The sequence below is a fragment of the Cydia pomonella genome, chromosome 12, assembly GCF_033807575.1.
Source record: "Cydia pomonella isolate Wapato2018A chromosome 12, ilCydPomo1, whole genome shotgun sequence".
In the NCBI taxonomy this organism is placed as follows: domain Eukaryota; kingdom Metazoa; phylum Arthropoda; class Insecta; order Lepidoptera; family Tortricidae; genus Cydia; species Cydia pomonella.
This window is the reverse complement of record NC_084714.1, coordinates 10,531,107-10,600,088: the sequence shown is the minus strand read 5'-3', so window position 1 is coordinate 10,600,088 and position 68,982 is coordinate 10,531,107. Positions and strand designations below refer to the sequence as shown.

General features: G+C 37.2%; 3 protein-coding genes across 3 annotated transcripts in view; 1 reads left to right on the top strand and 2 right to left on the bottom strand.

The window, feature by feature from the left end:
* LOC133523511 (type 2 phosphatidylinositol 4,5-bisphosphate 4-phosphatase) overlaps positions 1-5,892 on the bottom strand; it is an 11,028-nt gene extending 5,136 nt beyond the window's left edge. The window contains exons 1-3 of the mRNA XM_061859154.1: positions 5,693-5,892; positions 5,288-5,463; positions 238-447 (exon numbers count right to left, since the gene is read on the bottom strand). Of these exons, the coding sequence (XP_061715138.1) occupies positions 238-447; positions 5,288-5,463; positions 5,693-5,735 (429 nt within the window). The 5' untranslated portion in view covers positions 5,736-5,892. The remainder of the gene's footprint in view (positions 1-237; positions 448-5,287; positions 5,464-5,692) is intronic.
* Positions 5,893-8,556: 2,664 nt separating this feature from the next.
* LOC133523513 (U3 small nucleolar RNA-associated protein 4 homolog) lies at positions 8,557-24,518 on the top strand. Its single transcript, XM_061859157.1, has 11 exons — positions 8,557-8,752; positions 8,837-9,216; positions 14,405-14,592; positions 15,179-15,366; positions 15,848-16,003; positions 16,248-16,575; positions 17,482-17,668; positions 18,239-18,462; positions 19,224-19,406; positions 20,514-20,600; positions 24,335-24,518. Exons 1-11 carry the CDS (start codon positions 8,652-8,654, stop codon positions 24,455-24,457), a joined length of 2,145 nt encoding a protein of 714 aa, XP_061715141.1. The 5' UTR covers positions 8,557-8,651; the 3' UTR covers positions 24,458-24,518.
* On the bottom strand, positions 24,514-31,248 carry LOC133523516 (uncharacterized). Its single transcript, XM_061859160.1, has 5 exons — positions 29,426-31,248; positions 26,730-26,836; positions 26,368-26,484; positions 25,887-26,025; positions 24,514-25,195 (listed from the first exon to the last, which is right to left on the bottom strand). Exons 1-5 carry the CDS (start codon positions 29,494-29,496, stop codon positions 25,069-25,071), a joined length of 561 nt encoding a protein of 186 aa, XP_061715144.1. The 5' UTR covers positions 29,497-31,248; the 3' UTR covers positions 24,514-25,068.
* Between the last annotated feature and the right edge of the window lie 37,734 nt (positions 31,249-68,982).

Here is a 68,982-nt window from a genome sequence, read left to right as displayed (position 1 = left end):
GTACCTAACCGTAGTATGCATATTGACTATTATTATTAAACTGCTTTGAATTTTTTACTTTTTATTTAATATTCCTACAAAGAGCATGTGGTTTCACAAAATTACAAATCCATTGCCACCAAAATAAATTAAAAGGTTCCGTAGTATTCAGTCAGGGTTTCCCTTCAGTTAAACTTTGTTGAGTGGCGAGTAAGGAGACCTGACCTGACCTGACTACCTAAAAGTTTCGTAAATTACCAAGAATGTGTCCTGGCAGTGCGCGCACACGACGCGGCACATGCCCGGCAGCGTGGGCACGGGCGGCGTGACGGGCGACGGCGCCAGGTTGATGATGCGCTTGCAGTCGGCGCGCGGGCACGCGATGCGCTGCGATGACGACTTGCATATCAGCAAGCAATTGCACGGGCATCGCACGTACTTTTTGCCTGGTGGCGCGTTCCTTATAGGCTGCAAGAATACACGTTAGCTATAGATGTTTGAGTTACAATATTGAAGAATCAGCAGGTCACGCATTTCATTGAGTTGATATGTAGAAAAGAAAGGTCTGAGCCTGGTAATACTTTATTTTATTGCTTTTTGGGAAGTGCGTGTTTATGTAGTTCTGGGAGTGAGACTATTATATAGGCTCTTTAGATATGCTTTCATGTCATGTGCATAGCGACCTTTCCATCAGAAAATGATCCTTATGCTCCATGTGGCATAAGGAGCGTTTTCTGATGGAATGGTTCTTATGCACAAGAAGCATGACGACCCTTATCTGATGGAAAGCCACATATATATCAATTGCCAGAGCTCAACGAGGGGGGGTCGGGTTTAGGGTCGGCAACGCGCATGTAACTCCTCTGGAGTTGCAGGCGTACATAGGCTACGGAGACTGCTTACCATCAGGCGGGCCGTATGCTTGTTTGCCACCGACGTAGTATAAAAAAAAAAATATTCTGTCACACATCATGTGTCACTGTCACGTACTTATCTGTTACTAAATGAAATACAATAGTATTTTTAACTTTTGCTGAATAAAAAAATGCATATCTATTACCTAATCCGTTTTATATACCTACTTACTTATAAGGAAGTGTACCAAATTTTAAAGTATGTATGGCCTACACTTACACCAACCGAGTGAAACGGAAAGCCCAGACAGATTATTTATTTGGTTGCGATGTGGGTCAATATCCGGACATATTGGCCGCGTGGATTAAATTTCATTAACTCCACGAATATTGCCCTTGCGGCGACAAGTGGCGACTTTTCGATGTTTACTTCAGTTTAGGCTTGGAGGATTTAACAACTGGAGTCGCCGTTAAGAGCTTACCCCTCTGTCGAAAACCTTGGCCAATGGTCATCTGTATTGGACTGACGTTTATCTGACATGGCTATATGTACGTTACGTACAATTAGCCATACATTTGACGTGCCCCTCCCCCGCAAAAATCGGCAGACAGTTTTGTACCGAAAATTACAGATAAAGCGTCTCCAGTTGTTAAATCCTGCAAGAGTTAAGGTGTTCTTACAGTTATATACGTACATAGCTATGTAGACAATAGAATGAAAATGGAAGTATACACGTTTATGACTTATGACAGTGATTGTAGTCATGAGTTCATATGAAAAGCCAATTTTGCTGCTCATTATTTTAAAATCTATATGCCAGCAGCATATGGCAGCAAACGAAGTACTGACCTGAAATTAAATTGTTTGTGTCCTTTGTTCAATTAATTAAATCGGCACAATGAGAATCAATACTGTTCTGTTGGTTAGGCACTTAGTTAATAAGTTGCAATTCCAGTTGTATTTAGCTTCTAGTTTTAGAGAAAATACTTAGTCTACAGAACAACATTTTTTGCCCACTACACACTTTGCGGTATACTGGTTTACTCGTGCTATTCACTTTGCTATATTTGCAAAAATATTTGTGTTAATAGATTCTTAGAAGTACAGTGACAAAAATTGTACGTGGTCAGGCCAAATAAACGCTGTTCAAAATTTTGTCTAGCTCAAATAGATACATTGCAATAAAAAAATACTAATTTTTATTCAATACGCGTATCCCTGTGACTAAACTTTGAGTGAGTCACTGCCATGTAAGGTGTTTGTCAGTAATGTTAGTAATTATACATATGTTAAACTCGATAACTATGATTGGTTGAAGACTAGTTGACATACATGCTTGGCACATAGTTGTGAAGTCTCATGTTTATATGTAATAAAAACTTATTATTATATCTAATCAGCCCATGGATGACAGTTACAGATACTAGGCAGCTTTAATGTCAGAACAAAGACTTAATATAAGAGTTAACTGAATAAAATCCACCTTATTTTAGTAATTGAGCCATGTATTCTTTTGAGTATCTTTAAAATCGTAGGCAGTTCATTTCTTTCCAATGCCCCGGAAAACCAAACCAACTTATTTTTATACTTGTTGTGTGGATTTTTAGCGATAGGGTTGTATAGTCATACTATAAGCGGAAATGCATTGGCCGGTTCAACTGCTCTTTACACAGCATTGCAACAATCACCCGTCAGGGATGCAGTGGCCATTGATGATGATGATATATGGATTTTTAATATAATATACTTTCTCCTTTATCTAAAATTCGATAGTTAGAAAATTACAAGGTTATACTTTATGATTCTTTGTACTTAAGGGGGTATGATTCTTTTGTACCTAACGCCAATGACCTTCGATCTGAATCCCTTAGTTTTCTAATGTTTTTTTTATAGCTAATCATATTAACAGCAACGCTGTAAGCAATATAGTATACTATATTTACTTTAAAATTCACTGTCTTCGAGATATTTGGCATCAAATTTGAACAATTTTAGGGCAAAAAACTGGTTAACTGGCCATAACTTTTGTGTTAATTAGTTTAAAATTAAAATCTCTGACCAGTTTTAGACAGTCAAATACAAACCCAAATGTGTAGATTTCATACATGTAAAATACTTCACAGCAATCTAGTATAAACGAAATAGTGTTTTTTTTTACAATGTTACAAAAAAAAGTGTTAATTTCTTTCAAAATCTGGCAGACCAGAATGGAGAAAAAAAAATTGAAGAACCAATACCTGTTTGTCTTATAATTTTATCTATAGTGCAAATGAAGGAGTAACGACTCGAAACTAGTTAAAAATCGATGAAAACCGTGGGGAGCCCCTTAAGACGAAATAGGATGACTGCTTCTTCAGACAATTGTATGGAGAAGCGGTTGTCCACTATCCTCTTAAGGACACTGGTCACTCTGTTTACCCTCTAATTGCTGAATATTTCCAAGCAGTACAAACCAACACTTAAATCAGGAAAACATTAAGAATTTTCCAAATTTAAAAACTGTTAAGCAAATTTTACCTTGATATAGCATATTCATGCACCTATTTGCTTATCAGCTCAAATACAAAACTGATTGTATTCCAAGCTAAAACTTGGTATTTGTGGATAATTACAATGTAACCAATAATTGGAACAAGTATTGCAATTTGTGGTTAATGACCTCAAACATTAATGGCATTATGCATAAACTAATAGTCTAATTATTAAAGCCAAAATGTTAGGTTGCATGGATATCTGAATGGTTGTCACTCTCCACCGGGCACAGATAGGTATATCGGCTTAATATAAATTATTCCAATTTGTCCCAGACTCTTGTATTGTGGTCATCACATGGGGGCGGGGACAAGTGGGAATACACAGCTGAATATAATATTTTTGTATGAAATTTGCTGAACAGATCACTCATAACTTGGGTTAGCAACCAAGAAATTTTACTCAAAAATGATCTCCTAATGCAGAGGGCACGACATCTTTATGGCTATGTGCTTTATTGACTACGCAAAGGCTTTCGATTGCATCCACTGAAGTAAAATGTTCAACGTTATGGGCGAAATGGGGATTTCTTGTGCAAAACTTGTACTTAAGTACATATAAAAAAGTTATTAAAATGCACTTATTAAAATCTAACACACAAGCTACTTATACTAAGAATCCTACAATGTTTTTTTTTATTACATATAAGACATTAATATATGTATTGTTCTTTTTTCTCTGAACTCCCCATCGGCACACAAACCTCCTCAAGGTTTTGCCTACAATGGGTTTTGTATTAAATTCTAGACTGTAACTTGTTTGTTTATTCAATAATTTAAAAAAAAAAGTTGCGTGTCTAGAGTGGGATAGAGGACACTGTCACAACCCTTTAGATCTGAACGAGGAGTGCGGCAAGGCTGTATTTTGTCACCGCAACTGTTCAATCTCATTGGTGAACATATAATGAGAATGGTATTGGAAGGCTGGGAGGGTTGGTGGCCAAAAAATCAATAATCTCCGTTTTAATCTAACAACACTACTATAATAGGTGCCTCTGAAAAAGAACTTGCAGTTCTGCTCCAAAGGATTGAGCTTGTCAGCGAGGAACATGGTCTTAAGATCAACAGAAGCAAGACGAAGTTGATGTTTATTGATCGTCCTGGTAAAATGGAGAGAACCAACGAGTTGCACGACCAAGAGGTGATTAGAAGAGCCCAGATGGCCAAAGCTGCGGTGAAACGACTCAAGAAAATATGAGAGAACAAAAGCAAAAACCGCAAAATGAAGATCAGACTAATCGGACCCTTGTTTTCTTGGCCACATGCCAAGGAAGCGTAGGGATGGATGGAAGATAGGGCGGACAGAATAACTTCAGAGACAAAACCACACACGGGGCCCTAGATAGAGCGGCTTGGAGAGCACTGGTGAAGAGTGTCCACAGTCATCACATCCCTCAGCCACGAGGATTTGACATGGAAGAAGATGTGTGTTCCCACAAAGTCACATCTCAGGGAGTCACCTATTGGTCAACTTGTGCTAATATAAACAAGTTTATAAGCATCATTATTTTGGTGATATATAAAGAAATATACACTTCAGCTGTTGTTGTAATTCATGATGTAACATAATACGAAAAGAAGACTCGTTCAAAAGTCGGGTGAATGTGGGACACAGTATTGTTTACTTACTGTTTAACAAGATTAAGATAATGAAGACTTACATTACACTGAAGGTTTTAAAAGATAAAGAATTTGTGCTTTTGGGGTTGTTGGCTATATAAATTGGAAATAGATACTTCTATCTGCTGGCAAGTTCAGGAGACATGATTAGATATGAATATAGATGACAACAGTGTCCGATAAGCAATGAGTTACTTTGGCATCATGTGCAAGGTTAGGCTGAAGGTTCTGCTAAGCATTACTTAGAGTCTTTTCAGAAGAAAAAGTAATTAATAAAAGTAGTGTTAATAGCAAAGGAGTACCGTGGCTTCGTTGCACGCGACGCATTTCACGACGTGTTGCTCCCTCTTCCCGGATATATCGATTAACGCCTGGCACACGCGGCACGTCACCAAGGGCATTCCAGCTTGCTGGTAAGGCGGAGGGAGCTCGTCGGGACCGATCGGTGATATCGTGCTCACCACATTTACCTCCTCCTCTGTCAAGCAAGCATACTTACGTCAAGAAAAACAAATACGTAACCACATACTACCGGCTCTTCCAATAACAGGAATAATCATTACACAATCTTCACAGTTCAGTTGATAATGTACGCGATGTTAACGACCCAAAATAAGCCGATTGCATTGTTTAGCAACAAAAAAAATACAAATGGGTTTTAGTTGAATCATCAGCTGTCAAAACAATAAAATCATTTATCCGCTTACCATCCCCTAATAGGGGTTGATTTTCACTTTGGCCGTCACCCATTTTATAAACTGCAAATTTAACAACACTGATTAGACTTAAATAACACGATTATTTATATTTTTTTGAAGAAACACCTGCGACTTTAACAATGGAGAAATCAATTTTTTTTCATTGAAGTTTAGGGCTGCCAAAGGCAATAAATAACATTGCGAACAAATTGCGAAACTTGATGGAAACATGTCAAGACCGGTTTTATTTTTTATGGCAACATCAAAAAGAAACGTGTAGAACGCACGGACTTATAAGATTAACCGGATAGGGTTCATTGGCCAAAAAGTGTGTCCACATGAGAAGTCAAGGTGGGCCGTTGCATCTCTTTCTAGTTAGGGTGACCATGAGTTATATGTATCTGGGATATTAGGATAACGTGGAATATACAGTTTGGCCAAGATCTTTTCTCATTTGTGCATAGTCAGAGAGAATTTTACTGTCTTTTTGCTGTGCTAGTATTTGTTGAAAATACAATGGCACACCTTTATTGTGACATGCTCATACATGGGCTTCTTTACTTTGATTTTGGACTCTGGCAACTTGTTGCTTGTTTAAATATCTATCGTTAAATTTAAATAATCACAATTATTTAGCAGTGGCGCTAGTGAGCACGTTGATAAGCTCTTAATTAATATTATAAGTTATTGTGCTCATTGACGACCTCTAACATATGTGTATATAATATACAACAGTGTCTAAAGGACGACGTGGTTTTTTTTTGTTCACCATCGCACCACTCCCTTCTGCAGCGTGACCCCGAGACCGGGATCGTGAGGAAGGTGGTCCGCCGTAACTTCTCTCGATATTCGTCCTCGCTTACACATATTAATAACTGGGGGCCTACCGCAAAAACCGAAATTCGCAAACTGCGGGGATCTTTCTCTTTGACTCTCACTAAGATGCCCGCAATTGATGAACTTCGATTTTCATAGTTATAGCCCTGGATTCCATGTGGATGAGATTAATATTTTCTAATTAAAATACTTAAGGTGTTACGATGCCGGACATGTGTTTGAAAATTAATAAATGGCGGATGTTAGCCGCCACTGTCGAACTCAAAAATGGTCACAATTTTTCATTTGTAGTCTGCCTCTTTCGCACTAATGGTATGTTCATATGCGTGATGGCTTACCTACGTTTTGCACACTTTAACTATCTTTAATTCTTTAAGCGTCTTCTACTCATCGTAGATCTGTGATTGCAACTTTCAAATTTGCCGCCTTTTTCTACTGACGAAAATGTGTGGGCAACCTATATCGAATCGATTACGTTTATATAAATAGTTAGTAAAACCGTTTCGGACTTTGGATTTCAAATTTGGCAATTAATTATTCTGTAATAGACATACCTAATTAGATAAACTTACTTAAGTACTTAATAAGAATTGTGTAAAACTGATTCACATCCTGCCGACATCATGGTCACCCTAATGAGTTAGACAATTATCGTCTTGTATTTTATCGTAAAATTGAATGATTGTGGTTCACCTGTGAAAATGTATACCACAATCAGCGAAACTTTCACTTCTACAACCTGTCATACGACATTTTTTACCCATTTTTTAAATATCGAAATATTTAATGTTGTTGTTGCAATAGGGTTGTTTCCATCTACAAATCTTAGGGCAGAATTGTATCCTAATAAATTCTTTTGGATTATAAGAACATGTTAAATTACTTTTAGGGGACCTGTAATGACCATATTTTTGTAAATATTGAATTTAAAATATCTTTTGGCACACGTCACGTGACCAAACTCGAAACATCATTGAAGATTCTTATGACGTCACAACTCTCGGATTGACGCTGTTGACAGCTAGGCGATAAACAACAAATGACAAATGTCAGTTGACAGTTCGTATCTTCTACGTGCGTATGTAGTTATGTGTCAAACCGTAAACTGTGACATCACACAATTTTCAAAGAGCGTTTTGGGCGCGAAAGCATCTGGCAGAATATATTTTGTTAATTTAACATATTTAAAGCCGTTTTTAGTATAAAAGTAAAATTTTAGGGCAACTTTTAGTTAATATAGAACGTAATACGAGCGTTTCAAAAAATTGGATACAACCCTATTAAATGTTGAGCTCCACCATTCACGTATTTTGGAAATTTTAGTATAAAAGTAAAATTTTAGGGCAACTTTTAGTTAATATAGAACGTAATACGAGCGTTTCAAAAAATTGGATACAACCCTATTAAATGTTGAGCTCCACCATTCACGTATTTTGGAAATATCTCGAAGATATGTCATCAAGTTGGGGATACCAATTAATATTCAAAGTTTCTACAATGTCTACCATATTAATTTTTTTTTTTTTGTATATTGATATCATAATTATTTACAAATTACTTAAAAAATTTGAGAACCGCACTCTGTATATAGCACTAAAATAGTATAAGAAAGTATTTAATTTCAGTAGTATATTGATATAAATACTACCACAATGGTATGTTTTTAACATTGGCAACATGTGCGAGTGAGACACCACGCCCCACTTTTGCTATCTCAAGTGGACCGTTTTCTCTAGTCTGGTAAGAACAGCTTTCTGCCTCCGTGATAAGTTTAAATTTACTATAACAAAAAAAGTAAGAGTGTGCTCCATTTTATATCTCCATGGTAGAAGGTTTGTTCTGTTTTTGTACATCAACTTTGAAGCTAGTATTAGGAAAAAAACACATTTTTTACTTAATGTAAAGTTGTATTGAAAATATTTTAAAATAATTTACCAATATCTGTTAATATGTTTTTTTTTTACAAAATACCTATTGTAACAAGTTGGTAACATGTTTTACATATGCTACCATAGCTGTCAATGTCATTAATGTGTGATAACTGTCAGAATCATGCTCAATGCTCATCATTGTGAAAGCATGTGAATTTTTGTGTTGCGGTTATAAACAATAATTTCAGCCTAATATTATAATGGCGAGCCAGGTGCATAGGATCCGATTTTATAAACCAAAACCTGAACCAATAAGTTGTGTTTCTTTTAATAAAACCAAGAAACTACTTGCTCTTGCAAGGTAAGTTATTTTTTATTTTAAACAATCACTGCCATCCGCGTGTTTTTGCGAATGCTCTTTATTAATTGATTTTAAACATTTCAGAGTTGATGCATCTATTGAGCTATGGGATTTGAAGTTTACGCCTTATTTGGTCAAGTTTATTCCTGGCGTTGAAAATGGATCAATTGAAGCATTGTGTTGGGTGGAGAACCGGCTGTTATCAACGGGCTTGGTTGGCTCGCTAGTCGAGTGGGATTTGGAGAAACTAGTGGTTAAGAACTCAGTACTACTCACTGGTTATGCAGCATGGTGCCTCGATTTGAACGCTGCCAACACTATGGTGGCAGTGGGAACAGAGCAAGGGTATATCAATTTATTCAATGTAGAACATGGTGATATAGTTTACGCCAAGCTATTTGACAAGCAAGAGGGGAGGATAATGTGCTGTAAATTTGATAAAACTGGGAATTTTCTCATAACAGGTAATGTAAAATTTTCTCAAATATCTTATTCCTTTTAGTAGTTTCGGAGTCATTTGCTATGTAATATGTAATATTTGAAACATACTGTCTTAAATGCTTTCGCCTCATAAAACATAGAATTCTAAATATCTATATTTATTATTAATACCGTGATGTCAATATCTATTATTATTATTATTATTATTATTTTATTTGATACACTAGCAGCTCTTGGAGCTGATGCGTGTATATCGCAGCACTTGTGTTTATTTAGCACTTTTTAATGTTCTAAAATGTGTATCTAGTCTATTTTTGAAAGAGTTCACTGACGGTGCACTAACAACAGTTTCTGGTAGAGAGTTCCACACATTTACTACACGATTTGGCAAGAAGTGTTTCCTAGGGTTGCTAGCACATGGAGGTTTGACAAGTTTTTTAGAGTGTCCTCTTAACCTTACATTCTGGCTTGATATGTATAGGTCTTTAATATTTGGAACATTGTAGTGTCCAGACAAGACTTTGTATGTCTCAATAAGATCGCCTCGCTTCCTTCTGTCCTCCAATGTTGTAAGACCTAATTCCTGAAGCCGTTCTTCATATGGCTTGTCTTTCAGTGAAGCAACCATTTTAGTTGCTCTTCGCTGTACTTTTTCCAGCAAAGTGATGTCCTTTTTAAAGTAGGGGGACCATATCTGAAAAGCATACTCAAGTAAAGGACGGAGATACGACTTGTATATTCTAATAAATAGATCCTTAGTAATTACATGGAATGCTTTCCGGATCATATACAGCATAGAATTTGCTCTCTTGGTAATTTTGGTGATATGCGTGTCCCATTTTAAGTTATGTGAAATAGTGATGCCCAGGTCTCTTTGACTAGTTACTGCTTGTAGGGGAACAGAGTCAATGTGGTAATTTAGTTTTGGATTTGTTTTTCCTATATGTAGGACTGTGCACTTGTCAGCATTTAGTGATATGAGCCAGTCTTTAGTCCACTGAACTATGCGATCTAAATCACTTTGGATAATATTATGAGTTACCAATGGATTACCCATAACTTTGGTATCGTCAGCAAATATTGACAGTTCCGACTGTACGACACTCTTCAAATCCGTTATAAATATGCCAAACAGGATTGGTCCCAGCACTGATCCCTGAGGAACACCACTATAGACGTTGTGTTCATTTGATAGAGTTTCCCCTACTCTTACTTTAAATATCCTGTGGGTTAGAAAGTCCGATATCCATTCAAGGAGCTGACCACGAATCCCAAAGTGCTCCAATTTAGTAATTAGCCTTCGAATAGGTACGCGATCAAATGCCTTTTCGTAGTCTAAGTATATGACGTCCGTAGGCTGACGATTGTCCCAGTCCCGTGTCCACTTATCAAGACATACAAGAAGATTCGTCACTGTGGATCTTTTCGGTATGAAGCCATGCTGCTCATCGATAATTACATTCTCCTTACTTATAAAATTTCGCAATTCAGTGACTATAATTTTTTCCATAGTTTTGCAGACTATACTTGTGAGGCTGATTGGCCGATAGTTAGCAGCAACAAACTTATCACCTTTCTTGTATATGGGAGTGACATGGGCTTCCTTCCAGTCTCGAGGTAGGGTTCCATTCTTGAGGGATAAATTCATTATAAAAGTCAGCTCATCAACAAGCACGTTACTGCATTTTTTAAGAAAAACCGAGGGTAGAGTATCCGGCCCCATTGAGGTCGAGTCGCTAAATGTTGCTAGCGTTTTTGCCACGTTCTCAGGCGTGAAGCTTACTGATTCAATTGAATTTTCTACACGAGGCATCTGGACTTCCGGAATGTTCGTGTGTGCTGGTTCACAAACAAAGGATTTCTCAAATTGTTGAGCAAAAAGCTCGGCGACAACTTTCTGATCGTTCGTGATATTCCCCTTCTCATCTCTCAGTGAAGGAGGTACCGATACCTCAGAGGATAGCTGCTTTCGGATGTAACTATAAAACGATTTTGGACCACAGCTCACTACTCCTCTTTCAAATTCAGCTCTTAACTTTCTGACTAGTGTCACCAGTTTATTATTTTCAGTTCTATATGCTTTATATGATTTTTCACAGCCACTTGATTTATACTCTTTCCAAAGTTTTAATTTATTTTCAACCTTTTCTAGTACTTGCTTTGTAATCCATGGCTTATTTACATTTAACTTTTTATTTTTAGTTGACAATGGTACATGCTTCTCGATAGCAGTGTGTGATTTCGATCTAAATTTTTTCCATGCTTCGTCAATGTTAACCGTGTTTGTGTAATCTAATGTGTTTATTGAGATAGTGTTCATAATTTCCTGAAAATCAGCTTTAAAAAAGTTTCTTCTTACTTGTCGCGTACAGGTACTTCTATTTGATTTTAGCTCAATCTGTAATGTTGCTAGGAGTACTAGGTGGTCGCTTTTTCCTATATTAGGGTAGTATTCTACTTTAGTACAAAGGTTTTCTTCGTTGCACATAATTAGGTCAAGCAAAGATTCCTCGCTATTCCGCTTCCTTGTTATTTCGGTCACTAGTTGGTTTAAGTTACTGTTTACAAACATATCAAGAAAGTTAGCATGTAGTGTATTATACTTATCGGTATCAACGTCATCCAACGGCCACATGAGGTCAGGCAAATTAAAATCACCCATTATTATCAAGGGGTTGGGATCCATAGCAGCTTGATTAATTGTTTCAAATAATATTCTATCAGTCTCTTCAAACGTGTAATGTGTTGGGCGATATATTCCTGCAATTGTAATTGTATAACTTCCATATTTCAAGTTTAGCCACAATGCCTCGACCTGGGGATGAGAGTTATAAATCGGGTGCGGGATTACTTGTATAGGTCTGCCGTAAAGCGAATGAGATATGTATATAGCTACTCCTCCCCAGCCTGTTCCTTTAATTCTATCATGTCTGTATAGAGCGTATCCTTTAATATCTACCAAACTATCACCTATCGATGGTTTCAAGTGTGTTTCAGTAATGATGATACAAGTTGGTTTCAATCTGTTAACTTCTATAATAAGCAAATCTCGTTTAGCCGTTAGGGATGCCAAGTTCGTGTAAAAGAATGTAAATTCTAATATCCTAATATCATTAGTTATAACTTTTTTGAACTAATAATCTTTGGGGAATTGTTCACATATTTCAAAGTCAAGTCAGTTTCACCACTATCGATTCTGCGTTGTAACTCTTCACGCAACTTTTTCAAATAGTCCCGCTGATAGGGTGTTTGATCATTTTTGGCTGACACGTTACTCGGAAGCTTGCTGTTATTTTTCAAAACCTTAAGGGCAGCTTTCTTATTGGTGAAAATGACTTTGAGGGGGCGAGCCACGGCGTCAGCTCTGGGTTTGCCTAGCCGGATTACGGCCACCGGCACCTCTGCCTCCGGCACGCCTGACAGAGCTGCTTGGACCTGCGATAAATCATGTGCAACACGTACCTCCTTGTCCCGGGCAACGTCGCCGGTCTGCCGCGAACACTCACCAATGCCAAACATAATTACGTTCGCACTGCGTTTTTTCCTCTCTGCTAGCTCCGCTAAAATGCACTCCATGTTTGAACCTTCACTTTGTTTACTTTTCAGGGCCTCGATTTCAGTTTTCAGCTGGGCCACCATGTTCCTTAAAGCTGGCAACTGCCGGACTCCTAGTTCACACTCAGAACACAAATATTTAAGTGTCGGAGATTGTAGCACTACAACTCTCAACTCCGTAGCTAACAACCCACTACATTTAACACATATGAATCTTTCACAACCGTGACATTTAATTCTCGGGTTTTTCTCGTCCACTTTTGGTATTTCCTTGTCGCATTTAAGGCAAATCGGCATTTTGAACACAATTTGAGGTTAGATATTTAAAAATTGTCAATTAGTTATTTTAGAACGAAAATATTTGCGAGATAACACTTCCACTTCGTTATTGTATTACACTAAACACAATACTCCTAATATACTGCAACACAACAACACTTATCGTATTTAATTGTAATATTCTAAGAGATCGTTATTAAAACACAAGTGCACTTTCAAATGAGGGTAGACGAAAAAACCATATATATATTATATAGGAGGCTAGAAACCTAGGGCTCGTGATTGACAGCCAGTTGCGGTTCGAAAAACATGTGAGAGAGTTGGTCAAGTCATGCTTTTTTCACCTGAAGGTCTTATATCAAATTCGAAACCTCTTAAATAAGTGAGGAAGTACGTAAGATTCTATGCGAATCATTAGTTCTCTCCAAACTAAATTATGGAGACATAGTGTACGGGCCACGTCTACAAGAGAAAACGCGACGTCTTATACAGCGAGTTCAGAATGCCTGTTATCGTTTCTGTTATTCAGTCCCACCTAGGAGTCACATTACACCACATTTAAATAAAGCCTCAATACTTAATATGACGTTTCGCAGACACCTACACCTTGCAAGTCTTTTATTTGGTGTCCTGAATGACAAAAAACCGGAATATTTATACTCAAAAATACACATTTCCTCATTCCACAGACAACATGGTACTAGATCCACCAGGCGTTGTCTTTTAGAAACACATCCACACAAAACCGTCGCTTTTACGGGCTACTTCCGGGTATCTCGTAACCAAGTTCTGGAATAATATCCCTCCTCCATTAAGATGCCTTAAAGCAAAGCAATCGTTTAAGTCTCATTTTAAATGTACCTTATAAATAAACAAATTGCAGAAATACCGCACGGGTACTTGGTTGCAGATTACCGAATCTAGTCTGTATGTGTACAAACTCTTTATATTATTGTAGGCCATTTTATACTCGACATCTGATATAATAAGGTACTATTCACCCATACGCACCACACTTTTATATAATCCATACTACGACACTTATAATTATTTTATAGGCAAGCTACTAACTATTTACGTATATATATGTTTTTTTTTGTTACATCGTTAATCTGTTCGTGATCGAAAGAGTGGAGCGTATTACTGAGCCAGAACTCTTTTGTTTTGCTGCAAGGCACACAGCACACATTACCTTTTATTGATGCTTTTTGTTATTTATTTAATTTTTATTTTGCTGTTGCTATTGTTTGTATTATTTTTTATTTAGTTGTGTGTATTGTGGCAAGCGAATAAATGGTTTATCTATCTATTATGTATGCTTGCCTAGCTTGATGTAAATGGTAAGCCATAAATGCCATAATATGTTATGATTTTCAGGTTCTCTTAATTCCATTAGAGTATGGAACACAGAGACCGGTCACGCAATCACTAAAATTTCAGTGAGTGGCTCACAGAGAACTAATGATGTCATTATCTGGTCTCTAGCTGTTTTGTCTGAAAACATTATAGCATCTGGTGACAGTCTGGGCAGACTTACCTTCTGGGATAGTGCACTTGGTGATCAGGTATGTAAATCTTACCTATCCTATCCAATAGTATGACATGATATTATTATAGCACCTGTAATCCAGTATGTTTGACACCTTTTGTAATGGGGTTTGTTTGGATCAAATCCTACCAGAACTACCATTCAGATTTTTTGCAGACCTTCTCATGGCGTTTTTAAAGTAGACTAAATTTACTACAATACGAGACAAGAATGGTCTTTGTAAACCTAATAGTTTCTGAGATAAGTCCTAATGTATAAAGTTACTGTATTACTGCAATAATATCTTAAATAATGCATACAAAAACATATGCCACATTCTTATGACTTCACAAGTATGATTGTATCAGATATTATTTCACACTTTTTTGAACAAGATATTAGCGGTGCTATTAATTTGTTAAAGTTGTTAAAACATATGTTCAGTTGCAAACTTTGGAAACCTTGATATTTAATTAAATAATGCAGAATAAAATTTTTTGGGTTCCAAATTACCAATATAAAAAAAATAACTTGTCAATAATGATTTAGACTGATTAGCCTTGTAATGATTATAGCATTGTTATTCGGGTTTGTGCTCTATAACCTATTTACTATATTCTCAGATTGAATCATACCAAACACACAAAGCTGATATACTGGCGATTGCAGTGAGTGAGAATGAGGAGCAGATTTATTGCAGTGGAGTAGACCCCATGATCATGTCATACCAGAAGGTTGAGAAGAATTGCGGTGGAGAGGCCCTGCAATGGATGAAAAATGTTCAGCGGAACATACACATGCACGATGTTAGGTATGAGTTCAAAATTCAAATTTTCCATAGCAGTAGTCAAGGAATCAAACTAGTTGTAGGTATAACTTGAGTATAAATTTACATAGTGGTATGTTTTGTCCCATCTCTAATAAATGTCAAAAGGATGGCTCCATATTTTTGTTTTTTTATTTTATTTTTGGGTTTGAAACGGTTTGTATATGACAGAAAGCAAAAAAAATTGCATCTTTGTAGCTTACACAAGTAGAAAAATAACCGGAAGTAGAAACAACTGTTCAAGTGCAACTAGGGAAGAAATTAAAATTATTTTATGAAATATTTTTTGATTTGCTACTTTTAGTAGTCACACTACTATGTATAAATTATTCTCATATCATATATGTTGGTCACTTTTTTTTTTGTGTATGATATCTATTTCAGTTTAGAAGTGTTTACTTTTCGCTACAGGGACTACTTCATTTTCAGTAAAAGTTTTAAATTTAATATTTTCTTTTTTTTTCAGGGCTTTAGTAATGAATGAAGATACCTTAATTTCGGTTGGTAATGATGGGTACCTGTCTTTATCAAGGTTTCCTCCAAAATGGGTTAAGAGAGTACCTCCCATGATACCAGGACCTAGGTCATCACTTGCACTTCAGAAAAAACTATTACTCCTAAGGTATAAGAAAAATTTACACATATTTTATTTTTTTAAATTTAATTGAAATGATAGGATGAAATTACCTATGTTCTTTAGCGATAAGCCTGCCTGCTGTCTACCTCTACATTTAATCAATTGTTTATTTTCTTTTCTTGTATCTTTTTGCTGAGGTCTGCCTATAAAGAGTATTCTATCTACATAATGTACTACATGTATTCAATCACATTTCAGTTTATCTATTTTTAATACTTTTCTTTCCCAGGTACAGCAAACACTTAGAAGTTTGGAGATTAGGTTCTCCTGCAGTCGACCAACAAGGCCAATTGGTATTCTCGCATAACAATAAACAGGAAACTGTGGTAACTAATGGTGAAACCAAGCTGGAAGTAGATTCCACTGAGGCAATTAATAAAGCGATCCAGTTAGAAAACAGCAACAGGAGAACTTTGCGAATAGGGCAGAATCCAGTCAAGTTAGTAGCTATTCATGCTAAGAAGAAGAAAACTATAAGGTGCTGTGAAATATCCCCATCAGGCGAGATTATAGTTTATGGCACGGATAGTGACATAAGGATGTTGAAATTGGAATCTGTGAGTATCTTTTAATTCCAACACTAGTATTTATCGACACCATGTTTATATAAAGAAAACAAGGATATAGCCGATCTAACGGAAATAGAAATATGAAATAATTTACCAGGTTTAATAGTATGTGATCATTCAAGCCAGTAATAATCTTTTTTTTTCTAAGTTACCACGTTTTACGTGTTTGTTCGCTTGGCTAACTAGATACATAGTAGATATCGTACTTGTCCCTTCCCTGCGTACATTTCTAAAAAAAAGATAGAAAATAGTCCTTACTTTGCCAAGGACATTGAGATGCTCGAGAAAGTACAACGCAGTTTCACGAAACTGCCAAGGCAACTTAAAAACAAGCCATATGAATCTCACTACTCTAAAGCACCGCAGAGAACGTGGAGACCTAATAAAGACGTACAAAATACTATCTGGGCACTATGACCTTAAGGATTTCCAAGAGATGTTCAAGCGCAACAACAACAACCATCTGAGAGGTCATCATTTAAAGCTGCAAAGGCATAGGGCTCACAGTAACCCATACAAACACTTTTTCAGCAATCGAGTGGTGAGGGCTTGGAACAAACTCCCAGAAGATGTGGTTTCAGCACAAAATGTGAACCAGTTTAAAAATAAATTGGACAAGCATATTATATCTACTACTCGTTCATGATAACTATCTTTATGAATATTGGATACAGGTCATATCAGTTGTCAAACTGCCTGCCTGCTTATTAAATAAAATAAAATAAATAAATAGTATAATGACACAATGAATCCATGTTTCGTAAAAAAAATACGTAAGCTCGGTAGACATGATAAAAGTCCTTTCATGTTTGTGTAACCCTATTCTTATGCTAAAAATAACATCTTTATTGTAGTAAAGAAATACTTTAATATTTTCATTTTGTCTGCCAACAGGATGACGATGAGTCAAGCACATCTCTAACCAAATTGGTGATTACTGGCGTGACACTACCCTGCAACCGTATTGTATTCACGGAGGACTCTCGGAGCATGGTGATGCACGGCGAGGGCGCGCTGCAGGTGCTGCAGGTGGACCCCGACGCGGGCGCCACTGTCATACAGACCATTATGACTAACAAACGTGAGTTGGCCGATCCATTCAGGTGATAAATGGTTATCACCGATGTGACATTACCTAAATAACCTTGCAGCCGCATTGTGTTCGAGGAGCACTCTCGGAGCACGGTGGTGCCGTGGTGCACAGCGAGGGCGCGCTGCAGGTGGACCCCAGCGCGCGCGCCACTGTCATACAGACCATTAGGACTAACAGATTTGAGTCGGCCAATCCATTCTGGTGACAAATGGTTATCACCGGTGTTACACTACCTTGCAACCGCATTGTGTTCGCGGCGCACTCTCGGAGCATGGTGGTGCACAGGGAGGGCGCATTGCAGGCGCAGCAGGTGGACCCCGGCACGGGCGCCAGTGTCTTCGTTTCGTTAGGGTTCAAAAAGGCGCGTATATAACCTGGTGGTATGTACTGTATTTCAATCTCTGTCGCGCAAATAATGATAGAATTAAGACGATTTAAAGGCATGGTCACATGCTGTTCAAGAAGTTTGCCGGCACCTGTACATGTATCTTGTGGTGAAAGAGATGTTCTTTTTATTATAATCATTTTTGTACTGACAAAACCCCTTTCGATTTTCAGATTTGAAATCGGGTTCCATCTTACATCTGCTAATATCCAAAAAGACACCTTCAAAAAGGGTATACCTCGTCGCCGCGGACACAGAAGGCGCCATAGCTATGTGGAGTCACACAGGACAGAAGTGGGAGCATTACGCTACGCTGCCCACGTATAACTGCGTGCCGTCCGCCATTGCCTTCGACACGGATAAGGAGAGCTTGGTCATCACTTATGTGGATCAAAAGGTATACCTTTAAACTACAGTTTTAACCCAGTAGTTGTTTCGAATATCTTACAATTATTCGCTAGTAGAGGATTATCAAAGACGATTGATGAAGAATGTTGCAATTTATGCGTTTATTCAATGTCGATTTACAAATAAATAACAAGATCGCGGCATTTGACTCTTGTCCATATTAAGGTTTCTACTCTGAATGCCGCTATATGGGCTGCTAGTGCCACATACACAAATTATACTCTGATGGTTGCTTGATTTAATCATAACTTAACAGTTTATTGATACGAAACTACTAATTATAAAAGCGCGATATTATGAATGATAATGCTATTGAGGACACGCGTGATAGGTGCTAATGACCGTCCGTGCCGATCACTGGTCATCACTTATGAATGAAACCTGCAGCATTATTCAAGCAGTGCTAACACTAAAAGTATTATGCACGTTTTTAACTCGCGGATTAGTAAAGTAATATTTTTGTTTTCATTAATATTGATTTCCGCAAAGTAACGCCTGACTCTATTAAAATTGGTCATTGCTTATACCAAAAGTTTGTGTTTTAACGGATAGGTATGGACGACGGATAATTTATTGAAAGTTGAAAAAAGTAGGAATTAGACACATTCCTACGTACATCTCATATTTAAATCGTAGAGCCAATGGTCGCACTAGTAGCGATTTGGTGTATTTCACTCCAAGTTGTAATGCATTGCATCCCGGCTCTAGTCATTTCACGCGAATTTTAATTTAATTATCTTGTAATTACAGTTGCTGGAGTACAAACTCGCCGAGAAGAAATTCGAAGAGTGGCCGCGTTATGGGCTACCTGCGACGTGGTACGAACGGGAATCTGCCATCCAAAGTATAACGGCACATCCCGTAAGGAACGCGCTCGTTTTCCAAGACGAGACCTCGCTTTGGGTAATGGACAGACCGTCGAAGGACGCTGAGGTAGGTAGCTAATTATAATTGGAACTTTCTGGGGTGATTGTTTTGGGCTGCTAAACAATAGTACATTGTGTAACGAGGGGGGTAAGTGAAATTTTGGATATGAGGGTGGTAATTTCCGACAGCCGCAGGCTGGAGGGAATTAAAGACCCGAGTTTGCAATATTCTTACCCCCGGAGTTACACACAATGTTTTTCATCACACTTCCGAAGAAAAAAATTAAATTTTAAGCAAAATAATTCTTAAATACGGTGACATATCAAACATTCGTCCGCCATTTTGTAATTTCTTGACAGGGCATCGAAGGCACAGACCTATTCGGCATTCAGCCACGATTGAAAATAATGTAAAAATATTTTAAACGGCTGTTAAATTAATCAAATCAAATTATTTTAAACATACTTAAACAAAAATATTACATTTTAAACGTCAGTATTTTAAAAGTAAAACTCATTTATCCTACTTGGTTTGTATGAATAAGTGACATAATTAAAGAACAGCTATAATTCCCTAGGGAGTTATAGCTTTTTTTTTCACAATCCATAACTCCCGCGGGAACGAAATAGGCCTTTGTCCTTCAGCACACCTGCATGAAATAAGATCTTTTTCGAGCAAGTGTGATGAAAAAATATTGTTTTTATTATGCAGCGGTCACTACTGATTTTGACTGAATGGGAACAAGCTTAAAAAGCAATTTCACCATCCTATTTATATGGTTCAAATTCATATACACACACAAATACAGGTCATACATCGTGTTGTCATCTCCGAAAAAAAATTACTTAAATGTGGGCGGCCGATCATTCTACATCACCCAAACGTGTAAGACATTGAAAATTTCGTGGCCAAATGATAATATTTGTCATGAAATGATCAATTCTACATAAGTACAAGCTATAAGAAAAAAATATTCGAAGAGTGATCGCCCTAACACTTAACATAGAACGGATATCTCGCATCAAACATACATACTGCAAACACGTGCCAGTAAATGCCTTTAATTTTAATTATCTCTTTGAATGTATGGATGGTTGGAATGAAGTTATATTTGACACACTAACCTGATAGTGGATGAAATTCTTTTTTTAATTCAAAACGCAATTTTTTCAGACGTGTCACCTTGCCGGGCCTGAAGCGAAAAAAGATCGCAAAGAGAAGAAAGTACAGAAGGCGGCGCTAAAAGTTATTCCAATCAAGGTAAGTACCTACTAACAAGACATTTTATCGTTACATTAGGTATCATATCACAAATAAAAGGGGTTACAAGAATTTTTCGATAGGTGCCGCTATTTTATTTCAAATAGGTGCAAACAAGAATAAGTCCGCTTTATGGTAACAGTAGCCTAAGGATCCTTGCTACTCTAGGTGTGTCACAGACCTTTTAAACCTGTGCACTTCTTTCCTATTTCGAAGAATCTATAGAATTCCATAGTGTAGCCTGTTGAGTAAATTCTACATTCCATGTTCATATTCGCCGTAATCAAATACAAACGTAATCCGCCACAGGCTCCGTCAAAACACAAATCCGCACAAACATCGTCACAAAGTTATTCTAAATTAATACTAAAACAACCCATAATTTCTGCAACAAGTTTCGTCAAAAACATCTATAAAGTATTGCTCATTCCCACCCTGCATCAAGCTCGGCCCGAAAGTTCCCATTATGCCGCAGCATTCCCACGCTGTATGGCGATGGAAACTTGATGGCCCCACTTTATACATTTTTCTCCAATATCCTCGGAAATGTTCATCTTATTGTAGCAAAAATAGTACGGGAACTTCTTCGTTATGGTCAAACACAAATTAAAAAAAATTTAAACCATTATTGTCGTGTTTTAGCGGACGGGAAGTTATTACTGTATTGTTTTTTACTTTTTAAAAACATATATTATAATCACTAAGAAAAACGCAAACAGCCAATTAATATATAGCCGCGGGCTGCGTCTACACGACGCAATCAGCATCATTTCAGGCTATTGGATACTGGATAGTATCGTGATCGTGCGAATACTACTTAATAAAATCAAAAAGCGGCCAAGTGCGAGTCGGACTCGCCCATGAAGGGTTCCGTACCATTTATGACGTATTAAAAAAACTACTTACTAGATCTGGTTCAAACCAATTTTCGTTGGAAGTTTGCATGGTAATGTATATCATATATATTTTTTTTAGATTTTTCATTCCGTTATTTTAGAAGTTACAGGGGGGGGGGGGGGGGGGACACACTTTTTTTCACTTTGGAAGTGTCTCTCGCGCAAACTATTCAGTTTAGAAAAAAATGATATTAGAAACCTAAATATCATTTTTGAAGACCTATCCATAGATACCCCACACGTATGGGTCTGATGAAAAAAGATTTTTTGAGTTTCAGTTCTAAGTATGGGGAACCCCCAAAATTTATTGTTTTTTTTTCTATTTTTGTGTAAACATCTTAATGCGGTTCATAGAATACATCTACTTACCAAGTTTGAACAGTATAGCTCTTATAGTTTCGGAAAAAAGTGGCTGTGACATAATCGGACAGACAGACGGACATGACGAATCTATAAGGGTTCCGTTTTTTGCCATTTGGCTACGGAACCCTAAAAATTATATAACTTTTAGGGCCTCCGCTAGCTGATGCGGATTATCCGGAACGGACGCCCCGTCTAATAAGAAATTGTATGAACAGCGCTAACTGGCGCGGGCGCGTGCGACGGATCTGGCTTGGGAGCAGGACCCGCGAGCGTGCGCACGCGGCGGGCGTCCGCGTCAGCTAGCGAAGGCCCTTATACTTTTTTAAGGATCGCATGCGTGCAAATACAGCTTTATATTGAATGAGGGAATTATTTTTATGTGAAGGTTCGATTTGAGTGCTGGTTGATGCTGTAGCCGACGTGTCCGTCCACTACAACATCGTTTAGCATGTAGATATAGAATAGCTTATTAATAATTAGAAATAGAAATAGTTTTATAACTAGAAAATAGAATACGTAAATCCATTTTCGTAGCAACGTAATAAAATAACAGTTAGTTCTCGTAAGCCGGACCCCGTAAGGTTGCACTATGTTATTGTATAACCTGAAACCGTTACGGTCGACTATTGTTCAATGTTCACTCATTAAGTTCCGTAACGTTATTGTATTATATTTGTTTATTAGGGTTCACCTCCGCAGAATTTCGGCAGAGTCAAAGAAGTATTGTCCATTTTATTGTGTATAATTAAGCGTAGTTTTAGTTGCGTGGGAAACTTTCGGTACCGTTACACCGTTATCAGGAGATAGTAATGTTACCTCAAAAGGACCAAGGATACGGTTATACGCGTCATTTCTCTCGCACGCACTCGTTCGGCAAACGTCAACCTCCTGAGTATCGTTACGCTAGTAGAGCAAAATAGTGTTGCCTCTAGTCTAGTAAGCTTTCACGAATAAAATAATCTTCGACGATCAAGATCTATCTTTAAGGAGTATTTCCCTCGATACCAAAACACGCATTACCTAAAGTGGTGACCCCGACGTGATAAGGAAAATGAGCCCAAACCCAGACAAAGGCAACGGAGTCAACATGAACAGCGAAAGCAGCAATCAAGTCGTCAATGCAGACAACAACGCAGCTAACCCGCTCATTCAACAACAGCCTGAACCCGCACCTGCATCGGCCAGCACAGTCAGCGCACCGCTGAAGATACCTGATTTTTGGCGTGACTCGCCGCGCATCTGGTTTGCCAGCTTCGAGCATGCTACGAGGGACTTAAACAGAAGCGACAGTCAGCTTGCGAGCATGGTAATAGCTCAGTTAGACAAGCAAGATGTCCAGCAAATAACAGACATCCTATTCAACCCTCCTAAAACTGAGTACTACAAGGCCGTAAAGGAGCGTCTCATTGCTGTTTACGAAGAGTCTGACAGCCGGCAAGTGAAAAAGCTCCTATCCCAAATGGAGCTCGGCGAGCAAAAGCCCAGTCAGTTGCTAAGGCGAATGCGTGAGCTGGCCAGGAATAAGTTTAATGACAACATGCTAAAAATCATATGGACGAACTCACTGCCAACTTTAGGTAATGCGTGTTTTGGTATCGAGGGAAATACTCCTTAAAGATAGATCTTGATCGTCGAAGATTATTTTATTCGTGAAAGCTTACTAGACTAGAGGCAACACTATTTTGCTCTACTAGCGTAACGATACTCAGGAGGTTGACGTTTGCCGAACGAGTGCGTGCGAGAGAAATGACGCGTATAACCGTATCCTTGGTCCTTTTGAGGTAACATTACTATCTCCTGATAACGGTGTAACGGTACCGAAAGTTTCCCACGCAACTAAAACTACGCTTAATTATACACAATAAAATGGACAATACTTCTTTGACTCTGCCGAAATTCTGCGGAGGTGAACCCTAATAAACAAATATAATACAATAACGTTACGGAACTTAATGAGTGAACATTGAACAATAGTCGACCGTAACGGTTTCAGGTTATACAATAACATAGTGCAACCTTACGGGGTCCGGCTTACGAGAACTAACTGTTATTTTATTACGTTGCTACGAAAATGGATTTACGTATTCTATTTTCTAGTTATAAAACTATTTCTATTTCTAATTATTAATAAGCTATTCTATATCTACATGCTAAACGATGTTGTAGTGGACGGACACGTCGGCTACAATGCTTTAATTATGATTATTTTGCCTGATTTCCTGGCATGTTTGGAGAAAAGCACTATATATGCCTCGGCAGGAACAGCAATTCGTGGATTTGTCTTCTTTGTCGGACTCCGCTTCGCGTCGTCCTCATCCACTTGAATCGAAACTCATCCACGAATTGCCCTTTCCCGGCCTCTGCAATAATGTATTATTAAATGTTCCTATACGTTCCCACTTGTCGCTAATGTGTATTCAGCAAACCTTTCAGTGGCAATCAAAATGTCCGAATAAAATACGGTTTTTGTTTTAGTACCTCGCCGGTTTCCACTGGGTGGCCGATTCAGAAGCGGTGACGATAGAGGTGCTGCCCGAGAGCATCGTCGCGCAGCTCCCGGCCACGGCCGTTAAGACGAGGAACTTCAACGTCGGCTGAGTTGCTTCATGTTAGTACGCACTTTTTTAAGGACAATATGAAATAAAAATCAGATATCTAATGTATTTTTTATTACTATCGGTTCATTGCCATTTGACCCCTATTTCACTATTTAACTCAATTCCCTTTAAACGGATCAAGTGCTTTAGAGTTTTTGCATTATTGAGGCGTAAAAGGAAAACTTAAACTGACATGGACATTCATATCAATAAATAAATATTCATTAAATTGTCATTATGTACTATGATATGAAATACAATTTGCAAATATGTACCTAGTTTATTTCGGAAGCAGCTATTGTAAATCTACTAGGAAATTCCAGCCATTATATTATAATTGTATTTTATTTGTTACCCAAATAAATATTTTCATTTCATTGAATAAAGGGCACACTACTATATCTTATTGTTAGTAGAAAATAACATCTGTGGTTCTCAAATGATTTTTACATATATAACAGAATAAAATCGACATGTAAAACACACCATTTATCCAATGCAACGCCCGGTTTCTAAGCATTGTCAGGAGTACGACTAGCTGTAGATACTATTTTCTCGCGCAAGAAATTGCGATGCAGATAACCTGTGCAAAAGCACAGACCTATAGAGGTCCTACAGTTTGGCTAAGCAGTCGGCGAGCGGGTCCACACAGACAGTCCGCGGGCGCGCCCACAGCTCGTCCGTCACCTCGCAGCGCGCCGCGGGCAGCTTGTACGATATCGGGTCCCCTACGTCGATCCTGCAACATCACATCATGCTTTACTTGTAGCACAATAAGCAATACAAAAGTCAGAAATGATAGTCTAAGTCCGACTGTCGTACTTCACTCGTGAAACTCTCCCAACAAAACGATAAGCATACGTGACATCACGGTCACCAAGAGCCCACCTTGAAGTATGAAAAACATTAAAATTGCGATTTGTCGGTAAAATATTGCGTTTATGTGTATATTTGCTAAACAATATTTTTTGGATAAAATGTAAGGAATCTAATGGTACCCCTACTTTATTCCTTTTTGGAAAAAAAACTTAAAATTTTGAAACTTTCAGGTCCTATATTTTTATATCATTTCCAACTGGGACTGATATACGTAACGACGTTTTATAAAACAGCATACTAGAAACATTCAACTTTCTCGCTGCATATCTAGTGGCAAAGTATGCTGTGTAGCAGAAGCGGCACACGCGGGCCCCGCGTACTCAATCCAGCTTGAACCGAGGGCCCGCGTCATAAAAAGCCTTAAGCCCCACGCGAGTTTACTCCGTCAATTGGACATTATATGGTGACCCTGCTAGCCTCGTCATGTTATTATATTACATTGCCTTATAGTTTTCGTTGGCATATGTCATGCGTGACATGCGTCGCTTGAGCTGCTCAAGCACTGAGCGTTACTACGCCTGCCAATCGCAGCAGTAGACGGTATACTGTACCCCAGGAATATGATGGTCTGCTTGTACGGGTCGTAGATCTGGCCGGGCGGCAGCGGCGGCCGCGTGGGGTAGTCGCGCGCCGTGCGCACCAGGCGCCCGTAGCGCTCCAGCGGGCACTGCGCGCGCCGGCCCACCATCCCTGCCGATATACTATATTAGGTAAGTACAACTTAACATACACACAATACATACGTAACTAAGTGATAGAAAAATGATAACTCAATGAAGATGATAATTTCATTCCACTAAATTAGGGAAGAAGGATGGCCGGTGACTACGCTACCTGAGCTAGCTAGGTAGACTACCGTCACATATTTTTTATAATAATTTTGCGTTTAACGTGGGACACTGGCACTGCAGTCTGTGCAGTTTGGTACGACTCTACTATAGCGGTTTAATTTAATAATTCATTGAACGGATTCTGACTCGGTAATCCTCCATCATGTTCATTCAACGGTCTAAATGATTTGGAGGTGCTCACCTGAGGAAGTTGGAGGCAAGGGGGCCGGTGACGGGTCCACCTGCACAGGATACTGTTGCGGCTCAGCCTGGCAGTTCATCGATCGAACTCCCGCGCGATATTCCTCCATTGACATACCTATACAAGGATAAATGCGCAACTAATTAGTCAATTGTATGTTATATGTATAGCCTGACATCCAAAAAAGACGGCACTATCGTGTAGGTACGCTGTGATTAAATAATTCCTCGTAGTTATATTTTCTTTAAGAAAAGATTTGCCATAGGTCACGTTAATGATGCGATGCATAAAGGCGCGCCCGACTCCTAATCCTAATACAAAATAAGCTGTTACCAAAGAAGGCGATAGTATCGTAAGTATACCTAATTTAAGCGCTTCTTCCTCTTGCATTTCCCGGAGCTGGGTGTAGAACGACCATTTCTGCTTCCATTGTCGCGCTGCATGTCTCTCCTTGCGTGTTAAAGATGAACTATAAAACAATATGTTTCTGATTAGCGATATTAATTAGTTCCCTGGGCCATGGGATAACAGTTACATAGATTGTTAGTTAATATCGTCTTTAGTTGTCATAAAACTAATAATTACTACTACAACTTCATAGCCATAGGGAACCGTAGTAGTACCAAAACTTGATATTTGTTTATTTTTTAATAAATTAGTGAGTTTTGGTTTTCACCTGACGATATGGTGTAATAGATACTTATTACTTGATCAGTGGATAGATTCAGTAAACCAAGAAAAGAAATGATCTTAAAATTACCAAAACAAAAAATACTTTCTTCTTGTTTGATGCGATTATAGTTATTTGTTTTACAAGGGGACAAAGTTGTTTTTAACCGCTCGTGCTAATATTGATACCCGAGCAAGCGAAAGAATCCAAAAATTGAATCACGAGCGTAGCGAGTGGCTTGAGAATTGGAATCTTGAGCATTGTGAGGGTTGCAAGGCACGAGGGTTAAACAAACTATTAAATAAACACAAAAATTTTCACCACACCAACGCGAGAAAAATACTTTTTTTTTATACTACGACGGTGGCAAACAAGCATACGGCCCGCCTGATGGTAAGCAGTCTCCGTAGCCTATATACGCGTGCAACTCCAGAGGAGTTACATGCGCGTTGCCGAGCCTAAACCCGCCCCCCCCTCGTTGACTACTACTAACTAAGAAATACCAAAAACAAATCAAACCAAATCAAATCCAAATGAACGTATTTAATAAAACATATATCATTCAAACACTTCATTTAAAAGTCAATTCTAACATAGCTAACATAAGGAAACAACTCAAAATTTGCACCTGATTACTTTGCCCCACATGTGGATAAAATGCAACTTTCTCATTAGTTTTTGAACTATCAAGAGGACCTTTACCAATTGGTGTGGTGAAATAGTTATTTGTGCAATAAGAGAGGTAAGTTGGTTTTTCTTGCGAGGGACTCAAAAACACGAGATGTAAAATAAATTTGTTCTCGTGTGACACGTATAACTTTTCACCTCAGTAGTGAGAAGTAAGTAAGTAATCATTTATTGCATACCATGGTATAATACAAGTTGTTACAAGTGATAAAAGAGTTCACATGGCACCCCGGTGGGGTATGGCAATTTCCTTAAAACTATATTTACACAAGGCTACTTATATCTAAAATATGATTTTTCTTAACTAATTTGTGTAACAATTGTGAAGCTACCACTATTAAAGGTAAAAAAAGAAGAACGTATTAAAGGTAAAAAAAATATTAAAGGTAAAAGTTCACATGGCAACCCGGTGGGGTATGGCAATTTTCTTAAAACTATATTTACATAAGGCTACTTGCCTATATCTAAAATATGATTTTTCTTAACGAATTTGTGTAACAATTGTGAAGCTACCACTATTAAAGGTAAAAAAAGAAGAACATATTAAAGGTAAAAAAAATTCAACATCTTGATGTTGTTAACTTGTTAACCCTATTTATTAAGATTCATGAATGAAAGGCATCATGATTATGACGAAAGCTTCTAGAAATATTCCTGTATTCATGGCCTTCACTAAATCATAAAGTTACTTTGTCTCACTCCCTGAAGTGACGAAAGTAAGCTTGTTCGAGCTGCTGAGGTGAAAAATTCAGTATCATAACCGTTGTCACAGACTTTTACTCACCCAAACGGACGGCAGGATAAATCAAAAATGGACAGCCCTGTAAGCAGTACCGAGCTACTAACGATGGCGATATACACGCGGGTGCTCGGATCCTGCACTATTGCCCTGTCTAGATGGCTTCGTCGAATGACTGTATGGTTTTATAGACTGATTTGGGCCTGATTGTCCAAACAACGATTGACAAAACACTTGTCGGATTGTTAATTACTGTTCTAGAATAGGGCTTGTGCACAAATCACGCGAGGTTCGATAGGGGGGGAGGGGAGGTCACGAAAAAATCACGACAGATCACGTTGGGGGAGCGGGGTATAAGAAAACCACACGTAAATTTTTCTATGGTGATAGAAAGTAAGAACAAATATCTGCCACATAATTTTTCTCGGTTTTGTTAAAAATAAATCTTCACTTGGCACTTCAAAATAGCCAGTCTAAACAAGATTTACTCTATACAATACCTACTACTGTCAAAAAAGTAGCCAAAATAACCTCGCGTGATTTGTGCACAAGCCCATATTGGTCGAAGTTTGCTACGGTTGCTTTTTGTGTACTTTGGCCGAAACCAGCGTAATGGTCATCGAATAAATATTTTTATTGACCAAACTGGTCTTGATTTTAACCTCGGACAGAATCTCAAAGTTATATGAACAAAACAAGGAACAAACTCTATTATTTGTTTGACCAATGTAACCTTGTTTACACTAGATATAACTAAACCTTAGTCACTTTGTTTTTATCAACTTGTGTATCGCAAATGTTGGGAAATTTCCCCCGGACTGCATGTAGATTATAAATATTCAATAGTACTTTTTCGACACGCAAGGGGCTACACATACCAATGCTTTAATTTAAGAAGAAAGCTCTCGGACAAAACGTTCAACAAAACAATGAAATGTAGTACTTATAGTTACAAGACTTACAGGATTCCCTGCGCTTTCACTGGATCTATAGAAGGCTCGCGGCGGCCGGGCGCAGGTGCGGAATTATCCATTTATTTGCTGCTAAACTTTTACACTAACATTTATCTCCGCTGACGTTGAATCGTTTGCAGAGGGTATCAGAGGGCCTACCGCGAAAATCGAAAATTGAAATCTTGGTACTCTCCTCTCTATTACTCTTGCATATTCGAGCGCAAGATAACGAAGTTTTGTTTTTCACGGCAGACCCTCTGTTGCTTAGTGCTTGCAATCGATCAAGCGGTAGGTAGTTAACAGGAAGTGTGTATTAAGTTAGAGCATTTTGCAGACTTCTGCAAAATGGCATGTTCGTTTTTTTTAATTGTTACCCTAAGTCTGAGAACTTGATACCAACTCTGTGTTTGCATTGAAGTTTGCCTCAATTTGGATTTCTAAGGCATGATCGAAGCCATATGCATATGCAATGCTACCTATTGTATTTTAAATGTTGCTGTAGATAGGTACCTTGTTCTTGTCTGCCGCTAAAGTAGATCGTTAACCAAGGTATGAAAGGCACTAATTTCTGTCGAGGTAGTTTGAATAGTCCGAGACTGAATTGGTGTCTTTCAACAGAATTAAACACTTTAATTTTCATTTCGAATACGACGAAAGTAAAAAATACATGTGTTTTAAAAAAACATGACTAAGTATAAACATACATTACTTCATCAGGGTACTTTCAATTATTCGTTATTTATATAAAAGGGGAGTTAAATGTTAGAATGGAAATTGTCCAACAAATCCATTTACAACCAAATTGTAATTGGGTGAATCAACTTTTTTTGTTTTGTTATCCTGTCCCGTTGTCCAAGGGACAACAGTGGCATAGTTTGTTTGAAGAGACGTTGTATGCCGTTCTATTAACATGCTTAGTAGGGGGCCCATTATGGACATTGGTTATAACGACCACAAAAACGCAAGTTTGATACATTTAAGTACCATAAAATTAGTATTTCAATGAACTTTTGTCCCCTGGACAACTAATCGTAACCATGGCAACGAGTGACGCTAAAAACGTTGATTCTCCCAATTGCTTATCATAAAAAAAAAACAAAAAAAAACGTACTTTGAATGTCAAATGCTCCAGTGCCGAAACGTATAGGAAATTTTCTGCACACTTAATAGAACAATAGTGACCCAATTTCAGAGCATAAGAAATTAAAAATACCTAATCCTGAATGGAAGACGGTCACGTGTTTTGAAACGCAAACTGTTTTCGCTCAAAACAAAACGCGCCTAAAAGGTTTTTGCTAATTAAATGAAAACGATTCATTCATGTCTCAATTTAGAAACTAATTTGAACGAAGAGCCTAATAATAGTGCGTTATCTTAAGCAAGACGCTAGTGGATTTCCAATTTACGTTGTCCTAGGTTTGTCCCTTTCATCCATTGTTATGCGACCGCCTTGCTTGAGACCTACTTAAGTTTTCGAGACCTTTGTAATAAGTCCGTTAAGCAACCTCGAATAATTTTATACAGTACGATGCGGCCCTCACAAAGGGGCAATAGGGCGTACGTCTAGACTAGACGCAGCGGAGGGCAACGGAAGGGCAGACGGCCTGCACTGCGCAACCGATGCCTGCGTTGGTAACTCTCATCGAGGCCAATTCAAACTTAAATTGTGACATTTAAAGACGAAAGACGTCTGCCCCGAAACCCCCTTTCCATTCAAACGTGATCCTCATTTTCCTCTCTGGATGTTAACACTATTTGAAAATATCTTGACTCTTGACACAATTTGACGTAGGTATATCAACCACAGCTACAGAGCTGTAGTGCACAATCCTTTGCCATTGTATTTTCTCGGAAACGTTCGTATTTGTCATGCTACTGCAGTCAACCTAAGTACTTTTTGTACTAAGACTGGCTGAAATAGCATTCCACGTTCGTGCGTTTCTATGAAAATACGATGGTAAAGGATTATTCATTACATCTGGGCATTTTCATTTTAACTTGTACTTTAAAGCGCGACTTAAATCGTGTTTCAGGAACGTCCTAATCGTTACTTTCCTGACAAAATGTACCTGTATGGGATTTGATATTGACCGTCAGTTTTGTGACGATTGCTAACCGGCCGTTAATGGTACACAGTTAAGTGAAAATGCCCATCTGTATGACCCTTCGTCTGTTTTTTTTTACAAGTTTTAAATTATTACACGAGTAAGACTTGGGACCATTTAAAACTTTGTCACAATAGTGACAAGACAACTTTAAAATATTTTTTTATAAGTACTTTACGACCAAATCGGTCGACCTTGATAAATAATCTCGTCTCGATAAAGGCAAGTAATATGCCTTCACGAGTCTATCGCGAATTCATTTGTTTCGATTTGACGTTTTCACGTGGATTAGGGGTGAGGACATCTGGCCGCGTAGCCAACGTGCCAATCGTTATCGCTCTGTAGCGTAACGTAGTCATCTCTCTTTATCACTCTTCCATATTAGTACGACATTGACAGTTGCGTTTCGTTCGCTACGGAGCGTTAATGATTGCCACGTTGGCTGAGGCCCTACCTCGAAAAACTGACTGGCCCCCTGACACTGAAGTCACAGAAAATGGCAACAAATGCGAGTATATTTACGACTACTTACACTCTTATTAGCTAGGTAAGTATCCGATGAATGACTAGATAGGTATACAAGTTTTGGATGTAGACGTCTCAAATTCTTGTTGTTGTATTTTTATTTACTTCAGAACCATATTACTCCTACTTATTATACGTATATGTAGCTATAGGAGTCCCTTGTAAAGCTGATATCTAGAACGGTAACTCGAAACGGATATCCGGAAACTGTAAACAGAGCTTAGATAATCGCGTGCTACGGCCCTCATTGTTAGGTACAATTTGATCCATTGAATTTGATCGAATTGTCGAACGAATTACAGGCCGCAATCAAGTTTGTATTCTAATGGATGTTAATACGACTGTAGGGGAAGGGTGGACTAACTAAATGAAAGCCAATCACTATTCGGACGCCCGACAGAGCTGTCAGCCGCAAATTGTTCCAAACATTGTTAATTTCTTTGCGTTTCGCCATCTATTCTACGATTTACTACTATTACCGACACTAAAGTGTAATTAAATTAAATAGATCACCACATAAATAGGTCATTGCGAATTTTATGTACTTTGTATTCAATTTTATTTGACCCAGCTGCACCCAGTTATCTCAGGTCTAAATTTGAATTTATAACAGCCCGTCCTGGTTATGTTCTTCGTGCTTCTCGAACTCTGAAGCTGGCTGTCCTCCCTCATCGGACTGGATTTTTGTCCAACTCATTCACTTGCCAAGCAATACGTCTGTGGAATGCTCTCCCTCTGCCTATCAGACAAGCTCAGAGCAAGCTTTCTTTCAAAAGCAAGTTGCGTAAGCACTTATTTGAAAACATTCGTGACTAAATGTCTGCGTGATATCTCACACTAATAGGTACATTATTATTATATATATGTATGTTTATTTATATATATTGAATATGTATATATGTAGGTATATTTAAAATATATATTAGTGTAAGTATAGTATCATAGTAGTCTCGACTTGTGTCTATTTCCATATCAACTCTTTACAATCCTGCACCAAACTAACTATTTCTGTTTAGCCCAATGGTTGACTGGTAGAGAATGCCTCAAGGCGTTAAGTCCGCCATTTGTACTCTTTTTGTAAATTTGTGCAATAAAGTTTAAACAAACAAACAAACAAACATATTCAAAAGCCGTTTACTGAAACGTTAGAACAGGTTTGGCTTTGCTCTTTATAATTTAGTTTTGTCACCATTATCTCCCTAAAGTGAGACGCATAAACTCATGGTTTTTTTTATCATGAGGGGGCCGAGATGACAATCGTACATCGAGAAACGCCAAACAAATAGAGAAAATGTATGGAAATGACAGATTCTACGAAAAGTCATGTGACTGTGTTTCAATAGGGAGTATTACTGCAATGTTCTGTCGCCAGAGAGCAGCACTATCAAATATCGTGAACCAAAGAGTAACTTATACATACTATGCCTTTAACAGTTTTTTGAGAAGTTTTCACAAGGCGGTTTGTTTACAAAGGCCTACCGCGAAATGCGAAAATCAAAATTTCGTTATCTGCCTCTTTATCGCTCGAATATGCAAGAGTGATAGAGACAGATAACGAAACTTCGATTTTCGTGTTTCGCGGTAGGCCCTCAGTATGTGCTAGATGCGCCCCCTACGCAGAGTTATGCGTAATATCCCCTATTGGATGAATCAACGATTATCATCTCGGCTAGGCCCCATAATCATCACTACAAGCGGTGGCATTCATTTGGAGTGTTTTATGCTGGTTTTATGCAGGTGACTTTAAAATGTTGACTGAGTTTGCTATTTATTTATATTTAACACAATCTACTTATTCGGAAACAAAGATACTCTTTAATACCGGATAGCCTACGAAAGCAACCTCTGCCCAGCAGATTTATACGCTAATGATGATGAACTGATCGAAATCTTAGCAGTATTTTGCATATCGACTTGCCGTTCACCGAGCTACCTATAACTTTACCTCGTGACAAGATCGTGAATATTACATTTCACGAGAAGTCTGCCGTCGCCCGGAGAGATTTGCAGTTTCCCGCCGCCCTAACCTTTCCGCCTACGCCTCCGTGTCTAGACTAGACGCTCTCACGAACTTAGGTACTTATTTATATTATATTAACGTATGTATATAGGTACGAACTTTTAAGTATTATTATAGACAAAGGACTTAATTCTCTGTTCTGATAGTGTTATAGTTTTTGTTCGCGAGTCATAAAAAGAATCTGCCGTAACCAGAATCTGTTCTTAATCGAAATGGTACAGGCGAGACCATAAATATGTATAATTTTTTTTACCTCAGGAGCTCGCACACGCCTACTTTCGTCACTCCAGGGAGTGAGACAAACTAACTTTTTAATTTAGTGAAAGCCATGAATACAGGAATATTTCTAGAAGCTTTCGTCATAATGATGATGCTTTTCAATCATAAATGTAAATAAATGTGGTTAACTTTACTTGATGTTGAATTTTTGTAACCTTCAATATGTTCTCACTACTGAGGTGAAAAGTTGTATGTCACACGAGAGCAAAGTTATTTTACATCTCGCTCGTGATTCAATTATAGAATATATTATTATTTATTTATTATTTAAAAGATAGAATATAATAATAAAACCGGCCAAGAGCATGTCGGGCCACGCTCAGTGTAGGGTTCCGTAGTTACTCTTCCGTCACAATAAGCTAAACTGGAGCTTAAAGTATAGTACATTGTTAACCAAGGGATGAAATGGTACCTTTCACGCGAATTAAACAAATAGGCAAATTTGCATAATCAGTAGGTACCTAATTAAAGTAAGTCTTTTTACTATGAAGGGGAAACTTTTTGCGATAACTCAAAAACAGCTAAACTGATCATGTCCGCTATAGTTTTCATTTAATGTCTTTCTTAAGCTCTACTTCCACGATTTTTTTCATATTTTTTGGACCTATGGTTCAAAAGTTAGAGGGGGTCACACACATTTTTTTTTCTTTCGGAGCGATTATCTCCGAATATATTCACTTTATCAAAAAATGTTTGTTAAAGACCCCTATTAGTTTTAAAAGACCTTTCCAACGATAACCCACACTGTAGGGTTGAAGCAAAAAAAAAAAATTACCCCCACTTTACGTGTAGAGGAGGTGCCCTCAAAAAAATTAAATTTTTAGATTTTATTGTACGACTTTGTCGGTTTTATTGATTTATATATCCATGCCGAATTTTAGCTTTCTAGCACTAACGACCACGGAGCAAAGCCTCGGACAGACAGACAGACAGACAGACGGACATGGCGAAACTATAAGGGTTCCTAGTTGACTATGGAACCCTAAAAACCAGGAAAGCCGCCCCAAATGAAGGGATAAAGCTAGGAAGAAGATGAAGAAGAATTAATGGCAAATTTTTGTTTTGGAGCAACCGCACACATAGAACCATTTTGGGACACACATGCGCAGTATTATCATTCACGCCTATCAAAACAAAAAAAAATACATAACCGACATTGGGGTAAAAACGTCGTATTCATGCCATAAACGCATAGCATGTGAAATTGAAGTTGTCAATTTGAAGATTTGAACGATTTCAATAATGCGTGGTTTTGGCGTGTTGTGTTTGGTGTTTTAAAAAATAATGTGTTGGGTTCATGTGTACTATATGTGTATCGTGTGTAGTTTTGTGAACATCGAACGAGTCCTTTGGTGACGCTTCCACGTAAGCACTTTTTACTTAGTAACAATCCAATAACCTAATTCATATTTAACACATACCCATCATTCTATTCTCGTTATATAGAGACCGTGCGCGTTGGAGGGTCTACCATCTTGTGACCTGAATCGGAACCATACACATGTACATTTACACGTCACGTGTTTTCTTGTGCATAGTAAGTGCTGCCATCTTGTGGGCTACATCGGAACAATAAACATCACATTTACGCCTCGCGGCAAAAATCTGACGGCTCCTGTGCTGCCTCCTACAGTTCATGCACGCTCCCTATTGAATATGCTTTGTAGAATTTAGACTAAAGATACCTACCTACTTATAAAAAGTAGCTTTATTTTTCAACGCTCTATAAATCATGCCAAACATAAATAAATAAATATTATAGGTCATTTTTACAGAAATTGACTGGACTTAGTCAATTTGTGTAAAAATGTCCTATAATATTTATTACACGGAAAGCTCAAGAAGGCTTGTGTTGTGGGTACTCAAACAACGATATATATATAAATACTTAAATACATAATATTAATATAAAACGCCCATGACTCAGGAACAAATTTTTGTGCTCATCAAATGCAAATGCCCTTACTGGGATTCGAATTCAGGACCATCGGCTTCATAGGGGGTCACTACCCACTAGGCCAGGCCAGACCGATCGTCAAATGCATGCTGACTAAAGGTCGAAATTCATCTTAGAATCCGCTAAAGAACACATTTGAATGCCTCTGCCGTTTCGTGACTGCAGGATCTTGCATGATGTTTATCTACTAAAGATTTTGCAATACCTACTAGGTAATCTCATATTGCCGAGGACATGACTATCACCAACGCTCGCGTAGAAGAAAACAAATAACTGAATTAACAAAACCTCCTACCTTTAAATTTTGAGATTGATTAAAAGTACATACAGTCAGTGTTTGGCGTGCTTGGTAATTTCATACATACAATAATTGTGCTCATGCATTGCATATTATGAATATGATTGTTTTCACCAGCGTTTATCATCACACTGGCTCGAAAAAGATCTTATTTCAGTACACCTTGAGGGACAAAGGCATGTTGCATGAAAAAAACCAATAGCTTTCTTCTGTAGATCTTTTTAGGGTTCCGTAGCCAAATGGCAAAAAACGGAACCCTTATAGATTCGTCATGTCCGTCTGTCTGTCCGATTATGTCACAGCCACTTTTTTCCGAAACTATAAGAGCTATACTGTTCAAACTTGGTAAGTAGATGTATTCTATGAACCGCATTAAGATGTTTACACAAAAATAGAAAAAAAACAATAAATTTTGGGGGTTCCCCATACTTAGAACTGAAACTCAAAAAAACTTTTTTCATCAAACCCATACGTGTGGGGTATCTATGGATAGGTCTTTAAAAATTAGATTGAGGTTTCTAATATCATATTTTTTTAAACTGAATAGTTTGCGCGAGAGACACTTCCAAAGTGGTAAAATGTGTGTCCCCCCCCCCCCCCCGTAACTTCTAAAATAACAGAATGAAAAATCTAAAAAAATATATGATATACATTGCCATGCAAACTTCCACCGAAAATTGGTTTGAACGAGATCTAGTAAGTAGTTTTTTTTTTTAATACGTCATAAAATTTTAAAAAATTTTTTTTCATCAAACCCATACGTGTGGGGTATCTATGGATAGGTCTTCAAAAATGATATTTAAGTTTCTAATATAATTTTTTTCTAAACTGAATAGTTTGCGCGAGAGACACTTCCAAAGTGAAAAAATGTGTGTCCCCCCCCTGTAACTTCTAAAATAACAGAATGAAAAAAAAAAAATGATATACATTACTATGCAAACTTCCACCGAAAATTGGTTTGAACGAGATCTAGTGAGTAGTTTTTTTTAAATACGTCATATAATAAAAATATTTTTTTTTTTTTCAACAAACCCATACGTGTGGGGTATCTACGGATAGGTCTTTAAAAATGATATTGAGGTTTCTAATATCATTTTTTTCTAAACTAAATAGTTTGCGCGAGAGACACTTCCAAAGTGGTAAAATGTGTGTCCAAAGTGGTAAAATGTTGAACGAGATCTAGTAAATGGTTTTTTTTTTAATACGTCATAAATGGTACGGAACCCTTCATGCGCGAGTCCGACTCGCACTTGGCCGCTTTTTATAAATGAGTTTTACTTTTAAAATATTGACATTTATCATTTATTTTAATTTTTTATGTTAAAAAATAATTAAATTGATCAATTTATTAGCTGTTTAAAATATTGTTACAGAATTTTTAATCGTGGCTGAATGCCGGATAGCTCTGTGCCTTCGATGCCCAACCTGTCAAAGATTGACAATATGGCGGACGGATGGTTGAAATTTCACCGTGTTTAAGAATTATTTCGCTTAAAATTTAGTTTTTTCATTGCAAGTGATGTGATGAAAAACATTGGGTGTAGCTCCGTGGGTAAGAATATTGCAAATTCGAGTCTTTAATGCACTCCAGCCTGCTGTTGTCGAGCATGTAAATACCTCGTTTGCAAAATTTTCAATTCTTCTATCTGTTTCTTAAATCGTATTTATGTCCGCTACAAGTAATCAGCAAATATTTAGGTACATAGCTATAAAAATCCATTCTGTCTGCTCCGATGTGCGTGAGGGGCTTAGCCCGGTCTCCTATTCCTATCACTACCCAAGCACACTTCAGATTACCAGTATAATTAAGGGCTCGATATCGGTAACAATCATACGTAATAAAAGACCACACTATACTGGTTTGCCTGATTAGAATTTTAGGTTTTTGGGAACAAGAGGCTTGGTCTAGACGCCGGGCAGGCCTACAACTAATTAATATAACGACCCCTGTGTGAGCGCGACTGACAGCCATTCATATGACAAGCTTTCCGATTTCATATTTTATGCGAGGTATTTACCGGGTGACGTAATATTCAGTGATAAATTTTACTTCATGTGGAATATGTTCTGAACAATGGTTTTTAACGAAATTTTTAAGTTTAGAAATCGAAATTTAATTTAATCACCTAAATCCTGACTTATACAGTATCATGACTAGCCGAGCGGTATTAAAGCTTGTACCTTTTTACCGTAGATTCTTGGTTCTAAACTTGGCTTGAAGATATAAGTTTCTCGAAACATAATTCGACATTTTATCAGTTAAGAGTATTTTCTGTTTTCTTTTTGTTAAAGGAAAATATAGCGAGAAAATCGGCATACACCTGCGAAAAAATCCAAAGAGGTGTGAAGTCTTTAATCCGTATTGGGTTATCGTGGCTGGTTTAAAGTGTTTAAACTCTCTCGCCTTGTTGCAAGAAGAGCCTTGTTGCAAGTCTAGAGGTTGATTCAAACCGTATCCCTGTGGTCCATATTTTCAGCAAATGAATGAAGACCTAAGTTAATGGCAATATTTGACTTCGTCAATGAAGATTTTTCATAAACCCGACCGAAATATTAAGAGGATAGTGGTCGACGCTTCTCCATACAAACGGAGTCCCTTCTTTTAGAATGCCCATTCACTTTTTAAACATTTTTTAAATCTCAGTCTTGGCCATCATTCCATTTGTAAGGGAATCGCTACGTGCGTTACAAATTATTTTTTTGCAAAAAAATTGAATGCCTAATACTTAAGATAAAATTCCTTTATTGACAGAACTATGTACATTTAGATGTTGTGGGTAAAATAAAGTCCAACAGCTTGCCCATTTCGGACGTACAATAATAAACTAGTCAAATATTCTAAAAGTAACAAAACATTAACAACAATACTATTTCAAAATAATTTTAACCATTTATACACATAAAATATTCATTCAAGGTAATATAATATAATAATAATAACAACCTATATACGTCCCACTGCTGGGCACAGGCCTCCTCTCATACGCGAGAGGGCTTGGGCTATGGGTCTCCACGCTAGCCCAATGCGGCGTGGGGACTTCACATACACTTTTATATCTTTGCAGATTTTCCTTCATCGAAAAACTAAGAAAAATATCAAGTGATGTTCCGTACATAAGATTTCAACTCATTGGTACGAGCCAGGATTTAATCACGCAACCTCCAGATTGAAAGTCGGACATCAAATCCACTCGGCCACCACGGCTTATCACATCCACCGATAGTTCTCAGAAACAAGAAAAATTGGCTAAATCGTCCAATTTCTTCATTCATAATTCTAATGTATTGTGTTATAGATTTAAATCGGATGTACAGTCAGCATCAATAGTAGCGGATGAAACAACGCGCCAAAAGTATCTGACATCCGAGGTAACTTTTCCAAATATAGATAAATTTCTAAAATTCACATTCAATAGCACATCTTTTACAGTCTTAGTTGTTCTATATTTAAGACATCACTTTTTGTTAAGCTGTTACAGAATGGTAGTTACTTATGAAGCGTTATTTGATCCGTTACTTTTGATGCTGACTGTACTTATAATAATCATTTCACTTATTTATTCGAAAAATGCATGTTGTTAGCTATTAAGAAAGGTAATTCCAATTAGCACGTAAGGTTGAACTGTAACTGTTAATTGTATGCTACAAATAAATTGAATTGAATTTCTTATGTAGTGCAAATCACCACACTGTAATTGTAAAACGACTATATAAAATCTGAATTCCTCGTCCCTAATTTATACGAAAATAATCCAAACTTCACCTGAGTGCTACAGGGTGCTTAGCCAACGTGCCAATCGTTAACGCTCCGTAGCGTAGTGTAGTCCTCTTTCTCTATCACTCACACACGACAGTGACAGTGAGTACAGATAACTACGCTACGCTGAGCTTGAACGATTGGAATCTTGTCTACGTGCCTCGGTAAGTAGGAGTAGAAATAGAGCGTGAACTGGACCAAATATCCAAAGTCGCGCCTTTCTTTTTTGGGGGGTAGCCAAGAATTAATCTGGTGGTTAAGTAAGTAAGTAAGTAAGTAAATATTCTTTATTGCACCAACAATTATACATTTTACATACATGTAAAACTACAAATGATTTTTAAAGGAAAATAGAACCAGGTAACAACAGGCGGTCTTATCGCTAAAAAGCGATCTCTTCCAGACAACCTTTAGGTAGCAGGAAATTTCGAACTCATACAAAAGTCAACAGGTAGTGCAAGGAGCTAAATATGGAGACTATTAAATACAAACACACATACTACTTATATAAGTATTAAAACAATACCTAATATACTAATAAATATACAATATAATATAATACAATATATATATATATATATATATATATATATATATATATATATATATATATATATATATATATATATTTATACTTACACATATACAATATATAAATGGCAACTTAAGGTAGAGATAGAAGGTATAGTTTCAGCTGATTTTTGAAAATGGGGAGAGATTTAGCTAATCTTAATTCTACTGGCAGACCATTCCATAACCGAACAGCCCGGAAGGTAAAAGAGCTATTATAAAATTTTGAAGTAGATAAGGGAGGAGCAAGAATATGAGTCTGAGAACATCTGATAGAAGAGAGATACTTGAAACGCTCTTTGAGATAAGGTGGTGTAGCGGGGTTAAAGAGAATGCCATAAAGGAGGGCAAGAACATGAGAGTCACGGCGAAGACGAATAGGAAGCCACTTGAGCTGAGAACGAAACTGAGACACATGGTCATATTTGCGCAAGCCAAATATAAACCTTATACAGAGATTCTGGAGGCGCTCAAGCTTATTCAGCTGATCCTGCGTAAGGTCAAGATAGCAAATGTCAGCATAATCTAATATGGGCAGTAAGAGAGATTCAGCTAGCGCAATTTTAGTGGCGTAAGGCAAGAAATTTCGAAGTCTGCGGAGCGATGCAATTGCAGCAAACATCCTCCTACTAACCTCACTCACCTGAGGTGCCCAAGAGAGACTCTGGTCCATCATGACACCGAGATTCCTTACCTGGAGAGAGAAGGGAATCTGAATACCGTCAAACACAATGGCAGGTAGAGAGCCAAAATTAATCCGGGCAGTAAGCTTTGAGCTACCTACTACCATAACCTGAGTTTTAGTAGGGTTTACCTTGAGACCGTAACGCTTACTCCAATCTAAGATGCTCTCCAAGTCAGTGTTCATGGCGCAGATAGTCTGTGGTAGATCGGCAACAGAGCCCTGAGAGTATATTTGAAGGTCATCAGCGTAAAGGTGGTAGGAGGACAAAATATTGGAAGTGATAGAGTTAAGGCATTAAATTAGCGTAGAATGAATCAAGAAACAATCGTGCTAAGCGGCATCGCTTGAGACAAAAGTGCATATCAACTGCACTTACTTCCGCCATATTATGTAAGTACATATATACTTACTAGTGGCTCTGGCTGGGCCTCTACTCTGGGGATCTACAGAATATTTCTATATAATTATCCAGCCTCCTCATGAAATATCAATAGAATCAGTTGAAAAATGCGACTTTAAGGCAAAAACATCCGGATATAGGTACGAAAGAGATCTTGCCCAAGCTGAAACGAAGACCTTCGATATCGCTCGGTCAATTAGTCTTATCACGTACCCGTGTCTCGCACGTTAAAATCTTACTTGCTATTTCGGGCTATATTTATGAACAGTGTGTCCAAGAAACATACACATACACACTACAAAAAACAGTACCCTTCTTGCTTTGCTTGGTCAACCAGGCAAAAAGTGTTATTTGTGCCTTCGCACTTGACCTAGTTCTCTGTCGGGCGCTCCGCGCGTCGCATCCACCCTCATTCGACCCCGACATTATACCTAGAACGTCTGCATCTGCAAGGGGCGCTGAATATCTCTAGAATATTCTTTTGTTCCTTTTAATAATATATGTATATATATACACTACTTATACCTATATTTAGTGCCTGTAAAATAACTTGACTTTCTCAAATTATTTTTCGTAGGTAAATCGTTTTTCACGCAGATTTTGAAGTTATCTATTAGTTATTTTATCTCTTGTATTGTGTTGTTTGTTATGTTATCATTGGTATGTTATAATTATGTTATAATTTGATAACTTATCAAATTATTTATCACAGAGTTCCTATGGCTACTTTCTGTGTCCATTATCAGATGTAAGTATATGTAATATCTGGAAGACTGCCAGAGATAAGACCTAGCTAGCTCGATTTTTCGCTTCCGAAACCACATAGCAAAATTTCATCGAAATCGTTAGAGCCGTTTCCGAGATCTCCGAAATATATAAATATTTATAATGTATGTAATATCCTATGTCCTATAATATTTATATTTAGATATATACAAGAATTGCTCGTTTAGAGGTATAAGATATAATCGAATTTAGCTTGCAAGATTTGCCCCAACATACATAGACATATATACCTACAAACATTGTAAGTTGAATAAAAGCTTGTAAAATAAAGCTTTTGCTGAGGTGAAAAGGCCGTACTAATAAAAATTAAATTATACTTGTTGTTAAACTCGCACAGTGACACTTACAACCGGCATCATGGACGGGACAGCAATATGATTATGCGCATGAAATAGAGATAGCAACAGAACAGGTCAATGTACGAAAATCTATCTGGAAAGTGTCTCAGCATACATCTCGTATTCGTATCAGGGCCGTAAGGCGGACCATACGCTCGTTTGGCACTGATGTAATAATCAATTAGGAAAGACAGGTTACTTAATTTATCCGCAGGAATAACAAAATATTCAAAGAAATGTGTTTTCCCATTACAGCCGGGATCGCATAATTTACGAATTTGCTTATAAAAATAGTAGTAATAGTCGGTAGTTAGGTATAGGTAAAGCTAGCTTACTGGAAGCGATAGTAATTTTAATCATGATTAGAGCAAAAATTAAAAAAAATTAAATGGTGGCCGTTTTTTACAATTTTGACTACTAATTCATATTAAGAGCGGAGCCTCAGCTATTAATTTTCATGATGATTAGAGCAAAAATGAAAAAAATTAAGTTGGCGGCCGTTTTTACAATTTTTGACATCGGATTCCTATTAGCCTTTCGAATACTCAGTCTACTCAGATATCGATTTTGCATTATAATTAAAGCAAAAATAAAGAAATTCAAGATGGTAGACATCTGTTCCAATTTTGATTACAGATTCATAATAAACGTGCGGCCTAACCCCCTAATCAGTTATCAATTTTTGTCATGATCATACCAAAGAAATAAAAACAGGAGAAAATCAAAGTGGGCGAACTATGTCCTTTATTCACCCCCGTTTTGTATTAAAAGTACAACTCAATCGTCTCAATCAGGCCAGTGATAACTAATATTTTATTGTATATGATACTAATATTTATTTGTATATTACCCCCACAACCATTAACCAGACAACAGTCCATCTACTTACTACCCTACCCCTGCCCTATCTAGGTAGACTATGGTCACTCATACCTTCTTGCAAAAGAATTGACCAGATTAGCAAGACCTCTCACAGATAGCTGTTGGGAATTTTAAGCTCTCCTAGCTCCATAACCCCGTGATGGAGCCTGCTCATAATTTAATGAACAAAATAGAATGCCCTCCCCTCCAATACACATTTACCTAATATATCATTGAAATTAGAACAAATTTACTTAAGATATTTCGTTACTAATTTAATTAAGTTATTAAAAATTAACTGATTCTGTGGAGTGTGTGGAGGTTTTATTTAGCATTATCAACATAACTTACTTACTTCTTTATTTCGTAATATACTATCCTCTGATAGTACAGTTTAAAAACATCGAAATGCCAGGACGTTCGCTAGCCAGCCGTGTGTTTCAAGTTGAATGTAAGAACTTTGCTACCCTCGCTCGTTCGATAATATCAACATTGACATCAATATATAGTATGAGTAAGAATTGGCTTCTAGACAGACTCACATATCGCCTAATAACAGAATTTCTATGAGCAACACGCGTAACCTTATATTTTATTCATCCTGACAAATGCTTGTCTAATATACGAAGACCTTTCGTAATAAAATAATCACATCACATTCAACAGTGTTATCGTAAATAAATACTTAGGTATTAGCGGTACAATTGTGGTAAAACCAGTAAATAAAAGTGATAACAAGGAATTTATAACTCCGATCTTAATTCCGTCTAGGCTATTAATTTACTCGGACTCGAGAAAGTATCAGACATAGCCATACATTTATTACTTACACACCGATTAAAAGTACAATACAATACAAATATTCTTTTCATCACACCAACTGGTAAAGGCCCTCATGATTGTTTAAAAACCAATGAGAAAGTTGCATTTTATCTACATGTGAGGCAAAGTAATCAGATACAAACTTTCAGTTGTTTCCTATTTTAGCTGGTATAATAGACTTTTCAATAATGGTTTTGAATGATAATTTTTTATGACGTTGATTTGGATTTGATTTGGTTTGAATAGAATATAATAATTATTATTCGTAAACACAAACAAGACACATTAAATTACATGATATAACAAAAACAAAGAAAGTATAAAGTGCCACGAAATGGCCCCATCTCAGCATGTTGCTGGTGGCTTCCAGCGCTGATCTTCGGATGAGACCATCAAGTGAGAAAAATCACGAAAGGTAACAGACAAGAAGGAAAAAGACATAAAATAATATAGAGTGAACAAATTGAAAAATAGATAATTAAGTAAAGATTGTTTATATATCAAGCAATTCAAGCATCGTAAACATAACACTGTATCGGTCTGGTCCAACCATACCTTGGCTGAACATTACAGCTGCATACGCAACAAGCGCCAACGACAGACCAGACCAGTATCGAGCGTCCATTAGATCAATTTACAAGATTTTTATATTATGAAAACAGCATCAGAGGAAGACGAACAAGTATGGCATAACAGTAATGGTGAACTTTTGCTATGCAGAAGGAACAAAAACTTGTGGTAAGCGTAAGTAAAAGCGTACAAACTACAGGCAGCTAGTATCAAGTCTGTAGGCTTCCTGGATAAGTTGGTGATTAAGTAAATACTGTTTCAGTTTTGACTTGACTATGAATACTTTGCAGGTTTCTCAAGGGGGAGGGATGTTATTCCAGACCTTCTTTTTATAGTTATTATTTCATAGTTAGTACATATATTCTTCGCGTTGGTGTGGTGGTTTGTTTTTTTTTTGTATTTCATAGTTAGTATATTCTTCGCGTTGGAGTGGTGAAAATTTTTGTGTTTCACTCGTAGGCAAAGTTTGTTCAACCCTCGCGCCTAGAGAACCCTTGCAACGCTCAAGATTCCACTCTCGAACCACTCGCTACTCTCTTTGTTCAATTATGGAATCTTTCACTTTCTAGGGTTTCAATATTAGCACGAGAGGTTAAATAACAACTTTGCCCTCTTGTAAAACAAATGACTATCATTGCTCACCAATATGATAACTATGGTAGACAACAGCCGGTCTTATTGCTAAAGAGCAAAAAAACAAAGTAGGGTAGTAGGTATAAATGCGAAAGTAATTCGGTCTCTTTGTCTGTTCGTTACCTCTTCACGTTTAAGCCGCCGAATCGATTTAGATGTTCGGTAGGGAAATATTTTGAGTCCCGGGAAAGGACAGTATAGTCTTTATAACCGCCGAACGGTATCGGCTTGTCAGTTGTTCGGAACTATCAACTTTTTGTTGTAACTGACAAGTAGGGTTTCTGGTTTCTCGACCTTTTTTATTTCTCGAGGCACCGGAATTTTCGACCAGGATTTCTCGAGTTTCTCGAGTATCTCGAGAAATTTTGAAAGTTTCAATAAACATCATGTTTTTTTTTACTTTATTACAAATCAGACGCATAGGAGTCGTAGGTGAGACCAATAATCAAACAAATGGTAATTTTTTTATTACCATAAATTAAACTTAATAATCAAAAATTCAACAACAAACAAAAAAATATAGGTGTGCAGGGGTGCACGCCGGCTATGTGATATGCTATAGCGTATTTCTTTAGGTATTTAACATACTGTAAACAATCCACAATATGGTATTTTATGAGGCAAGAATATTCAAGGCAAATAACAATAAAGCTGCTAAAATTGTGTTATTTTGCCTATAGGAATATATCGGAATGATTTGATTTATTAATAGTATTTTAGTTTTGTAATATTTGTTTGTATCTCTTCTCCTATAATTCATATTTAGCATTAGAAAGAAGATAAGCGATATTAACGTGCCTATTTTGGAAAAACACTTTTGAAAAATAAGTCGAGGCTAATGTGTAACAATTATGATATGAATCATAAGTAATAGTAATTAATTTTCTTTTAAAAGCATTCTCCAATAAATAGACGCGTCAAGATTGTTTACCTTTTTTCTAATGCTAAAAAAAGGAAGCGTAGTAATGAACCTAAAACTAGACGAATTCGAACGATAGAGGATGGATCAAGGCAATTTTTTGTTTGGTTGCTTAACTAAGAAATGTTTTTGTACCTAAAAAAGTAAAAAAAAAAAAATTGTCTTACATTTATTTAACTAACTAAAGAAATACACTATAGACACATCACGTGTCATACATGTGTTTTCTTTTTATTTATAACAAGAAATTTATTTCTCGAGGCATTGAGTTTTTTTTCCCGCTTCGACGAAGGACAAATTTCTCAAGATTTCTCGCCTCGATAATTCTCGAGCAGAAACCCTACTGACAAGCCAATACCGTCCGGCGGACTGTTAATCAGTGGGCTCCTTTAATCTAAATAATCTCTTAAGGAAGTGAAAAAGGAGGTGGAATTTACTATGAAAGTAGGCAAGTACTAATTTTACGCAGACAAACTCGCGGGCAAAAGTTATTACTTAATATTATATTACTTTGTTCCGAAGTAAGTGGCCATTATTGTGCTGTTACCTACTTTCCGTGTGAAATTATGGCGTTTCATAGACACCGTTAATAGTTTCTCGTAAAGTGGTTTAACATTAGGCCGTAAAATGCCATCCAGCCGGTTATTACATTGCGCTATGTAAAGTTCAGTAAAGGGAGGAAGGAAGTTTCATTAGCGCAAATAAGGTATATAAAATAATAATGATGAATTGGTATATTTGTCATAGGTCATAGGTACCAATAATTTTCGTACCTACTCGTACCTATCTGAATAACCGTTTTGAAAATTGTGAACGGTAGATAAACGGTTTATTTTATTACCTGTAGGTATAAGGTCTCATTTAAAATTAAACGAATTACACAGATCGATTTCTGTAATCTACCTATTTGAAACGATCAGATTACCACTAATATCCACTTTGAATATCATTAACTTAATCTGCATTTGAATAATTTTGATTTAGATAGGTACTGACGCTGATTCAAGGTCTAAGCATTGAATTCCTGCTTTTGTCCCGACGAATGCAATATTTCTTATAACAAATAAAACAGCTCGAGATCGAGATTAGCCCAGGTATTCTGTACTAACTGCGCAGGCTAGACATGTCGCAGTAATTATTCTTTCTGTGGTCATAGAGCGAGCGAGACGCGTGCAGACTGCGTCTAGACGGTCGCAAACCAATTACGATGCATTTAAAAGGCCGGCGCATCTCACCTTCAGACGTTCCACACGGCTCGTTTGTTGTCCTCCTCTCCTCTCACCGCCTGTCTAGACTCCAACAAACAATTGTGATGCGACGCAGACATTCATTGTGCTAGCTTTTTGGTCAATGTCGATTAGGTTCCGATCCCGCGACACATGGCCGATGCATGAGGTAACCGTCAAGGTCGTCATGCACTAATGCAACCGCTGCAAGCGGTGACATAGCCGTTTTTTGTGTGACCTTTACCTGCCTTTTGTATGCACGTATAATGACCGGATTTTCCAAATTTTAACGAGCGTCTGACTTTAGCTGGGTTTGTCAATGTCATGAAAATAAGCTTAAGCTTAGGTAATTTGACCAAAGTGCATTGACATTAGCCGTCAATACATGCGCTGTTTTGGATATACTCTGGCACAACGACTTTGTCAGTAGAAATGGCGGCAATTTAAAAAAATGTAGGCTCAAAGTGTTGACTTCCCATAGAAAATTTTAATTTCACGCCCTTTTCTACAAACAAATTGGTGTGCTTGAGTATATAATCTTTAATACAATAATGATGTTATGTGAGTACCTACCTAGATACTAGTTTTTATAACCACAATTATTTGAGGTAAAATTAAATAAGAAAAGATTAGTCCAGACTAAAAAAAAATAGAAAATAGAGAAGTTTAAAAGCAACCGATATGCCGACATATCAAATTTCCTAGAGCGACAATACAATAACTCAATAATACACCACTACTTAAGTACTAATTGCAAAAATAATTGTGTTGTTGTACATACATTCAAACATATAATCACGCCTATTTCCAGGAGGGGTAGGCATAGATCACGGATTTCCATTTGCTACGATCCTAACATACCTCTTTCGCTTGTTGTACATAATGTACATATTTTTACGTCACGTTTCACAAATATATTTACTTGGTATTGTTAATTTACTTCTCATTAGTAGGGCCGGAAACGCTAATTTTGTATTACCTACGTCTGCCGTCTGGCGTCACTTTGCATTAGATGCATAGGTCTATGCGTCATTTAGCGTCTGCGTTGCAACTTTGCCTTCAACTGGAGGCAGGCGCTGTGACTCGGTTCACCTCCAGACTGTGAGCGCACTCGCCACTTGTGTCTAGACGAATTGCATTATGGAAATTTATGTACGTACCTAAACCTAGACTGCTATTTATATCAACTGAAAGCTTATTGTGAAGGATTTTTATAGTCCCCAGTACTTATACTATTATCTGTTATTTCACCTTTGTTGTTAAATTACGGCTGAAGTCAGGATTTTCCACGATATCGAAAACATAAGTATGTTTTCTTGTAACAATAAGTAAAAAATGTTTGTTTAATATTTTATTCTTAATTTACCTAAAATGTTTACAGTTCAGAAATTTTATTATTATAAGGCTCATAAATTATTAATTCTTCGATTAAAAAGTAATTATGCATGTACTGTCATAAGCTCACAAGGCGACAATAATATTTATTTATATAATACAGATTTTGTATAAATAAGGAAATAAATATATTTTATTATAATATATTGAACACGCTTCCCTGCGAGACTGGATGTCATAAATATCACATAAAACTTGTAAAAGCGTCAGAAGTAACCAACATACTTAGCTTATTACTAGTGTCCACGGTCCACGCGCCACATATGTAATGTTGTTTTACTATCATTGAAGCCTTTCCACTATCGCGTGCCAGACGCTGTAGCAATAACAGTAACACAAAATAGTCAATCATGCCAATTCTCTTGTGTTCAACTTGTCTTGTTATCGTCCCAGCTTTTCGTTACGCAAGCCACTGTGCAATAAAATGTAGTCTAGTGCCGGCGCGTGTATCGTAAAAATTACGCCTGTTTTATTATTCCGACGTTCGTAGACTTATTCTACATGTTTACTGTAGATGTAAGTATCCATACCCAGTCATATAGCGATTGGGTATTTATATCTACTAGTAAACAGTAATACCATCATGAACTGTGTTACCTGACAATTTGTAAAAATCATAAACCTTATTGTAATCAAATATAGGGCCCAACAATGATAAGTTATATATAAGGTAAGTGATAGTAAGCTTTCAATACAGAGGAGTGGCGGAGTGTCCATGTAATTCAATTCCCACTGGCTGGTCTAGTTTGGGTCTCTAGCCTCTAGGTCTCTAGCCACAAAAAAAAAGCAAGCCAAATTGGATTCGGATTGCACAAAGGCGAATTTTCACACTCCGCCGCTGTAACATAGTCAACATTGATTAATTGATTATGGTTAGAAAAGAAACTACTATTGTGATTTTCATTCAATATTGACTTTTTAAATAGAAAACCTACGGACTCAACAAAAAACTCCCATACAATATAAATGAAAGAAAAAGAAATGCTTTATTGCCACAAAAAGCAAGTACAAAAAATATAAAACATAATTTAAATATAAAAATATAATTATTAATAATATAATTTTGCATAATATTGAAATAGTAATAATAATATTATGTAAGTTATTTGGTAAATATACTAAAAACTAAACTACAAAACTTAAAACCTAGATCCTGCCCGCTCACATGGGTGACACTTCAGCGGTACTTTTCAGCCAGAACCAGACTCCTTTCGCACCTCCATAATTAATCGTATACCTTTAAACGAGCAATTCTTGTATATATATATATATATTGGGGGTATACAATCGATCTAGATTAGTCTTATGTTTGGGAAAACGCGTGTTTTCGAGTTTTCATGCGTTTTTCTTTCGACGCAGAATATGGTCGCTAATTTCGTGTTGTCAGCCATTGTCCGTCTGGTCCAGCGGGTTAAGACGCGGACGGCTAGAAACGAGTGTGACGGGTTCGAATCTCGCCCGGTGTCTAATTTTTGTTTTTTTTTATATGTTCAAGTTTATATATAATTTTTATTTTTTTAAACAAGTTTAATTTAGTTAAAAAATGTAGTAAGATTGTCACCTATACACCACCATATTACAAATTACAATAAATAGTTATAACCGAGCAAAGCTCGGTCGCCCAGGTATTATATTATAAACCGCGTTTAAACATTTACTTTTAATAAATTAAACGAAGGAGACGAAAATATAGTGCTTTATAAACTGAGTAATTTATTAAATAGGTCTATTCGCGATTGACCCGGTTTTAAATATGTTAACACATTCACTGCCAAGAACACGTATGTGTGTTCATTTTGTACTGGAAACGGGGTGCCTGGCACCGAAAGTATTAAGAGGATACGGGAGCTAAGATTTAAATATTTTAGGTGAATATATCCGTCTCGCTAACGGAAGCGGCTCCTAAAACTAGTGCAATAAGGACAACGCCAGATTAGGCGAAAAATTATTAACCGCTTTTATGTGACTACAAGTGGGTACGATGCATAATAATCTTTAAAAACCGGGCAAGTGCGAGTCGGACTCGCATACTAAGGGTTCCGTACCATTATTTACAAAAACAGCAAAAAAAATTATGTTTGTTGTATGGGATATTTATTTAAATATTTATTTTATTCTGTTTTTAGTATTTGTTGTTATAGCAGCAACAGAAATACATCATCTGTAAAAATTTCAACTGTCTAGCTATCACGGTTCATGAGATACAGCCTGGTGACAGACGGACGGACGGACAGCGAAGTCTCAGTAACAGGGTCCCGTTTGACCCTTTGGGTCATCATCATTCGCTTGCCCTTATCCCATTCATTTGGGGTCGGCGCAGCATGTCTTTTCCTTCCATATCTTTCTGTCACCCGTCATCTCATCGTTCACTCGCGTTCGTTTCATGTCATCTCTCACACAATCCATCCACCGTTTCCTAGGTTTTCCTCTGCCGTTTCATCCCTCCACATTCATTCGTAATACCTTTCTCGTCGAAAGTCATGTGACTTTCATCCCTCCGCATCACATGCCCATACCACGCTAGGCGATTCGCTCTTAATTTTTCTATTATGGATGCAACTTCCTCTTATATATTACTTGGGTACGGAACTCTAAAAAGGAACCCTAAAAACGATGTTTCGTACTCGACTGTTTCCTCCTCCAAAATTTAACCAAATGTAACGAAATTTTGAGATTTCAATGATAATAAAATTATCTGTGTCGGACTGTTTTGCTTTTTAGGCTAATTGATTTCAGTTTTGAATACAAGCATGGTATTCACAGATATTAATAATAATTACTGCTCCAGCTTGAAAAACCACGGAGAAAACAGTCCAGTACGTTTGTAATACTTTGTATGGATGAATGACCACCCCGGTTGCTTCTTAAAATGTGTACAAAACGCTTTAACAACGTAAATGTTCGAAATGTTATGATATAAATAGGTTCGTGTAGCTGTAGTGTTAGTCTTTATAGAGTCAGACCAAGCTAAGTTAGCGATTTTGATAGCACCGACTGTGCAAGTGTTATTTTAAATGTCAGACTTCTATGAAATTACGGCATTTAAAATAAAACTAGCTACAAAATCGCTGCCGACTTAGCTTGATTCAACTCTAGGTTATATGTATGATAGCTGTGCGTTTAATATTTATAAGCCTATGGTATAGCGAAACCGTCGACGGTACATTGTTAAAATAAGAGTTCCCATTTCCGTACAGATGTCCTAATCAACATGCGAAATTTGGTAGAATCTGATAGAGCTATGAACTGGACCGTTTCTTTAATCAGCGGGAGCAGCGTGAGACCAGGGGATAATAAAGATGTGGGCATCTTTAACTTTAATATACGCGCGAAAGAAACGAAAATAGAGTGACATACCTGTTACTAACATCCACAATGTCGCCAGGCGAACTATATCAGCTATAACTATCGAGAGAGCATTATAATCAATATATATACGATACAATTGGAGGTGGAGAGGAATGTACTTAGTTTTGTTTCTTAAATAATTTATAACTTCCGCTGTTGCTTACCTTAAGTTAGCGATACATTTCCAAATTAAAGTTCCCATCTCGAATATACAAAGTTTGGCCTTGCTTATTCGCTAAAATGTCACAGAGCTGTTTACGTGTCTGAGTACAGTCGCCGGATATATCGGATCCGCCAAGGTGCTCGAAAGTATCTGAACACGCCTCTATTGTCAAAGCGTTAGAGTATGTGTTGAGATATTTTTGAACACCTCGGCCGCTCAGATATATCTGATGGCGACTGTAACCGCGTGACCTATTGTGACCGCGTGATCGGGTCGTAATCCTTAAGAGGGAAGAATTTGTTTTGCGATCCTAACGAAATAACGGTATCTACTTTGTCTATGAAATTCCATTTCGGGAGAAAACGGTTTTAGAATTTTTTTTATGTATTAAAAATGTTGAAAAAAAGGAATACTTATAAACCTAGTTTTTCTTTGTGTCAATAACATACTAAAAATATTATAGAAAATGGAAAACATTTTTATCTTTTTGTATTGACGAGTGCAAGGTATACTGCCCTCTTTAATCAGCAAGAGCAGCTCGATAGACATGCAGCAACTGCTTGCTTCCATTCTATACGACCAAATTTTATATTAGGAACAGAATAAAGAAAGAACGAAAATGGGACCGAAAAATAAGAAGGGGTTAAAAACAGTACCATGTCAGTGAGATAAAATTACTTGTGATTCCCTCGTAGAGCGGGCCCGCTGGATTATTTATAATCGTTTTGTCTTCTTTCTCACTAATTAGTCTGTCACAGTCACAACAAAACAGAATGCATATTGCATAATGCAGAAATTCCAAAGGGACTGATATTTCAACTTTAAAAGAAATCAAAGCGAAGGGACGTTTCATCGGCCATGATTAGATATTGACAAGTATATAAAATATTATGATAATATGGCGAGGAAAGTCGGTTATAAATTTTGACGTTTTTTCTTAACGAAAGCCGCCGCTGTTAGCCATCCTTTTATCGGAACATTTTCAAGCGAAATTTCCCATTTCGTATGTATGAAATATGGCCTTGTTTCTCCGCTAAAATGTGACATAGCTGTTCATGTGTCTGAATACCCGCGTAACAGGATCGGGCCGTAATCCTTAATCAGCGGGAGCCAGGGCTCGAGGGAGCGCGACCCCACGCGTCGTCCTATTTTGTGGCGTGTCGACCACCTCCTATAGAGTCCGCAAAGAAAAAGCTGGTGCTGCTGACCAGTTTTTTCTTGTTTTATAGAATTCGTTAATCGGAATTCCAAAAAAAAATACATTATGACATATATTTTAAAATACATACAGTATTTTTGTATAATATGTGTCGCATTTTAATCATTCTATCTAGATCCTGACGTAGTGTAGCGTAGTCATATCACTCTTCCATATTAGTACGACAGCGACAGTTGCGTTTCATTCGCTTCGCAGCCAGAGCGTAAACGATTGGCATGTTGAGTAGGTACGCACCAAGCTTAATGCCTGAAAGAATAACTAAACGTTTATGTATAGGTACCATTAATTCGTAAATAACCACGCCGCTAGTTGTCTCTTTTAGTTGCGGCTAACACCATTGTATAACATTCAGACTCTGATTTTGTTAAATCCCTAGCTCGCGCTGTAACGTATCAAGCGCGACCGTAATATACCTCCGAGTCGACTTACATGTTTATATAGGGGTTTTTTGTTATATCTGACCATATGTTGGTCATACTACTCATACTGAACAACTTTTGCTGTGGGGCCATCCCCAAAATTACGGAAAAAATCCGATGTTCTAAAGGGAGCGTGCGTGAACTGTAGGAGGCAGCACAGGAGCCGTCAGATTTTTAAGCCGACAAGAAAACACGTGACGTGTAAATGTACATGTTTATGGTTCCGATTCAGGCCACAAGATGGCAGATCCTCCAACGCGCACGGTCCCTATAAAAAACATTGACATATAATTCGCAGAAATATGTCGCGGAAGTATGAGCCGGCAGATTTTTTTTTGCGATTTTGAGAGTTGGCGGTGTAGGTCCCATAATAAAAGTTGTTCAGTATGATCTACAAATTCACACCTTAGTTACGGCCCGATTCGAAGAATGAGATACGATAACGATAAGTTCTGGTTTGGATAAGTTCCCATTTAGATATCGTTTGTATGTCGTATAATTGACTGAAGCAGCTCGATTCGGGCAACCAATGTCACCTTGACGTTAGAAATATCGTAGATAGATCTTATTGGTATCACAGCGGAATCGAAATAAACGTCAATTTTGACATGTCGTTTAGTTATCTATCTATTAAAGATCTTTCCAAGATCTTAAACGTGTCTTAGTCATTCTTCGAATCGGGTCGTTAATCATTCGTCGAATAGGGCCGTTACAGCATTGTCAGACATAACAAAAACACACTGTAATAGCGAGTGAGCGGAGTGAGTAATCTATGTTGCCGCGACAACGCGCGGCAGATTGCGGTAATCGCGCAGACGGCGCGGCAACTGTTAGTTACGGCCGCTCCACTTTAAACCTCATCCATTTTAATTTAACAAAAGTGCCGGCCGATAGCGTGGAGGAAGGATTCATATCCGTCGGCGACACTAGTTGCCGAGCCACGCTTCAATACTGATGGCGACGCGATTGTTCGTTTTTAATACAAGATATTATGAAGGTTTTTGGGAGACTTGAACAATTTTGTAGCACGCGTAAAAGAGCTGAACGTATCTAACTATGAATATAACACCACAGCATCAAAAGACACCGCTCAGCAGATTATAAAAGTATTATAAACATAAATTATACGAGCAGTTCGTATAGAAATTGTTACACAATATAATCCATCATTAGGTATTATTTAAAACCGAGCATGCAACAACATCGTAGAATGAAAACAAGTTTGTTGTATGAGGGCTCTATATATTTTATTATGTCTAGGTATGTATGTTATGGCCGCAATAGCAAACACTCTATATTCTGTGAAAATTTATAAAATGCTGCCCGCATATAAAAAGACAAATAGCGAGAGCTTAGCATCTTGGACGCCCTTCAGAAACACAACCGTAAAAATAAAAACGGTTCCACTTTTACATTTGATATTTTGAGTCTACATAGACACATCTATATTTTCAGATCAACGTTCATGTCACATATCCGAAGTTAATAATTGAATTTTCGCAGAGTTACCAAAACTCATTACATTTTCCGATGTCACGGTTAGGTTATTACTGGAACTACCTACGCGTAAAAACTAATTTGTGCAGTCTGATTAGAAACCGGGGCGCTCGCTATCATCGGCCAGTCTGGCTCGCCCCTAACACCTCCACCGGCCGACTCATCGGTCACATCTCAAGTTCTTACCCCGTCGCTATAAAGTCTGAAATCGCGTGTTCTGTCCTGCAGATAAGGTGGTGCGCCTGTACACGTGGCATCTGTGACGTCAGTTAATGGCGATAGCTCGACGTCGAACAGTCTGCTCGAGCTATGTACCTATCTATACCCGTTGTTATGTCTCCGCGCTAAGATCATATTCTGCACGACAATTCAATTCAAAAATGAACTCTATGTATCATTCAGAACTGTTTAAAGTCGAATGACGAGGATTTATTACAAGGGGGGGTAATTAGTAGCGGTTAGTGTTTATAGTTTAAAAGAAAATAGTATCACCTTTTCACACTATATTGGAGTGAAGAAGATGGCTCTAGTCGAGATGGGCATAGAACTTGTCTGGTTACGTAATTACGTAGCTCGTTTCTCACCGCCCGCCCTTCACGGTGCTTGTAACATTTACGAGCACGGCATTATAGAGTCAGGACCGGCGGCATATTATAAATTCAGTGTAATAGTAGGTAACTCATCTCGGTAGGTAAATCATGGCTGACAATGTACAAAAAAATGTCATATCCATATTTTACGCTTATCACATAAAGTTTTATAGGTATTTCAATTTACTATAACTTATTTTTTTTATAAAAATTTAAAGTACCTATAATTACTATAATAGACATTGATTTGTAGTTGTTGTGGCATTGTAACATACCTAAATGTTCGAAAATAGGTTAATAACGGGCTTTTTTTTAAATGGCAATGAAAAAAACTATGACGATATAATTAGCAATGAAGAGATTTTCTAGGAAAAACCGTAAAGAAGATATTGTTATATGTAGGTATTTTAAAATATAAATACATATTTTTTATCATTCTCACTAGCTATTATCCTCATCAGGTGGTCGAATTCAAAAACTGAATTTTGTCGCTCATGTGCATAACGGATATTTTTCTAGCTACATGCCAAGTTTAATCTGATGAAATTGATTTGATGAAATTTTACAGTCAGATTCATAGTCACACTTCCAAATGTATAATAAACTTCCAAAGAATATCAATGATGAAGAAACAAATACTCTATTTAATAGGAAAATTTCTAAATATTTTTTAGATAACAGTTTAAATTCATTGCAAAAGTTTTTTGATAGTAATGTATAGTTATATGTAGTATTTATTATAGTAGAGTTAAGATATAGCAAGTAAAATTTTTGTTACCATTTATAAGATCTAAACTATTCTAAACATACGCATGCATACGCTCACTATATCATAGTTAAATTAGTGTTAATTTCTCATGTAAGTGAATTGTAAATATGTATTCTTATGAGAAAAATAAATTTCTTTAAACCGATATATATAATACCTTGCATGATCCTTATATATATCATTGGCCACGCCATCTGTTGTAGATGCTTGTTGCGGCGCTTGTGGGTTTAAGGGGCTGGGCATCGCCGTTGGTGGCTATAAAGTCCTATAGCAGCGCGACATTTCTTTCCTAGCCTAGAGATAGCCTTAAGGCCCTTAAGCCATAGTTAAGTTAGATTCTAAGTTGTATTGCAGTGCCCTACAGGGTTTCATAGCTGAAAAAAATGGACCATCTTGTATAACCTATGAAAGCAATAAAGATACTGATTACACAGCAATTATTTCCGCGTATATAATGTTAGTGTGAATGGATTATTTAGGGCCACATCACATTAGCGTCTCCCGAGCGTCGGCGTCTAGCCGACTCTATGGCTACTGCACGACGCAACGTTGGCGCAACTGCGCCACGACGCCACTTTCCATAGCGCTGACTATATAAGTCATAAGTCATTTATTAATAAGACCAATTTACACGTTATAATTGTAGAACATACTTACATATGTCGTGTCGTATTTAGATGCTCGTGTGGGGTGGCTCTTAATGCATGTATTGTATTGTATTGTATTTACAGGAAAGTAGCCTGTTGAAAGAGCTATCTAACGTAAAAGGAAGCGGGAAACACTTAATTTTTTTTTGTATGTTGAATAACACAAGATCAATATTGGTTTTGTTATTAGAGGGTTGGCGAACATTAGGGTAGACGGGGGTACGTCACCGGTACTTCCGTCTGCCCTTAACCTTGAACGCCGCCGTCTGACCCCGGCACCCCACTCCACCGCCGACTGTCGCCACCCCCTTATCATCCCATCCTAGCTACACCTAACTCACAAAACATTTCGTCCGTCAGTCTCTAGTATAATTTGAGCCCGATATTTCCTACAATTATTAGAAATTCGAATTCACGTTTATTCTGGTTTTACTTTAGTCGACGCGCTCGGTAGGCGAGGTTTTATGCCTCAGCTCTGCAACAGTTTAAGCTACAATTCCAAATTGTACAGAGTTAAGTCGTATAAATTATCTAGGTGTGAGACAGAACGGTAATCTTGATTAAACGTTGCCCTATGCTAGGTACCATTTGTGTTGCCACAAACCTACTAGGATTCACTGTGTTGACAGGTTAGGGGATTAATGCAGGCCCAATGAAAAATTATATTGCGTCCTCGGGAGTACAACACCATTAAAATTCTACACTAAACGCTACCGAGTAAGCAGCAAGAAGTGTTACTTTGACTGTAGGTACTAATTATTCTCTGGATAATCGTTAGTTGTCACCTTCTGCTCACTGTAGCGCTTTCCGTTTGCATCTTAAATGATCGTAAGATCCGCTTGACAACTTGATTCCGACAATACGTCCGAGCACAACAAGTTACTGGTTACTGTGACCCAGAGGAGAAACTGCCATCTGAACTTTCAACTTCCAACTTATCAAGTTTAATTTCCTCGCGATATTTTGTTTCACCAAAGAGCTTAAGTACAAATAAGTTCTCAGAAACTCAATGGTATAATGAGATGGGGTTCGAACCCACGACCTCCAGTTTGGAAGTCGCACTTATAGGTACAGCTCGGTTAAGCGTTTCACACACCTTCCATTCAGTGACTGACGACAGGGTCGCAGCAATACATAGAAATGTCAACGTGTAGCTGTGCGTCATCAGTTACTGAATGAAGTAAGGTGTGTGAAGCATTTTGCGGCCTTAATTCATAATCATAACTTACGAACCTACGATGAATCCAATGCGTGGACAAAAAACTAATCGAACATTGCCACAGACTTGAAGATGCAAATAAATCGCGCGTAGCGGCACAACGCTAGGGCTACCTAAGCCTAGAAATTATTTTACAAATAAGTAGGTAAATAGACAGCAAAGTGGAATAAAATAAAAACTTTATATATTTACATAACAGTAAGTACTTACTGTCATTAAAATAAACATATACCAAAAGACCTAAAAATTAGTTATACCTATTTACCTATTTCAAATCTAACTATACATTATTGTGTCGTACATACATAACATTTTTAAAGAAATTCAATAGTAGATAACTGTGTAGTTTTTATAATTATCGTAAAACTAGTAGCAGTAAATCTAAGTCGGTTTAAGTACTGTTAATGAGAATGTACTTATTGTGAATGTCTACCTAATTATTTTCCCTCATCTGTCGGAAGAGCAAATGCGATATTTTTTATTTATTTGCTGTTTCTGCATCCATCCACACAAGCCGTGTTATTTGTTCGTGACGAAGACATTTCCTTCGCACAATAAGAGCGTGCGATGACGCGCGTGGCAACCAACTGGCTGACTTTTGTACCGTGGAAGGGACGAGTTTCGTAGGCATAAAATCGAGCTCGCGCGGAGAGTTCCATAGGCCATTATTCACGACCTATTCGGTACTGAATAAAATAAAAAATTCCAAGCGATTCACCAATTCCAAAAGAGGGGTATTTTGTTACACATCCATATTATTTGCGAACAAAGCATCAGGTATGCGACGTCATGTCATAAAATACGACTAGGTACGTACTTGTAATCACAAAAAATCTGATTTATACTTATTCAGATTTGGATCTAGATCTATCATCGTTTGCTGGCGTTGAGACAAAAACACCGCAATTAATTCTTAACGCGCTCGTTTTAAAATTAATTACAGACCATTTATTCTCATTTTTGGGATTAGTGATGACTCCGTGCTCCTGTAATTGATCTGGCTTTTGAGGTGTCTTGGTGACGGGGATTAATGGCAATGGTGCGAGACGGGTCTGCGTCCGCGCGTCCTCCAGACACCATAGTGACTTTGCAAGGTGAGCTGCAACCTGACCTCTTCACCTCAACGCAGGTTGATATTAAGACGTATGGGACCGATTATGTTTTATTTATAACATCAGTGGTTCATGATTCGTGTAGCCAGAAAAGTTAATATTAATATCGGAGTCATTTAAATAGGTAGTTAATATATAAGTATACGAAAGATATTTAGTACCGACAGGAGAAAGTGAATAGGTATTTTATTAATGGCTTGCTTTGTCTTATTGAAATAACTTACTTTTGTTTTAACTTAACTCAATAAGGCTTGTGACCTTTTAAACCGTTATATGTATTCCTAAATCGATTTTCGGTAAGTTTTACCAGTTTTCACTAAAATTCCCGTAACTCGGAAACTAGAAACGATAAAGTGGACCTTTGCACTAAACTTCTTACATATAAGTATGTACGTAATAAAGAGTTATAAACTACATACGCACAATACTTGGTTGGAAAGAGTGTTTAAGTGGTCCCGTTGAGCCATTTAAGTACCATTCCTTACCATTCGTAAATGGTGTGGTAAATGTATACCTTAGTAGTGTCCCATGTACCTCTATTATTAGATTATATATCCCTTAATATAGCGTTAATGTCAGTTGAGCTGTCCCGTTTAATTAACACATAATTCTCGTAATTATTAGCTATGATACACTGGTAGATATTCTTTATCTTCAACATCGATGTAAAGTTCTATCAGATGTATTCTAGATAGTGAGTGTTACGTACTGTTCCATCACCCATCACTGAACATCATCGCATTCGTTCGAGCGTTGTCGGTAGGCACACTTTTTATTCGCTCGATTGCGGCACGAATCGATTTTCCTCGTCTTTCTTCTTTGAATTCGCTTCTTTCGTTTTGTATTTCCTGATAATTATGACTAATAGGCGTGTTAAAAGCAAGAGTGAAGGCTAACTATTACAGATCCATTGAGCTTCATCTTAGGCTCTGTCGACAGTCGACATATACGTCAGATGAGACTATACTTAATACTGGTCAGTCAGTAATAAAAAAAAAAGTGGTTGCTGAACGGGACAAATGCTGTAATAAACCTCGTGAGCCCTACAGATCTGATAATGAAAATAAATTATGTATATAGCAAGTTTAATTCTGGTCGTTGGCTCGGGATAAGTTGGTGTATTTTTAGGTTTCATTGGAGGCAAAGCTGTTCGTCAAGCCCCAGCTTGACAGGTAGAGTAGTCGCCTCCTGCGGGCCCGCGTATTTTTAGTACTTATCGCAGGTAGGTACTTTATTTGCAGTTGAGTTTTTCATTTATTATAAACCTTAACTTTACAGTAGACACAAATGCTTTGTTCTTAATGACATTCTCTACCTGGCCACCATAACGAAAAATAGATACTGACCTAGAGTTGGTGTAGAGTAGGATATTTCTTTATTTATTTAACCTTTATTGCACAATACAAAAAAAAGTACAAATGGCGGACTTAATGCCTTAAGGCATTCTCTACCAGTCAACCATTGGGCCAAACAGAAACTTACAATTGGTGCGGAAAAGAAAATCAGTACAGAGAGATAAAAGTCCCTATCTAAACACTACTATTATAAATAAACATACATAAATACACAGTATTATAATAAATACAAACATATACCATATATACATACATACACATATATATATTTGAAATATTGTACTCATTTAAAACCGTCATATGGTGTTACAATGTTGGTGTACATCCGAAAAGTATTTACGTAATTGGCGTTTTAAGGAAAATTTGCTCTGTGCTTGTCGTATTGGGAGAGGAAGATAGTTCCAGAAACGATTTGCCTGGAGGGCGAAAGAGTTGGTCATGAAACCAGTGCGGTAAAGAGGAATAGAGAGATATTAAAATTTTTATCGAATTTTCAATTAAAAACGATATGATATATTTTTTTTGGTAGCAATATATATATGCTTTCGAGTTTATTATCCTGACCATACATCGAATTCAATAATAATGAGATACCTACTTAATGATAATTTTCTTATTCAATAGTCCGTGTAAATAGACTTGACTCTTGAATCTTTATGACAGACGACAGACATAATACATAGTGGCTTCCATAAGAGTGCTTTCCATTGTCCGATCTGATATCGGATGTCGGATACGACCCCAAAAAACAAAAAGTAAAATTGTGACTTTTTTATTCGTGAATTAATGTAATTAATATTGTTTGTTGTCCAGAAGAAAGCGTTAATGCAAAAATTAAATTACTAAATGGCATAGAGCACTCTCTAGGACCTGTTTTTCTCCAAAAGTCATCCGACATTCGATATCGGATCGAACAGTGTGATAACGCTCTTATTCACAAGAATATTTAAAAAAATAATAATGTAATGCTTAACCATCAGGTCACTCTTTTCAACTATTCAATACCTTAAAAAGAAATCAACTTGGAAGTCGAGTTTGTTACCTGCAAAACGAGCAAAAAATCAGACACCTAAGTACATATCGGTTTCAGCGATTGGGATGGCAAGTCATAAGGGTTATTAAAATGCAGCATCACTGTGTGGGCGCGGGCCGGTGTGGGCGGGGAGGGGGGTGCAGGCGTGTGCAGGGTGCATGTACCGTCTGGCGACTCCGCAAGGGCACAAGGGCGCTGCATGCGACGCGACGCCCTTGCGTCGCCCGCGGCGACCGCTGCGCCGCTCCGCTCTTTTAGAAACAACTCAACCACCTCACCATTTCGATAAGGCTTGTGACCTTTTAAACCGTTATATGTATTCCCAAACCGACCATGGAATAAACCGCTGCAATGGAAATGGCAATGCCATTAATATTGTGTTAAATGACAGGAGTGTTAAAGTGTGTAAAGCTCGAGTAGGTACCGGTTCGTAATGACGAAATAAGCTGCTTGAAAAGTATTTATTGAACTTGATTGCATTATGCAAAACCCGTCTACACCAAGAATATGCAATGACATGAATTCTGCATGCATATGCATCAGACCTATATTTAAGAGTTCAAAAGTTTTTTGTTCGAGTACGTATACTTATTAGACAATACTATTTTTATTAATGGGCTGTCAACGCCCAATATCTTTGTATTTGATGTTACTCAAGCAGTTTTTTAAGAAAAACTATTTGTTTTAGTGAAGCAAAAATTATGTAAATATTCATTATATTTCAAACACCGTGGTCGTACTCGATACATGATTGAACGAAATCGGCTCGATAGATAATAATTTCAAAGATTGGTCTTATAATCACCCTTAAATGGTTCTTCTATGTCTTTATTTTTTGACTTATGGGTCTGCAATTAAAATCACAATCCAAAACAATTATAAGTACCTAAACCGCTAACGAGTAATATGATTATTATAGGTAACCCACATTTTTTTCTAATAATGCCCTGCCCAGTATCATGCGTTAGTGCTATCTCATTTACTCGGATGCAAATAAACAGTGTGCGCGGTTTAGGTATTCACTTAATACTCTTGGCAGCATTATAGTAGAATAATTTGTTTGTTGTAACGATTTTACTCTAGAATAGAGGTAGAGAATGCCATTAATTATCGTATAAATAAATTATAAAATAAAATAAAATTATGTGGTGTACATGGTCAGTTACAGGTGAACACGTCATTTAAAAATTTAATTTGCTTAAATTTACTAAAAAAGGAGAGGAACATGTATTCTTAATTAATTTAAACTAAAACTACATAATTTAGTTCTTAAAACTTAATTTATACTATTAGAAGAAAACTTATTTATAAACTTGGGTAATTAACTGGCGAGGCCAAATGTTCACTTTTTTTTTGTATATGTCTTTGGATTTGGTCGTGATACACTGAAAAAAATAGATAGCCGAACTGGTTTTGTAACTTTACTAAATAACTAAACTACGGTTGTAAGAAAATAAACTTTGCATAAATTTACAAACTTATTTTGTAGTGTATACCCAGTACCTGAACACTGATAGCCAAACACGGTTTGTAACATATAACACATAGTTCGCAAGTCCCAATTTTTGTGTAAACAGTAACCAAAATTTTGTTACAGTTATGCAAACATTTCTTTCAGTTTAAATGTCCAAGTTTGCTTATCTTATTATACTAAGTTAATTGTTTGTTTATTTCGTCGAAATAAAAATTTTCTACGTCTCATCCGCTAAACGTAGTCTCTGCCATTATACGACGATATAAGCTACAACCTAATTAATAAGTAAATATCAAAAAATCCTTTGCAAATTTGTAATACTTAACTATGGACTAGACAAATACCGGACATTCAACATAACATAAGTATCGGTTACTGCTGCTGTATCGTTGCTAGAAAAGCATTTCATAAAATAAGTATCTTGAAGTTAAATCTGATTTTAGCTGTGCTATAGCTGTAATTTTCTTTCGATCTCTTTAAAGGCAGACTTTTGTGCCAGCAAGGTGACTGCTATAAAACTTGGGTCACTTTCAAAGACAGCAATCAGTACCTTTTGTATGACTGCGTCGAAGCTTCTCGATCGGCGGTTTACGAGTAGAGCCCGGCACGAGTATATTGCTCATGTGGGGCTTCTATAAAACCAAAGCAGGTACATTTTTATAAATCGACCTTCTAAATAAAATGGAGGGTACGATAGATTCGGTTCCTTTCAAAGACGACCTTATCCAATTGAAATAAAGTTATAAAATATAAGATATATTTACTTAGACTCTACATGTAAAGAGTTTATCATTTTGGAAAACATAGATCTCCTTAGTTGATGATACTTATAGGTATTGGTTTTGCTTACCATTTCTATTGAATTTCGACAAATATAGTAAGAGGCAATTTTGATTTCGAAATACATAAAACAATGTAGGAGTTATATAGCCTGCAAGATGAGTATGTCAAACATACACGTACGTACTATATTAATGTTATGTGATTTGGTATGAAATTTATCTTACGCTCAATTTTATGTTAATGAGTAATGAATATATAGGCACTGAAAAGTGCATTAAAGTTGCAAATCTCACAAAAATTTTCGAGTCTTTACTTGCTTTATTTTCCGATGCATTAACGCATCAAAATTCCGCGAGTACCGACCATAAAATGATAAAGTAGCATCGTTAGTCACGATCAGTACGCCAGGGCTTTGTTTCGGGTTTTAGTGGGCATTCCATTGTGCATTACCGAGCGAATGTCCGTCGTAAATAAGGCTGAATCATACCGAAGGTGTTATAGGTCGGATGAAGGTGGCAGGTGTCAGGGTAGGGACCACAAAGCAAAGAACAACGACTTTGAAACCGACGGTTGTTGCTTTAGGCGCTTGACGAGTAACGCCTGAGTGCACGTAACCAGCATAACATAAGCCTCGATTATGAAAACTCTTATTTTTTTACCACGAACTCCTATCGAGCGCGTAGCTCCATGGTAATCAAATATCGCGGAATTTAAACGCTAGAAACTCCAAGGGGCCTAGCCAAGATGACAATCGTACAATGACAACGCCAAACAAAAAATATAAATGTATCTGTACGGCTACAAAAATTGACACTGGCATATTCGCTAGCGTGAGCGTAATTACCTTATATGCATCTCGCTCATACTGGCATATTAGTGCGAGCGCGATGTATAGAAAGTTACGCAGACGTTAGCAAATATGTCAGTATGACACTGCTAAGGCAGTCATGGTAAGACTGGATGACAGATGTTACGAAAGTTCCAATGACGATTTCCATACATTATTTGAGTTTGATTGGCGGTTTCTATTAACGATTGTCATTTTGGCTAGGCCCCCAGGTCTCCAGGGGTGTCAAAGGCGCATGACTGTTTATAAGTAGGTAGGTTGTTCGTTAGGTTGTTGTTGTATATGCGAGTTCACTAAGTTGGTAGGTAATAAGGCAACTGGTCCAAATTGTAGCTTTTCGCCGTGAAGAGGCTGTCAATACCTAAAGCGCGCACACTGTCTATTTGTATCGGAATAAATGAGATAGCACTGTCGCATGTTACTGGGCCTGGGCAAGGGAATAATAAGAAAAATATTTAAATAAAAAAAAGTGGATTATTAGTGTAATATTTTACTCAACAGCGGTTTAGATATAAATGTTTTGAAATTATGATTTTAATTGCAGACCCATAAGTCAAAACAATAAAGACATAAAACCGTTTAATTGTGATTTTAAGACCAATCTTTGCAATTATTTTCTATCGAGCCGATTTCGTTCAATCATGTATCGAGTACAACCACGGTCTTTGAAATATAATTAATATGAACATATATTTTTCTTACTTGACTAAAATAAATAGTCTTTCTTAAAAAACTGTTTAAGTAACATCAATTTCAAGGACATTGGGTGTTGACAGCCTCTTAATACCGCGCATCCTCGCGAGCTCTGAGACTCTGACCACATTTACTTTCTTCCTTTAGTTTTTTTTCGTTTAGTCGATAACGACTATAAACTCGCCATCAGAAATATAATATATTGTTAATTAAAGTACCTACATGTCGTTAAGATATTGGTTCCTTTCTTTCACATTTGAATAAAACAAATTCCACTGTATCCCTTTTATTTTGAAACAATATGTTACAAACATCAAGAACTTTTTAATTTTGGTAGCTGACGGCCCGATTTGAACTTTAAGATACGTCAAATATTAGGGGTAGATACGATATGGATCGGATATGTCAGTATCAAAAGTGTGACGTTTATGTCAAAAGTAACGTTCTGTTCGAATCGGGCCGTAGCAACTACTGAACAACGTCATGCTCTACGAGCACACTTAAAACTTACAACGAAACTTGACATTGGCAAAATCATCATAGATTTGATGGAAGCCATATTTTAAAACAAGATGAAGAATCGGTTCGGGACGCTATTAATTTGTAAGTGAAGGGAATGACGAGATAGCAGTGGATGCACGTGTAACTGCTTGAACAATGCGAATGCGTTTAATTACTCATTGTCAACTTGTCGTATTGTCTTACAGATTTTTCACAAGGGTTATGAACCTACTTGTTTTCGAATGAAAGCATAAATATTTGCAATTTAACACGCTGATTAGGTACATTAAACTGTGGTAACCGATAAACACAACGTTCTTGGTAATGGTAAGGTCATATTTATAATCAGTTTACACGTAAACTTGCCCTTGATGACTGGTATAAAGTAAAGATTATTAGTTACTACACAAAGTTATACCTTCTTCTTCCTTGCGTTATCTCGGCTTTTTGCCACGGCTCATGGGAGCCTGAGGTCCGCTTGGCAACTGGGCTATAACCGCGAAAATCGAAGTTCGTCAATTGCGGGCATTTTTCTCTATCGCTTTAATTACGTCTTAGTGAGAGTAAAAGAGAAAGATCCCCGCAATTTGCGAATTTCGGTTTTCGCGGTAGGCCCCCTGATCCCAAGAATTGGCATAGGCACTAGTTTTTACGAAAGCGACTGCCATCTGACCTTCCAACCTAGAGGGTAAACTAAGCCTTATTTAGATTATTCCGGTTTCCTCACGATGTTTTCCTTCACCGAAAAGCGACTGGCAAATAGCAAAATCTCGTACATAAGTTCCGAAAAACTCATTTGTATGAGCCAGGGTTTAAACCCGCGACCTCCAGATTGAAAGTCGCACGATCTTACCGCTAGGCCACTAGCGCTGAGTTATACCTAACGGCAATATATCATAATTATTATGCCATTCCTAATCATTACATATTGGATTATGAAAAGGAGAAGGGCATTTACAAGGCTGGGTCACGTCTGAAAATATCGATACAAAAAAAATGCCAACAATATGAATACACGACTTTATTGCCCATGTATTAAGGTAGTGTATACATATTTTTGGCGCATTTTTCGTACCGCTATTTTCAGACGTGACTGTACATTTACTTTCGTGTGCTTTCGTGTAATTGTGAAAAAGCAAGATTTAATAATTATGTACTTCATTCCAAGCAGGGCCACTTAAATAATTAATTTAAAATAAGGTATTAAATAGATTATTATTGTTCCTTATAAAATATGTATTAAAAAGACAAAAATGTTTTAAACTTTGCTTTGGCAGTTTCCAACATAAAGGGTTACTGCTTTTTGCAGACATTTAAAAGGCCACAAAATGTTGTGGCATTTAATAAAACACGTTTTAGGGTTCTGTAGCCAGATGGCAAAAAACGGAACCCTTATAGATTCGTCATGTTCGTTTGTCTGTCCGTTTATGTCACAGCCACTTTTTTTTTAATGTTTTTATTTATTGATATTTAGGACAACAACAGCCGTAAATAAAAGTTTTACATATGAGTGATTACATAACAGATGGCCAATGACAGTTATCCACTAATAAAGACAGTGTGCTCATCACAAAATGCTAATCATTAATTATGAGTTTATACAAATACCTACATTTTAGCCAAGACGGATACGTCAACGTCACTATAAGAACTATACTATTCAAACTTGGTAAGTAGATGTATTCTATGCACCGCATTAAGATTTTCACACAAAAATAGAAAAAAAAAACAATAAATTTTGGGGGTTCCCA

Coding starts and splice junctions, on each gene's coding strand:
- LOC133523516 (XM_061859160.1), bottom strand. CDS start 29,496: ATGGATAATTCCGCACCTGCGCCCGGCCGCCGCGAGCCTTCTATAGAT. Junction 26,485..26,729: donor GGAAGAAGCGCTTAAATTAG/GTATACTTACGA, acceptor ATCCTTGTATAG/GTATGTCAATGGAGGAATAT. Junction 25,196..25,886: donor CAGACCATCATATTCCTGGG/GTACAGTATACC, acceptor GTGATGTTGCAG/GATCGACGTAGGGGACCCGA.
- LOC133523513 (XM_061859157.1), top strand. CDS start 8,652: ATGGCGAGCCAGGTGCATAGGATCCGATTTTATAAACCAAAACCTGAA. Junction 15,367..15,847: donor ATACACATGCACGATGTTAG/GTATGAGTTCAA, acceptor TTTTTTTTTCAG/GGCTTTAGTAATGAATGAAG. Junction 20,601..24,334: donor TAAAAGTTATTCCAATCAAG/GTAAGTACCTAC, acceptor TTTTTGTTTTAG/TACCTCGCCGGTTTCCACTG.